Genomic DNA, 72,089 nt, shown 5'->3' with positions numbered 1-72,089 from the left:
CAAGGATAGGTAGTGCCCTAAAAAACAAAAAAACAAAAAAAAAAAACTAACACAAATATGTCAGTACAAAAAAAGAAAAGAAAAAACACGATATATGTAAGCAGATAATATGAGACTTTAAAAAACTTACAACCCCATTACAAAAGCTACAAGAAAAACGTAAAGCTTAACCATTAAAAGGAGTAAACTTCATATGCTCAGTTTTATCAAATGGACATAGATAAATTATTTAGAGCATCAAAATCAAACTCGGCCACCAAATACTAACCTTCCACAAATTTTCACAAATTAAGAACACAAAGACACGCACAGAAGAGATTGAAATGGCTACTCGATTTTGCTTTGTAATCTCGTGAAATGAAATCATAGCAACTAACAAGCTTCACTATTAACTATTTTGAAATCTGTCTTTGCTTCAAACTCAGGTTAATTAAAACATTTTTACAATTCACTATTTACCTGTAGTTATTTCTTCAAAGACTAAAATACGAGGAATGAGTTTATTCTCATTGTATAGTCAATAGATCAAATGAATTCGTCCATTATATAACATCCTGGCATAGAGGATCTTGGAGTGCCTATCAAACCAAATACATAGGATTGTAGCAGAATATCCTTCCAAAGGATTAAGTTTGACATGTCTAACACAAACTGGTTCATACATGGCAGCCCTACCTTTCATATAAAATTGCTACCAACACAATGTTAAAAAAGATAATTACGTCTACGGTTAAGAAATAAAGAACTGCTAAAATTATTGATTTACAAATAACAACAACAAATCAGAGACACAGAGAAGGAAAAAAAACCCAAACCGTTGTTCAATCTCATTTCCCTTCCAGCATATGGCAGTGGAGAGGCAAGGAATCGACGGTGAGACAAATCAGTGGCAACGTTGGTGGAAAAAAAAGAGCAGTGGCAGCGGTTTAGAGAAAGACAAAGGTAGGGGCGATCATATGATGAACTGGGAGAGGCGTCGAGGCGACGGTGGTTTGTCAGAGAGCTCGGGAGGGATTCATGGTTATAGAAAGAAAAGTCTTATGAAGGAAAACGGGTGCAAACGATGGTGGTGTTCGAACGCAACGGTAGCAACGGTTATTTGTAAATTTAGGGTCTAACAGAGATACATAAAAGCAAGAGGTTGAGAGAAAGACGGTAATTGAGGTTGTTCATTGGTGTTCACGGCAGCAGCAGACGGTGGTTTTAACGGTGTCTGGTGGTGCGTGATTAATGTGCATAGTGGCCGGGAACGGTGGTGGCGAGGATGGTGGCTGTGATGTTGGGAGCTGGCCAGCTGGGGTTTTTCTGAAGAGAGTAGGATCTTGAATGGAAGTTTAGGGTTTGAGGCAGATGGCTTTTTTTTAAGAGGCAGGGAAACTACGAGAGGGAGGAACGAAGGGACGCACCCAGCGATTGTTGTGTTTCAAGTGTGGCAGGCTTGGGAAACGAAGAGACGTTTGCATTGCCTTTTTGTTACAGCATTAGAGGTTTGTATATTCAAATTTTTTATTATATATACTATTAATTGTTAAAAACTTGGTTAACAGGACTTTTTTATATTCCGACTTTTGTCACAGATGTTTATGGGATTTCCACCTTTTCTCCGGTGTAAGTTTTGTTTTTCATTTTTGCCACATACTTTCCACCGTCCCTATCATCCAATCACGTCTTACACCGACTACGACTAATGTAAACTCTGCTTTATACTTAGATAGATAAAGGTAGATGTCCACCGCCAAGGTTCAACCTCCTCCAAAATTCTTCTATCCTCCGCTCCTCCACCGCCATCCACCACTTACGTATTCCTTTAACAACTGTAACGGATTTTGATACAAAATGAAGAACAATTTCAGGTCATCGGTAGATGGTGGCAGAATTTACGAATCCGGTGCTTGGGTGGGGAGAGGCTGACGGTGTTGTAGGTTGCGGGGATTGCCGTCAGTGATAACGCGGCGGTGAAGGTGGAGTTGTCGAAGGCAGCGAGAGCTGGGGTGAAGGTGAATAGTGATTGGGTTATGGAGGGTATGATTAAAGGTACCAATAGGTACGGTGTCATCACCGGTTTTGTAGCCACGTCTCACCGGAGAAGTAAAGAAGGTGGTCGTTTGAATCGAATTTGTTTGATTTTGCATATTGATGCTTACATCGATTGGTTATCCGCTCGTTATACAGTTAAATGTCAACATAATAAAAAGCAATGTATTTCAGATCGGATGAACTTGATAAGTAAAAAAGAAAATCTTTTAAATTACATTTTGAAATACTTCTTTGTATACATCATTTGACGTTTTATTGGTTAAATTATAGTTTTTTTTATCTAAAATCAATAACATCAATCATTATATGCTTATTTTTTTTGGATAAAACAACATATAAGTGACCGCGTGAGAAAATTGGTTTTGTAAAAAAAACCAACATTTGACATCGATTGTCATTGACTTTTATTTATGGTCATACCAAAACAAACAACCAACGAAAATCGTCTCATTTTGAATTTAAATGGAATTTTGACTTCCGAAGGTGTTAAAGACAATCTCAAAATAAAAGTTCGATGTTTGATATTATTTTCAGCTATGATTTTCTCAAACTTCTCCTATTTTTAGTGTCAATTTACACCATATTATTTATAGAATCTGCAAAAGAGTATTAGTTAGTTAAACAAGAAGAAGGTAAGAATAAATCGTATTTTTTATAAAACTTTTTTTTAAAGAAGTGTTTAATTGAACTAAGTAGTACATAAATTGTAATATCTTGTAATGAAAGGTTTAATGAAATAAATTAATGATCGTTAAACAAAAAAAAATACATTTTAGATTATATGATTCATATTAATATTATAATTTATAAATAGTATCTCATAAACTAATTGTAATTATTTATTTTCACTCTGGACTTTGTATGCATTTCAAATTAAATATAATGATTAAAAAAATTCTTGTTGTTTTGTAGCATGTAAAAGTGCATAGTTATGTGTACAAATATAATATTTATGATGAATATATTGCCTACGTAATGTAACAAGTTATTAATTAAATTTAATAGCAATCGTTAACTATTTTTTTGTTTTTACATACAATATAGAATATATATTTTTTAATATTTGATATATTTTTTTCTATATTATCTTAAAAAAAATACTTACCATAATGTCCATACCTAATAAAAGAAAAATATATCATATATTTTATTAAAGTGTATCATCTTGAGACATTTGTTAAATAAGTATTTAAGTTAACTAAGACCATCTCCAACCCATTTCTATTTTTTCCCCTAAAAATGAAGCAAAAAATGGGGCATATAGTGTTTCATCTCCAACTCTATCCTATTTTTTACCCCATTTTTACTCACAAAAAGTATATTCCATTATTCTAACTTATATAAATTGTCAAACACACCCCTTCTATTTTTTTTAGAACAGCAGCAAATTTTATAACCAAAACCAAAACACTCTAGCAAGAAGCTAGAGGAAAAAACAAATTACATCAGAATTGAGTTTTGCATCCACATCGTCCAACTAATCCTAGCCTTAGAATTCCTAGAAGTAAACCAACGGAAAGAAATTTCCACAATAGAGTCAAAAAGTCTATCTTTTCTAGGCTTAGAACTACTAAAAAGTAAAGCATTATGATACGTCCAAAGCACCCATATAACGACCATAAACACCGCTTCAACAATCACTCGCTCCATACGAGCTATAGGTCTAGCATCCATCCACTCCAACATAACACTAATAGAGGAAAAATACGGAATATCCAAATCTAACCAATGACCAACCCGTCTCCAAACCTGGACTGCATCCGAACAAAACAAAAAAAGATGATTTACACTTTCTTGTGAATTATGACACACCGGGCACGTCAAGGAATCTAACTCCACCCCCCCTTTCAACCAATTTGACTCTAACCGGGATACGATCCAAGATAACTCGCCACAGAAAAATATTTATTTTAATTGGAACAAATCGGTTCCATCCAGTAGGAAAACTACCTAAAGGTAGTCTCATAACATCAACCCAATTCCTTGTAGAACTAACAGAAAAAATACCCGAAGGATCTAAATCCTAAATCCACTTGTCAGGCAATACCCCTAACCGAATAGGAGACAAAAGTTCCACAAGATCATCAAATTGAGTCGATTCAACCCCTCCTCTAATCTCACGCCTCCAATGGAATGTCCAACCTACTGAAGACCAAAACTCACTAACCCGAGCATCTTGATTGGTAGCCAAAGCAAAAAGTCTTCCGAATCTCAACATAAGAGGACTATCTGAACACCAGGCATCCTTCCAAAACCTAGTATGTACCCCATCTCCAACAACCCTATGCAAAGAATTAGAAGGGATAATACCCCTCTCATGAAGTTGGTTAATAGAGATGACAATTTTATTCCAAACCCCTCCCCCATAACCTAATTTCTGCCCATCCAAAAAACCCCACCATCTCCATAACAAAATTTAATAATTTTAACCCAAAGAGCACCCGGTTCATTAAGAAAACGCCACTTCCATTTATAAAGAAGAGCTAAGTTAAAAGCATCCAAACTACCAACCCCCATACCTCCCTGCGTATGAGAGTTTAAAATCAAATTCCAATTAACCCAATGAATTCGATTTGGCCTTCTTCCATACCCCAAAAAAAATCGAGCCCTTAACGCTTCAAACCGACGACACACAGTAGCAGGAAGACGAAAAATAGAGAGGAAAATAATACCCAAACTCCCCATAACAGATTTAAGAAGAGTCAACCTGCCTCCAATGGACAACAACTTCACCTTCCAAGAAGCTAACCGCTTCTTAAAACGATCAATAATAACTTGCCATCCTTTGATACGCACCATAGAATCTCCAACCGGAATACCAAGATAGACAAAAGGAAAAACACCAGCCAAACACCCAGTAAAAGAAACTAAGCTATCAACCTCCAACGAATTGACTCCCACACCAAAGAGCTTAGATTTATTAAGATTAAGATTAAGGCCTGACACTAAAAAGAAGCATCGCAAAATACGAATCAGATTCTGGATATTAGCCGCATCCCACTCTCCTAAGAAAATAGCATCATCTGCATAAAACAAGTGAGAATTAATAACATCATCAGATCCCAAATAAGCACCCCGGAACACCCCTTCTGCAACCGCATCCTCAACTGCAATATGAAGACCCCATAGCTATAATAAACAGAAAAGGAGAAATAGGATCCCCTTGTCTAAGACCTCTGAAAAGTTGAAACTCATCCGTAGGACTTCCATTAATCAACACAGAAGATTTCGTATTTGAAAACATACCCCGAATCCAACCTCTCCATTTCTCACCAAACCCGAGAAACAAAAGAATCGTATCCAGATATTCCTAGCTCACCGAATCATACGCCTTTTCAAAATCAACCTTAAACAACATAAGTTTTTTCTTCTTCTTCTTCTTAAACCACTTGACCAACTCGTTCACCACCAAAGGACCATCCAAAATTTGCCTAGATTTAAGAAAAGCAGACTGTTCCATCCCTATAACATCATGTATCACCGGAACTAACCTATTGGTCAACACTTTAGCAAATATTTGTAAAATTTGCCTAGATTTAAGAAAAACACACCCCTTCTATTAATTTGGTTTTAACAGATATATAATCTATATTTTTTCATTATAATAGTATTAAATAAATAAGATTATATTTATAACACTTAATTACAAGCTTTTGTAAAATACGTTATCGTGTTTTAAATTTTCAACATGTATTTAAATTTTATTATGAATTTGATAAACAAAAAACAAACATTATATTTATAATTAATTAATATAATTTAATACATAACACAATATTATAGGTATTAAATATTACACTTAAATTATAATTAGTAGATAAAAACAAACTAGAAATGTATAAATATATAAAAATATGGACTAAAATCGACAACTCAAAATTCATCCCCATTTTGGGGGAAATAAATAGTATAACACCAAATATGGTATTATACTATTCATTTCCCCCAAAATGGGGAAATAAATGGGGTACGATTGGAGAAGAATGGGGGAAATAATGGAGAATGAGAGTGAGTTGGAAATGTTCTAAGTAGTACATAGGTGGGAGGAGGTTTAAATGATTATATAATGAAATATATGATATATGTCTTGAAAACATGAAAAATATATAACCTTTTTATAAGATATAGATAACTTATAAACGAAATATGTACTATATAAAAGTGTATAGATAAATATATGATTCGTATTAATATTAGAATTTATGAAATGTATGTGATAAAGTCATTGTTATAGTATATTGTTACTAAGCACTTTGTATGTATAATTTTTTAAAAAAATTAAACGTTAATGATGAGTAAACTAAAATTTAACAATAATAATTTATTGTATTAAAAAAAGATGTAAACGTATTTGTAATTGAAAGTAAACTCATATAATTTTTGATAATTATTTAAAGATAAAAAAGTAATTACATGTGTAAAAAGTTATTGGAAAAAAAATTACATGGACTTATGCTGGTACACTAACAAAGTATAAGGACTAAATTCAAACTTTAAATAAGAAGCTTGAAATTGGATTACAGGATGTATACGGATTTTTAAATCAAAGATGGTTTATCAATTACAAAAAAAAAAAAAAAATCCCTGGAAAAATTGAAATTTTCTATAAATACTTCTTAGTTTTTCGAATATTTATGTTATTAGGATGGGATGTTTTTTTTAAATGAAAGATTTTTACAATTACAAAAAAAAAAACGGAAACTTGAATTTTGAATTTTGAATTTCTTATAAATACTTTCCGGTTTTTGGAAATAAGGAATTACAAAATAATTAAAAAAAAAACGAAAATTAGGAATTTCTTAAAAATTGTCACGTGTCAATAAGCCTACTTAGAAAGGGAACATGTGACATTTAAAAGTTTTGCTTATTAGAGGAGGTATATATATATATATATATATATATATATATATACACACACACACACTTATACTAGCTGTGTACCGGTGCAATGAAGTGGGACACAAATTTCGAGGATGAGAATAAACTCATCAAAAAATTTCATTTGTACACTTGATGTTTAATACTTGATGTTTAATAAGGTGGTATTGTTAAACTATGTGTTGGTTCAAACTTGACATTTCTAGTTATTGCAGGGGTTAATATATAAAATAGTTCCAGGTTGATTTTGATATTTATTTTGTGATATGGGCTGTTTGTGACATTGTTACAAATTAGTGGGTTGCGGTGCATATATGCGGTAATTGATCCGGGTTGACACGCGGGTTGAAGGATCTGTTTACCCGAATTATATGTTCAGAGTTGCAGCTTGATTTGGATTCATTCGATCATAGACGTTTTCAGATCACTCTCACTTTTCTCTCATTTTTTTCCTCATTTTGTTGTGTTGAGTTAGGGTTTGTATACTCACTTCTGAGTTCTTTAGTTGTTCTTAATCTTCATAGTAGATTAGGTTTGAGTGGTTGTAATGAGAGTAGAATAGGGTTTATGTAATGAGGATTTCTTTTGTAAGTACCTGAAAACCATCTGTCTATTTGTCCTAAATTAATATGATAGATGATGATGTTGGGAATATATGTTTCTACATTTTTGCACATGGTATAAGAGCTTTAAGGCTCCGATTTTGTGCTTCGACGTTCATATGTGATCTGACGTTCGTCTAAGTCAAAAGGTACTTCTCGTTTTCTTTTGTTGTTTGGTTAGATCCTTGTAGATCTTCACAATTTGGTTCATCTTGAGGTTTCTGTTGAAATCTCAGATTTATTTAACCTATCTGTGAACATCTAGGGTTCTTCTATTTCAGATCTAGGGTTTTCCTTTTGGATTTTCTCCTAAATTGAAAATGTTGTCTGTTTACTGTTTTTTCTTAAGATCCTGGTACTGCGAGTTCTTGTGTGATTTTGTAGGTTTGTTTTCGAGTGGAGATCCTTAAGTGACAAATCGAGATCCTCGATTGACGAATCAAATCTGAATTAGTTATTTGATCGATCAATCATGTTCTTTGAAATAACTATTTTGTTAACGGATTTCATCACCGTTAACACTTATAGAGAACGGAGTAACAAGAGTCGACCCGTGTTGGTTCTCTGGCTTATTGCTCTATGAGCGTTTCTTGTTCCCTTCTACCCTTGTTCTAGCTATAGTTGTGGGAGATCCTGGTTGTCTTGAGTACACCAATTATTATTTGTTGTTATTTGATCCTTGTAATTATTTTTGACTATGTGATTCTTGTTTTGGGCCCCAACATACCGTGGTGACCATCTGGACGCTTAAGGATCATAGTACTCTGTGTTATTTTTGATTGTTTTTTGTGCTTTCTGTTTGATTAACTTTGTGCTTGTATTATGACTGACTCTAGATCTCATCCCGAGTCTGGTAGTGGTTCTATGATTGATCCTGTGAACAACGATGATCCTTTATACATACATCCATCTGATAATATTGTTACTACAATTGTAATTTTCAAATTTACTGGGACCGAAAATTTTCGTGTATGGCGTAGCTCTATGATTAGAAGTCTTAAGGCTAGAAATAAATTAGGGTTTGTAGATGGGACTGTAAAAAAGGACTCTACTTATGAACTTGAATATTTGAAATGGGAACAAGCTAATGTTGTAGTGTGTTCTTGGATCCTTGGGTCATTGTATGAATCAATTTACTCTGGTCATGCAAACTCTGAGTTTGTTGTAGATATCTGGAATGAGCTTTTTAAAACTTATAATAAGGCAGATGGGTCTGTTATTTTTAATGTACATCAACTGATGTGAATTATGAGCATTGGTTTAGCATGCAGAATTAAAGAACACACAACGAACACGATGATTTCGGTGTTTAAGAGATGCATTCGATTATGTATGGTGTTACAAAAAGGGATCTAGATCTAAATCTACATAAATAACACATCTTACACACTCAATTTTACATCTCTCAAGCATACCTCCATAAGTGGTATGAACCCACCTTATATACAGGTGTTTACATGTCTCTCTCTCACTCTCCATCTCATGTCACAAGGCTAATGCACCACATGCAAGTGGGTCTACAAAAGTCAACCCATTTACAAAGTCATACATGGATAACTTTGTAGCCAACATTCTCCCCCCTCAAAGTTAGGAATGGATGAGAATGAGATATATTGAACCAGAAACATTACCAGTGACAAATCAATTTGGGTTGGGCTTCGAATTAAGTAACTTGATGAACATTAAAGTGAATTATTTGGACTCAGACAAATGGCATGAATAGTAACGAACAAATAAAGTGGATTGGATCAAATGTTACGATGAATAGTAAATAGATCAAAACATTTTAGGCTTTTGAATCATATGAACAGTAACTGATCACAATTTTGGTTTTGGACAAGATCAATTGAAAGACATGTATTGGATCATAACAATTGGGCTCAAAACAAATTTGATCCAATGAATCAAAATGATCAAAAATCAAGAACGTAACGCACGAATCAAAGAGATTAAGAGAGATCATAGATAGAGACTCACTAAAAATGCTCCAATTGTGACAAATTTTGCCAAACCAGGAATTGTTCTTTAAAAAATCATGTTGATCTTCGAAGACCCTCTCTGATACCAATTGATGTGAATTATGAACATTGGTTTGGATTGCGGAATTAAAGAACACACAAAGAATGTGGTGATTTGGGTGTTTAAGAGATGCATTCGATTATTTATGGTGTTACAAAAAGGGATCTAGATCTAAATGTACATAAATAACACACACTTACACACTCAATTTTACATCTCTCAAGCACACCTCCATAAGTGGTATGAACCCACCTTATATAGAGGTGTTTACATGTCTCTCTCTCACTCTCTATCTCATAAGTCATAAGGCTAATGCACCACATGCAAGTGGGTCTACAAAAGTCAACCCATTTACAAAGTCATACATGGATAACTTTGCACCCAACATCAACGTATTAATTCACTTAATCAAGATGGGTTCTCTTTGTATGAGTATTTTAATAAAATTGATACTCTTTAGAAAGAATTTGATGGTCTTACTAATCTTGCTGAGTGTACTTGTGAAGCTGTTACTAAATATAATGATCATTCAAAACTTATGAAGTAAATGCAGTTTTTAAGTGGTCTTGATGACTCTTTTAATCAAGTAAAGAGTCATATTCTTCTGATGGATCCTCTTCAAAATGTTAAAACTGCTTTCTTAATTGTTTCTAGAGAGGAATATCATCAGAAGAATGGGTCCCTGTCATCTACCTCTAGTGTGTCTAAAACTCAATCCTCTGCATTAAACAGTAGGTTTAATGATAAAACAAGTCAAAATTCTAATTCTAATAGGGGAAGGAATCATAACTTATAATGTAAGAACTGTGGCCTTAAGGGACACCTTATTGAAAGGTGTTATAAGTTGATTGGTTATACAAAAGATTTTAAACCTAGGAATGAATTTAACAGTGATAATCAAAGAAATTATAATAAATCTTTTTATGTTAATTCTTCATTTGTTCCTTCTAGTAGTTCTTCTTCTTCTAGTACTACTTCTAGTGTCTCTGGGAGTGGTGGAACTCATTATCTTACAAGTGAACAGTATAAAAAATTCTTGAGTCTTATCGGTGAAAAGTCTTCTACTTCTGAAGATGAAGGTTTATGAGCATAACTACAAACCTATGTCTTCATGCAACCCTAATGCTTTGGATCTAGGTTTTCACTAGTTGAACATGAAAACTTGAATATCAAAGAGAAACCCTAGGAAGCTAGTATATAATTCAAAATCTATACAAAATAGGGTTTAGATCTGTACCTTATTTGTTATGTAGTAATAATAAGAAAACCTTGTAGATCTTGAACTCTTGAAAGCAAGTGCCTCAAATGTGACACCTCTAATGGCTTACAAACACTCTTTGCACGAAGATAAGAGGAGAGAGGAGGGAGTGCTCTTAGAAATTTGGTTCGACTAGTGTTAAGATCAAGTGGCCGAAAATCCCAAGGCTAAGCCTCTTTATATACTACAGGTTGCTTAGTCCCAACGCTAGGGTTTTCAGGTGTAAACCCTAATTTACTGCTTAAGGCCTAAGCAACCCATGGACTCCTCTTCTAGAAGGCCTTGGACGAAAACCTATAGGGCTACCCTATAATTTTCGTCCACTCCTATCTGAGGAGTCCAAGAGCCCACTTTCACAACTATCAATGATTTGCAAAACAACCCCTACACTTTTAATTAATTCCTTTAATCCCAAAATTAATTCCAAATTAATTTATGATTAAATATTAATTAAACATCATGATTTATAATTAATATATTATTTTCATAACATATTAATAAATCATTTATATCAATTTACTATTCCAAATAATAAATCCAACTTATCTCCAAAAGTTATCATGTCAAGTTGCAAGAGTGAAGGCAACCCAAAAGAACTTGTGCTTCTATCAATTCAAGTATATACCAATTATAGTTATGGGCTTAGACACCTAACCCCACAGAAGATACTTCTGTCAGTGTTAGTATGGCAGGTATTCCTCTCTTTAGGTCTTATAACTCTACCATTGACCATCAAAAGTGGATTGTTGACTCAGGTGCTAATCAACATATGACTTCATCTTAGTCACTTCTGCATGACACTGTTGATGTTTCTAAACTAAATCTTCTTGTTAATAATCCAAATGGCTCTTTTGCTAAAATTGACAAAATTGGAATTTTCTAAAAATTTAACACTTTTTGATGTCTTTGCTGTTCCTGATTTTAATGTAAACCTTCTTTTCTGTACACAAGTTGTGCAAAGACACAAATTGCAAAGTTGTTTTTAATGAAAACTTGCATGGAAAAACAATCACGAAAAAGTCTCAAAAAATTTCCAATTTTTGAAAATTTTTGACTTTTTGGGTGAAAGTTGCAAGATTTTCCAAAATCTGGGTAAAAACCGTCAATAACAGAATTCTGAATTCTGCAGGGACCCATTGCGCCTAAAACAGCCAAATATGCGAAACTCTATCCCATTTGCGAAACTGGGCAAAAAGCGTAAATTCGCACAAACTGCAGGGACCAGAAATGAACATTCTTCAATTTCTCAGAAAATTAGCCCAATTTCGAAGTTGGGTATTTGTTGCCAACTTTTCGAAACATCAGGGACTCAATACGAAAATTCAGGTTATATCATCACTTTTACTCCCATTTCGAATCTGGACTTTTTCTGCCATTTTGTTGAAAGTCCAGGGGTGCAAACTGAAACTCTTTGTGTTCTTCCCCAAATCACCGTGTTCCAGTCGAATAAGACTTCAAAGCCAAGTAGCGACTATCGATCATCGATGTTCAGTAATACCCATCGACCAAAATCAACATCTCGATTCCAAGTACAGACTTCGTTCATCGCTTTTCATTCAACACCAATACCAAATCATCACACTTCGATCCCCAAGACTTCGAACATCGACTCCAAAATCGACATCAACCCAAGTATCGACCAATGAATCCAAGTCTTCTCTTTCAACAAATCAACCATTCGATTGTACAGCTCGTTCCATTAACAGACCTTCGAAATCAAAATCAACATCACTTCCCAATCCAAGTCCAGACTACAAACATCGACTCTTCCCAGTCGATACCAATTTAGACATCGACACAAGCTGAAATCAACCATTTTCCCAAATCGAGTTCAATTCCAAGTCATTCACATTCGTTATCTGCCTTGTTCAAATTGCCAGTCACAGTCGAAATCCTAACCTTAAGCCAAATCGACTATCAACCCACATGTTCGTCCATCGACTCCAATTGTCATCAACCAAGCTCACACAAATCAACCTTTCGAACTCAAACAACAAACCGAGCCTTCAAAATCAAGTTTTCGCAATCGATTCGTCAATCTAGCCATCGTCAGTCACCTGTTCATCAATCAACCCAAGATTCCATCCAAAATCAACATCAACACTCATCAAAAATTGTAGTCGATTTCGAATACAAACTTATATTCCCAATTCGTGTTCAACCGATCGATCCTTGACTCAGATTGATACCTTCATTCCAAACTTCTTCAAGAACACTGATATTGACTTCACAAAGTCAACTCCATTAGAAATTGAAATTCATTGTTCTTCGAAATCAATAACAAATCATCAATCCAACCATTCGAAATCAATCCAATAACTGCAAACACTACTCACAACAAAACTCGTTTGATTTCCCAATTCATTTTCCAGTTCATCACTATCAAATCAAACTCGACCATCTGTCATTAATAAAACCACAAACCCAATACGATACCATTGTAATCAACATGCGAGTCTGATTTGAGAACTAGATTGCTTACGAAATCCAGTCAACATCCACAGTGCGAGATCGATTTCATCAACGAACAAGCAGTCGAACATAAACTTTTGAATGAACTTTGTTTCCATCCTTTTATCAACTGGCTTTCGAATGGTGGGTAATGATGAACAGTAAACAGATCAATAATAATGGGCTCAATCAATGTAAATTGGACTTGATAAAAAATTGTGTGATTTTGGGCTAAGTAATCGGATTATATGATTATTGAATGAAAATGATTTTGGTTTTGGTTTGGGCTTGGGCTTGATCTATGAAAACAAAATATTGTTGGATCAACAATGGTGTTGAAACAGATTAGATCCAACAAGACAAATCGATCAAAAATGAAAAACGTAAAATACGAATCGTAATCAAGAACGTTTTGGAATCCATTTGAGAATTTGAGATACCTTTTTGACGAATCGAGTTTCATTTTCAACGAACGAATCAAATTTGGAAGATCTTGGCTCTTTTGTTGGAACGAGAAAATCTCCAATTCGAACATTGTACCACCCACTATGCATGATGTACAACTTGTTCTTTGTGTTCTTCGTGTTCTTCAACGATCCAAGAACATCTTCAAAAGAACCACCAACACTTTTGGGTTTTGACTTCAAATTCAATGCAACCTTTGGAGATTGTTGCTTTAGAACCCAAATTTGTTTCACGGATTTCGACTTCACAACATTTGACGATTTTTGTGAGTAAACCCGCTTGTTTTTGCGTTTAATCTTCTTCTTTTTCTTTCTCATCTTTTTGCATCTTGAAGATTTGATTTCATGAACAAACCCATTTTCTACAACTTCAACTTTGTGAGTTCGAATCAAATCTTTTGGAGTTTGATACTTGTGAATTTCTTGGATTACCGGCTTTCGATAAGGAATCATTCCTTCAAACGAATCACAAGAACACAAAATATCATCGATCTGAACTCCAATCGAGTAAAAAACTTTTTCATCTTCATGAGAATCAACTTGAATCTTCTTATCATGAACTTCAAGAACATCAAGAGCATCACATTGAACTCCATTGTCAAGAACTTCAACAAACTTAAGAGCACGAAGATCATTTGGGTTTTCAATTAAAGAAATGTATTTCTTATTAAACAAATCTCTTTCTTCACCTTCCTTTTGATTTCTACTACGAACTAATATGGACAATGCAATTTTATTCAACCATACAATCTTACAAAGTGGTTGAAAAATCAAGCTTTCATTATCATCCTTCAAATCTCCATAAGAAACCATATTACCCCATGAAATCAATTTGCTTAACACCAACCCATAAAATTGATCTTCATTGACTTTGTATTTGATATCTTCAACGATCACAATCCAAGAATCATACGACAAATCCATCATGATCACAAGAACTTGAAATTTTCTAGAGAGAGAAAGTGATTTTGAATGGGTTTTCTAGAAAGAGAAAGTAAAAATCACTTGAATTCTAGTGAAGAAAATCGAATTATGAATAGAAACAATGATGAATTCGATTTCTAGAATCCAAAAACTCTCTAAATCACGAAGATCAAAACACAATGAAGAATCACCAAATCAAGATTGCCAGCATGGATCAATTCTTGATCAAATCAAGAACACCTGCTCTGATACCAATTGTTGTGAATTATGAGCATTGGTTTGGCATGCGGAATTAAAGAACACACAATGAACACGGTGATTTCGGTGTTTAAGAGATGCATTCGATTATGTATGGTGTTACAAAAAGGGATCTAGATCTAAATCTACATAAATAACACACACTTACACACTCAATTTTACATCTCTCAAGCACACCTCCATAAGTGGTATGAACCCACCTTATATAGAGGTGTTTACATGTCTCTCTCTCTCTCTCTCACTCTCTATCTCAAGTCACAAGGCTAATGCACCACATGCAAGTGGGTCTACAAAAGTCAACCCATTTACAAAGTCATACATGGATAACTTTGTACCCAACACGCATGATTATAAAATTCAGGCTTTACATTCAAAGACGATTGTGGAGAATGATAGAGAGTCTGGGGGATTGTATTATATTGATGCTTTTCCCTTAGGTATGAGTTCTTGTAATTTTGCTAAATGTTGTGTTTATAAACTTACATGGCATATTAGGTTAGGTCATCCTGGTGAATAAGCTTTAAATTCTTTAAAAGATAAACTTAATTTTGATAATACTTCTCTTCCTCCTTGTGATGTCTGTCACAAGGCTAAGCAAACACGTGAGTCCTTTCCTCTTAGTGTTCATAGTTCATCCAAACTTGGAGAATTGATTCATATAGATGTGTGGGGTCCTTATAAAGTGTCTACTAGAGAAGGCTATAGGTTTTTCTTGACTATTGTGGATGATTTCACAAGGGTTACTTGGGTTTATCTTTTGAAAAGTAAAGATGAGGTTTATAATTGTTTTACTTCGTTTTTTAGTATTTTGTTAAATCAGTTTGATTCTAAAATTAAAACAATTCGTTCTGATAATGGGACTAAATTTTTAAATCATAAAATGAAATCATTTTTTGAACTTAATGATATTTTGCATCAAACATCCTGTGTTTATACACCATAACAAAATGGGGTGGTGGAAAGGAAACACATACATATTCTTAATGTTGCTAGATCTTTATTTTTTCAGTCTGGTCTCCCTATAAAGTATTGGGGAGAGAATGTTCTAACTTCAATTTTTTTTGACAAATAGAATTCCATCTTCTATTCTAAAAGGTTTATCTCCATATGAAATTGTTTTTAAGAAAATGCCTGTTTTTGAACACTTAAGAGTATTTTGTAGCTTGTGTTTTGCTACAAAACTTAATAATCATGATAAATTTTCTAAACGACCTGAAAAGTGTGTTTTGTTAGGTTATTCTTCTGAAAAAGGGTTAGAAATTGTTAAGTCTTGATACAAATTCTATTTTTGTTTCCAGGGATGTGAATATCTATGAATCGGTTTTTTCTTTTACACTGAAGTCAACAGTTGTTGACTACCAATTTGATTTTACTAATTCACTAGACCCTTTTTATTATGATGATCAAAATAGTTTTGAATATGTGAATGATTTGATTGATCTAAATGACCTGAGTGTTAACCATCAGGTGGATGGTTCTAATGCAGCTCAGAATCTGAATGAGACTGCTTTTGATACTACATTAGCTGATAATCAGACTAGCGAGACATCTGAACCTTCATCTGATAGGACTATGCCAAGTCCTTCAGATATAACTGAGGAAAGTAGTCATTTAGACTCATTGCCTTCTCTAGGACAATCAGTAGGGGCGTCTAGGTCTATAATAGAATCTCGTATGCCTATGAAATTCAATGATTATATTTTTGAAGGGAGGCATAGATATGGTATTGAACGTACTCTAAATTACTCTGTTCTTAGTGTTGAAAATAAGTGTTTTTGTTCTAACCTTAATAAAACAATTGAGCCAAAGAATTTTGAAGAAGCCTCTACAAATCCAAATTGGATTGAGGTAATGAATAATGAAATGGAAGCCTTATACCGTAATCATACATGGGATATTGTAGATCTTCCTAAAAAATGAAAACCAATAGGGTGTAAATGGGTATATAGAATTAAGTACAAACCTAATGGAGAAGTAGAAATATATAAGGCTCGTCTTGTAGCTAAAGGCTACACTCAGAGAGAAGGGGTTGATTATCAAGAAACCTTTTCTCCTGTAGCAAAGATAGTTACAGTTCGTGTTATTATTGCTTTGTCTGTTAACAAATCATGGCCTTTATATTAACTTGATATTAACAATGCATTATTTTATGGAGATTTAACTGAGGATGTATATATGAGCCTTCCTTAAGGATATCACACTAAAGGTGATACTAGGGTACATAAGTTGGTTAAGTCATTATATGGTTTAAAGCAGGCCCCAGAAAATGGAATGAAAAATTATGTTCTGAACTATTCAGTTATGGTTTTTGTCAAAGTATAAATGATTATTCTTTATTTGTTAAAAAAGGGAATAATTCAATTATTGCTCTCTTAGTCTATGTAGATGATATTATTCTAACAAGAAATAATGAAATTGAACTTCAGAATGTAAAATCTTTTTTAAATGCAAAATTTTTAATAAAAGATTTGGGAAAGTTGAGTTATTTTCTTGGAATTGAAGTTTTGAGTATAAATGGATGTGTTTGTTTGAATCAAAGAAAGTATTGTCTTGAACTTTTGCATGAATTTTGAATGTTAAGTTGTAAACCTGTTCTAACTCCTTTAGAAGCAAATTTTGTTCCAAAAAAAATTGTGATGATAGTGATCCTTTGCTTGAGAATGTTACTGAATTTCAAAAGTTAATTGGAAAACTTATATATCTTACTATTACCAGACCAGATATATCATACTGTGTTCAAATTCTCAGTCAGTTTATGCACAAGCCTCATAAGTCACATATGAATATAGCTTTTAGGTTACTTAGATACTTGAAGGGAAATCGTGGAAAAGGTATTTATATAGTTAAGTAAGATAATTTTGACTTAATGGGTTTTGTAGATGCTGACTGGGAAAAATGTCTTAATTCTAGAAAATCAGTTACTAGGTATTTTGTATATTTTGGAAGTTCATTAGTTTCTGGAAAAGTAAAAAAACAAGCCACTGTTTCCTGACCCTCAACAAAATCTGAATAGAGGGCTTTGGGTTCTGTTACTTATGAAATTATTTGGATTTTGAAACTTTTGTTTGATTTGGGTATTAAAGGTTTGATGCATGTAAAAGTTTTTTGTAACAATTAATCTGCTATAAAGCTTGCATTAAATCTTGTTTTCCATGAGAAAACAAAGCATTTTGAAATTGATTTTCACTTTGTTAAAGAAAAGATAACAAATGGTGTTTTAAAAATTGAAAAAAATAAGTTCTTCTAAACAAAGAGCTGATACTTTAACAAAGTTTTTAAATATTTCACAACATAATTTTTTGTTAAATGAAATTGGTTTACTTAATCCTTTTAACAAAAGTTAATATTCTTTGTTCAAAATGTCAAGTTTGAGGAGGGGTGTTAAAGTATGTGTTGGTTCAAACTTGACATTTCCAGCTATTGTAGGGGTTAAATATAAAATAGTTTCAGGTTGATTTTGATATTTATTTTGTGATCTGGGTTGTTTGTGACATTGTTACAAAGTAGTGGGTTGCGCTGCATATCTGTGGTAATTGATCCGGGTTGACATGCGGGTTAAAGAATCTGTTTACCCAAAGTATATGGTCATAGTTGCAGCTTGATTTGGTTTCATTCAATCACAGACGTTTTCAGATCACTCTCACTTTTCTATCATTTTTTCCTCCTTTCATTGTGTTGAGTTACGGTTTGTATACTCACTTCTGAGTTCTTTAGTTGTTCTTAATCTTCATAGTAGATTAGGTTTGAGTGGTTGTAATGAGAGTAGATTAGGTTTTATGTAGTGATGATTTATTTGTAAGTACCTAAAAACCATCTGTCTATTTGTCCTAAATTAATATGATAGATGATGATGTTGGGAATATCTGTTTCTACATTTTTTCACATGGTATCAAAGCTTTAAGGCTCCGATTTTGTGCTTCGACGTTCATCTGTGATCTGACGTTCGTCTAAGTCAAAAGGTACTTCTCGTTTTCTTTTGTTGTTTGGTTAGATCCTTGTAGATCTTCACAATTTGGTTCGTCTTGAGGTTTCTGTTGAAATCCCAGATTTATTTGACCTATCTGTGAACATCTAGGGTTCTTCCGTTTCAGATCTAGGGTTTTCCTTTTGGATTTTCTCCTAAATTGAAAATGCTGCCTGTTTACTGTTTTTTTCTTAAGATCCTGGTACTGCGAGTTCTTGTGTGATTTTGCAGGTTTGTCTTCGAGTGGGGATCCTTAAGTGACAAATCGTCAAGATACCAGGACTACTGTACATTCATGACGACAACATTGATAAGGTAAACTATAAATATTAAAAAACTTTACTTTAGCCCTATAAAAGTGAAATCGTATAGATATGTACTTATACACCTCAAAAGATATGTCCAACACATTAAAATCATAAAAAAAGACTTATAATATCTGTAGAAACTGAATTGGCAGTGTAATTCCAAGTTTATGCAGAGCATCAAACATTGGTGGAGGTAGAGGTGCACTTCCAACGCCTCGATCATCCAATAGAGAGGTAAGAACATATGGGTGAGCACGTGATGGTTGAAGGGGGAAGGGATAGTCGGTAACCCTCTTCTAGGTTGTAGCGGCAACATAAATGGTAACACCGATTGAAGACGGTGGATGATAGAGGAGTTAGTTGTCATTGATGCAGGGGACATAGAGTGGGTGGTCGTGACAGAGAAAGAAAAATAGAACGTTGGTCCGTGGTGGTAGTTCGCGGCTAGGGAAGTGGGCGGAGGAGGTCTAGGGTTTAAAGAGAAGGATGAGATTTAACATGAGACGTTACACCTAAATGTTAAGCTTCAAACGGTTGTATATATGGGCTTTTGACATAGAAGTCCTTAAATTTTGAGTTTTTTGTCGATTTTATCCCTGCAACGATTTTAGGTTAATTTATGCCTAATATTTTCAAAATTTTGTTCATATTCACCATTTAGCCGGTTAGCCCCCTCTTAACCGGTAACACCAGCTGACGTGGCATTGACTGGAATAGAAGTCGATGACGTCAACGCCTTTAATTAAAAGTTAATTAGGGAAACGAAATGTAGTTGGGGGGTTTTGAACTCACAACCTCTCCAACCTGACCAAGATAGCTTCCACTAGGCTAAAGACATCTTCATGTAAAATTTGTTGAATACTTCTACATAATGACTAAAACGCTGGAGTCTTTAAAATATATTATTATTATTATTATTATTATTATTATTATTATTCGTTTTCATGAATATTGAAATACGTTTGAAATGTATAAATCCGTTTTATACGTTTTTAAACGTACAAATAACATGTTTATATGTTTAAATATGTAAAAAAAAATAACTTATATGTATAAAACGTGTTTTTTATATAAAAATGTTGTTTTCATTTGAAATCGTATGAATACATTGCTAAAGATATTTATATATTTAAAAAATATGTTACTTATACGCATAAAAATGTTATATATATATATATATATATATATATATATATATATATATATAATATGTATAAAAAAATGTTATTTATATGCATAAAATCGTTATGTATAAGTGTGTATTATATATGTATTTTATCATTTGAATAAGTACTTTACAAATTTGTAAAAACGTTATATGTATAAAAAACATTATTTATATGTATAAAGAAACATAAAAAGTGGGTTTTAAATAATAATAATAATAATAATAATAATAATAAAAATAAAACGGGTTTATACATTTGAAACCATATTTCAATAATAATAATAATAATAATAATAATAATAATAATAGTAATCCATAATTTAGTGGATATATACAAGATTTCAGCGAGTTAGACAAGAAAGTTTCCATAGCCTGGTGGAAGGGTCGTGGGCTTAGTCTGTTCGATGTCGGAGTTCGAAAATTGGCAGCAACAATTGACGTCCCATACTTCGATTTTTGTTGAAGTCGTTGACATCATTTTCTCAAGTTATTACACAGTCACCGCCACGTCACTAAGTGTTACCGGCTCGCTAACTTTGTTCTTTTTCTTTTCAGATGTCTGGCTCAAAAATTAGTCAAAGTACTTACTTGGACAAGGTGCTAAAACGTTTTAGCATGGAGAATTCCAAGAAAGGGGAAGTGTCAATCCAAAGCAATACCAAGCTGAGTAAGACTTAGAGTCCGAGTACTGGTGCTGAGATAGCGAAAATGAGTCGAGTGGCATATGCTTCGGCTGTTGGCTCAATCATGTACGCTATGACATGTACTCGCCCTGATGTGGCTTTTGCGTTGAGCATGGTTAGCCGATATCAAGGAACCTAGGTAGAGCTCATTGGACTGTAGTTAAGAACATTCTTAAGTACCTACGAAGGGCTAAGGACTGGGTCCTTACACTTGGTGGGAGTGATGACTTAAGAGTGACAGGGTATAGCGACGCCAGCTTTCAGACCGATAGAGATAACTTCCGCTCTCAGTCGGGCTGGGTATTGACCCTAAATGGATTAGCGATTACTTGGAAAAGTTCCAAGCAGGAGACCGTGGCTGATTCAACGTGTGAATCAGAGTACATAGCAGAGAGCGAAGCGTCGATGGAGGCGGTATGGTTGAAGAACTTTATTGGAGACCTTGGAGTTGCACCAGCCATAAAAGAGCCTATGGAGATGTTCTGTGATAACGAAGGAGCGGTTTCCTTGACCAAGGAATCAAGGGATCATGGTAGATCCAGACACATCGACAGAAAATACTAATTCATCAGATATCGGGTAGAAGAAGGACTCCTCGTAGTCAAAAGGGTATCGTCAGAAGAAAACCCAGCAGACCCCCACACAAATGGTGTGAGCAGGGTTAAGCACTTACAGCATGCGAGGAGCATTGGTCTGAAGGACGATATTAGTTTTAGTGATTAGATAGATGTTTAGAAACTTGTAATAGATAAATGTAATTTACATTTGATGATTACGTAATGGAGATTTATTTATGAGTAAAGTTTACTATCTTGTGTCGATTGTTTACTATTGTTTCAATTTTGTATGTTTTACTTCCAGAGTAATTAGATTATTCAAATTATCCACAGTCGATCATACTTTGGGAGTAAGTTATGAGGATAGACTGTCATGAATTGGTTGTAAAGTGTCTAAGTGTTTAGACATAGCAGAGGCTTGTTGCAACGTTAATGAGTACTTCTGAAATAAGATTTGAGTATTGGATTAAACCCACACTCATTGAGGGGCCCATGATATTGCTTTTACCCTCCTAGGATAAAAGGAACATATAAACTTTGACTTATATGTTTTTACTATTTACTTGTTAAATCATACACAACAACACGTTTTATAACACCAAGTTACTGATGCGTTTACGCATTATCAATGCACAACCAACTTGTAAACAACAACTCATATATCTCGGTTTAAAGACTATACAATATTATCGTCTCACAATCACTCTTGATAAATTTCATGAAGTGATTCATATGAGCGTGAGTTTAATCAAATACTCAAATCTTATTTCAGAAGTACTCATGAACGTCGCAGCAAACTTTTGCTATGTCTAAGCACTTAGACAATCTACAAACCAATTCATGACAGTCTAACCTCATAACTTACTCCCAAAGTATGATCGACTGTGGATAATTTGAATAATCTAATTACTCTGGAAGTAAAACATACAAAATCGAAACAATAGTAAACAATCGACACAAGATAGTAAACTTTACTCATAAATAAATCTCCATTACTTAATCATCAAAACCGAAAGTTGATCATATTTCAATTTTATATTTTGGTCTAACTTTTAAACTTTGCTAGAATCTAGTCCATGCTTTAATTTTTGATACGAATATTGTCCAAACTTTTATTTTCACAAATTCATCCTCAAACTGTATGTAAAAACAATGTTAAAAAGTTTACAAATATAAAAGAAGTGTAAAAAAAAATAGAAAAGGTTGTAAAAAAACTTTAAAATATTGTATAAAAGTGTAAAAGAGTTGAAAAGGTAAAAAAGAAAGTTGCAAAAAATTTATAAAAGTTTTAAAAAGTTTGTAAGAAAATAAGTAATTTTCCGACGAATTTGGGAAAAGAAGTGATCCATATTTGGAACATATTTCATATGGGAACTGATATTTCCACAGCTCTTTTTTATATATCCACAGATTTTTAAAGGAAGTTGACAATAATGCCCTTCATTTATATTTAGTATATTTAGAATGTAAACCACACCTGGATTCTTAGGAACTGATTTTAAGTAAACCATTAGACAACTCCAACCGACCTGCACAGTTGTGATTTGCAGACCAAATAAGTTGCAACTGACCGCTGCTATCTTCAACGCCAAAATGTGAGAATGAACAGTATCCCACAAAAATGGTGGGACTATTCATAAATGGCAAATATACTGATTAATATAATAGTGTTAATATATATATAGATAATTCATTTTAAATCAAGTAAGATTGAAGGGTTTCAAGACTTCTGCATTGCTGCCATCGCTTCTTCTTTCCCTCAACTTCAGCTGTTAATTTTTTAAGTTTATTCTTTCCTCCGGTGACCTCAACTTTTAATTCTTTTCTCCGGCGACCCAACTGTTAAAGATTTTATTCTTTTTCTTTTTGAGATGGAAAACTGAAACGGAAACGGGATACTGAAATTTGGATACCGAATTGGTGGTTCCAGTCTTCTTATTTCATTTGACGACCAAAGTGTATCTCGCTCTACATTTTGGAGATGGAAAATTAAAGCGGAATTGTGCACCAGAGAAACTCTTTTATCTGGTTCTCACCTTTGAAATAAATGAAAATGGAGATGCACAATAGAGAGTTCTCGGTAGAGTGGGAAATTGGGAAGCGTAATCTGTGTTTTCAAAGAAATGGCAAACAGTGGGGATGAAAGACTTGGAACGGAGACGACGAATAAACCAAACAGCTGTAATAGTCGGTACTAAAATTGCCGACGGGCGGCATCTGCAAGCACAAACAACAGGTTGTGAACAGCGATTGTCACAGCCTCGTGAAGCGATGGGGTGATCCTTCTTCTTTAAACCCCAGACTGATTATTGAGAGAGGAGATTTCCCGGTGATTTTCCATTTGGATGGGATGAGATAAGGATGAAGCAGTCTTTGAGATACGAGATACGGAAAGAAGCAGTTTTGGAATAATATTCATTTCATCCTAAATATAAATGAAAGTTAAAATCGTCAATTTACTTAAAGAATCGTGGATCAATCAAAAATAGCCGTGGAAGTATCACTTCCCATTTCATGACCAAATTTTTAACAAAATAAAAAGTTGGAGCCAAAAATGCAAAACTAAAATATGAAAAACTACACTCAATATATAACATGTTGAAATTAAAGACAAAATACTATTATTTTATGTAGGAATTTATGTTTATTATATCTTTTTATCTAGTTTGTTTTTTAATCAAAAAGCTCTTTCCAACTTTTTTGTATGTGGATAGATAAACAATTTCTTCACAGATTGTTTGTCTTCTAGAAAAACAATGCACGTCCTTTTCCTCGTAGAAGACATGTCAAATGCTCTTTCAAAACTCACAAACGTCTCCGTGTCCTAGGTAAGGGGCTTTTGATCTAATAAATAATATTACATTATTTTTTTTGAGAAACTTAATATATAACATAAAAGAGTTCAATACATATCGACGAAAGGCAACCGGACAACAAGCTGCGTCGCTAGACAAGATAGTACAAAAATTTTCTTTTTTATCACTTAAAGAAATAATAATATAACAAATAAAAACATTGTTATTAACAACATCACTAATACTAATACTAATAAATTAGTAGGGAAAATGTCACTGTAGCAGAATAAAGTTTTGTGTTTAATCCAATCTGACCATTTTTTTTGCGCAATAGACCACTTAAATTTTACTGTAGCTGTCAATTAAACCACTGTGACCGATTTTAGAAGGTTTCCCGGTTGCACATCCGACCTGGCATTCGACGTGTAGGGGAAGCTAATGAGAAATTGTCACGTAGTTTCCATGTCAACTCCCATCTAATAACTTCCTACCCTCAATCAGCACACTATTTTTAACGTCCCGATTATCAACCTAACTTTTTTTTTCATTTTTGTTTATTAAAATATATCATAGTATAATTACATTGTGCGGAAACATGTTGCGAATGCGTGTGTGTACAGTCGAACATTGTCTTTCTCACGAATTAATGACGTACTTGAAAAAAATTTATATTCAACTGGATAAGCATGAAACTTAGTGAGTTCCCCACAATACCATATATCACAATACATAAGAAATGCATACACATAATGGCCTTCAGCAAACAGCTGGTCCGCCTTGGCCTTCAGCACGAAGTTGGTCCGCCCTTTTTGCCTTCAACATATAGTTGGTCCACACTTTGGCCTTAAGCATAATGCTAGTCCGCCCGATTCTATTGGCTTTCAGCCCGAGGCTTGGTCTCCCTCAACTCCCCACATAATATATCAACACACACACACACACACACACACACATATATATATATATATATATATATATATATATATATATATATATATATATATATATATATAACAGTCAACAATCCAACACTACATGCAACTTAACAGAACTAGCCTAATTGCATACTACAAGGCAATTATATGCTAACATATAGATGATATATATTAGAGGACATAGTATAGTGAGAAAACTCACATTGACAACTATTCAAACGACTGACAACTATCTGGGCGATTCTACTGGCGATCCAATCCGGCTGGTAACGCGCTTAACAAGTATTAACGTATAACACTAAAACTTATTAATTTCTATGACAGTCTGGTAATGAAAGCTAGATCTTTCACTAATCCAAATGAATACTGAGAGTTCTATCAAATAAGGATCAACCAAGCCGGACAGTTGGGAGGCAGTACCATTTCGACATATAGACTTTCTGAAATTCAACAACGAAGCTAACATAACCATTCTAGACACGTCTCTAGTAAGTAGATCAATCAGTATATAACTGTAATTACTGATAAATCTTATTTTTGCATTCATAACAACGACTATAAATATAACTATAAGTTACAAGTTAAATATAATAAGTGTAGCCTAACTTACAGAGTGTTTTTAGCGAAAAACGGGAATTTCACAGGTAGGACTTCGACCCGAGAGCTTCTAGTTCCAGCCATCTGATGCTACAGAGTTTCACTAAGGTGAAACTTTCTAAACTCCCGAAAAACTCCAAAAATCGGACCAGAAAACAAGGAGGGAGGGGGGGGGGGAAGAATATGGTGTGAGGAAGAATGGTAGGTTTGAAAGCAATTTATAGGCAAGTATTAGGCAGGTGTAACACCCTGTTTCAAATCGTTTCCTAATTTGGGGTCGTGACCCGAAGATCAGTTATCATAAGACTTTAGGCCTTAGGGGAAGAGAGATTTAGGCCCCTTTGGGTGCGGATAATGTAGATTGGGTGATGCGGGAGTTCGGTTTGCATTTTGGAGCCTAAGGGTATAATCGTAAAATGTCAGTCCGGGCCTTTTATGAATTTTGGATTTAAGTTCGGGAAGTTTTAAGACAAATGAGAGTTGATAGGATTGTAGAGCTTCTCATTACCTTTCCGTGGATATAAGGATTATCGAAATCGGGCTTTGTTACACCCCCAAACCGGATGGCGGAATCGTCTGAGGGTGGGACGGAACGTAGTATCACAATAATTGAATACGTCGATATACAAGTACATAAACAACCATCATACATTATAATTAGATAAGTTACATGTTCCAAATGTTAATTGTTTCAAATCTACTTACTGTATGAAAACAAAATAAATAAGCGTGACGTGTTCGCATTGCTTCCCAAAAGTTTAGTCCCTTTCGACTAATGATTACCTGAGAATACAAGTGGTTTTGAAAGTGTCAACATTACGTTGGTGAGTTCATAAGATTTTGTAGTGAGAAAACTTAGTCTTTCCTTTTTAAAACCAGTAGTGTTCGTAACAGGAAAAACAATATTTTCTTAAATATAGATGTAGTTTTAAAACCATAAAACGAGAATGTAATAGTAGATCTTTACTTATATAGAGTATGAAAATGAAGTTTCATATTTGTGTAAGACTAAATAGGATATTATTAAAACAATAGATGTTTGTTGTAGTTATTTGTGAGTGATTATAACCCTGCTATCGACTATGTCGTGTGCCTGCTCGACGTTCTTCAAGCGTCGTGATATGTTACGACATTTGTCACCCCAGACCCATCGGTCATAGTTGTAGCGAGCACCTATCGGTGGGGATTGTCAATCCCATATAGATCTATACACAACTATCCCACTCAATTAAGATTTGGGTTACAATCCAGTACTTACCCCGATACTTGTTTAGTACTATGAAGAAAATGTCTCACATAACCGTTCAACGTTATCTTTTCAATTTTTTGTAAATATTTTGAAATCTCCTTTGCATTTGTAATTATCAAAATATCCATTATAGTATGTAATAATTATATTTTTAAATAATTATTTTTCTTATATTTGTCGTATCGTTGTCGTTCGTTTCATAAATTAGACTTATTATAATTTATATAAGTGTTTTTGTCGTATTACCGTATTTATGCCTAAAAGATGTTATATGTATTTGAAACAAGAAGTTTTCTTACATCTAAGGCACTAAATATAACCAATAAAGCAAACAAAACAATCTTTGTAATAAGCAATGACAACTTACTAGTTTTGGTCATTTTATGAAAGTGATGACAACATTTAAAATCTTGTCTTTTTGCCAAAAATCATATGCTGCACTCTTTATAACTATTTTTACCAACAAAGTAATATATATATATATATATATATATATATATATATATATATATATATATATATATATATATATATATATATATATATATATATTTGTTGGTCATTTTGAAGTGTAAAAGTTTTATATGTTATTTCTCAAACTAAACATGAATCTTAACTTATCATAACACAATTTTCATGTAAAACACTTTTATAGCAAAATAACCAAACATATTCAACATACTATATTTTGAGACCAAAATAAATAGTTAGAAAACTTGTATCCCCCCTCTCCCCTTAAAACATTTAAAAAGTAGAAAAATGAGTGGTATGAACTCGACTTTTATGCATTCCCTAGAAAATGATAAGAAGATGGGGGTAAGAATCAAATCTTGGAAGTTAACACCTTCTTGAAACTTTAAGATCTTGCCTAGGTTTTTTGGTTCAAAAATATGAATAAGGTAACCAAAAGATGATGATAAATGGTAGTAGAACTCGAAATATGTATGGAGAACTTACCAAAACTCTTGCTAAACACTTGGAGGAAACCTTAACTAACTTGAGAGGATCTTGAGAGAATTTGAGAATAGAAGTGAAGGCTTGCAAAAGTGAGAGGGTTGAAAGGGGAGGTTGGGCCGAGGATTAAGAAGGGAGAGGGAGGGAGAGATTGTGTGTTGACTTGGGTAAAGGAGCATGCGTAGAAAGTGTGATGTGATAAGTGTATGGTATTTTGATTAAAATAATCCTAGGTATAGTTCGTGCATTATAATATGTAAAAGTGATAATGATGATGTTGGGGAGGGAGGGGACTGTCACACCCCACTAAAGCGGAAAGACGGGACGCGTGTTAGGTGTGTCAAACCCAACAAATAAAGGGGTACAAAATGACTCCAAGAACACTGTTACTTTGCACTAGAAATGTAATACAAGATAAGTAGGGCCGATCCACAGAGACACGGACATATGCTTATACCCTTTTTGCGTAAGGTACAAATGTTGGGGAGGGAGGGGACTGTCACACCACACTAAAGCGGAAACATGGGACGCGTGTTAGGTGTGTCAAACCCAACAAATAAATGGGTACAAAATGACTCCAAGAACACTGTTACTTTGCACTAGAAATGTAATACAAGATAAGTAGGGTCGATCCATAGAGACACGGACATATGCTTATACCCTTTTTGCGTAAGGTACAAATGTGGTCACAAAAGTGGGGGGGGGGGGGTTATATGCACTGAGTTAAGCAGAAGACTAAAGTAATAATAAGTAAATAACTGATTAACTAAGATAAATTCAAGATTTGTAAGCACTCCAACTCTATGCAAGACAAATTAGCAATGTGATTCCATGAATGATATTTGTTTAATTCTGTTTAAGTTGGTACTTGGAAATGCTAACAAGCTCTAGCACGTCCAATTTACCACATTGATTAACCAAAATAATCTCTTTGATTAATCCTAACCTTACCAATCTAATCTAAACAAGCTCTTAGAATTAGGTCGAGAGATTGCATTGTACTTTGTGTGAATATTCCCAACAACATTCAATACTCCTCACAAGCTCGGGAGCGTAAGAGTGTGTGAATTTGACTTACACTAGATTTATTCTAAAGAATTCAATTTAGTGCTTGTTACTTGTTCTAATTTACAAAACAATTACGGATTCTGCACAATAGAAAACTTGGATGATTTAAACCTAACTCAAATGGCCAATAAGAACTAGAATTGAAATCAAACATTCAATTGAAACAAAATCAAATTCACTAAATAGAAATTAGAAGCAAACACCAAGTCACATTATTGAAATCACACTCAATAGTCAAGACATAAAGTTGGAGAGTCTAGGGTTCTAGCCACACATGACTAGAACAAGAACACAAATCTAGAAAATAAAATTAAAGTTCTTACAAATCGAAATCCAAACGAAATCCAAGTGTTAATTGATTCCAAATTCCTTCAGAAAATCGCCAACATAGCTCCCAAAACCGACAGCGGAAAAAAATGGAAATGGTTGCACCCTTTTAAGAAAGATGAAAAACTACTTTTTAACCCACGACCAAGTTTACACGGCCTGTGTAAATTAACACTGCCATTTACACGACCCGTGTAAACTCAAGGCTTCCATGTATACGACCGTGTAATCCCTTGAAAAGCCAAAATCTTCAATTCTTCGATATCTTCATCCTCGGTGCTCGGTAAGTCCCGAAATTTCGTCCACATCTCTTATTTACCTCCTCAAGCAAGATCCTACCTCCAAAAGTCCTTGAAATATCACCAAAATGTGTGAATGAAATAGCCTCATGAAAAATCCCAAAAAACATGCAAAATGCATGAGTTTAAGCCTAGATGCATGTAACATCCAGGATTAATAAGGTACTAATTGTATTATTTTTAGCTTAATGAATGGAATTGGTTTGGGCTTGGACCATTGGATCCTTAGGTTTGGGCTGAGAAGTGTCGTACGCGGGGTGTACAATGCCAAGTACGCTCAGCGTACTCATGAGATGAAGATGCACATGCCATGCACGTACGCCCGACGTACCAAAGGGTACGCACAACGTACGCATGCAGATTCTAAAACCCTAAAATTTAGGGTTTGATCCTTATATAAAGGACCTTACGCCTTTAGTCCAACCTCCCTCTCACCCTTAGACAGCCACCATGAAAACCCTAACCCATATTTGTGTGTTCTTGTGATTTGGTAGCCACTTGAGAGCATTTTAGTGTTGTTTTGGTGTTTTGGGAGAGAAAGAAGTTTGAAGAAGGAGCAAGGATTCAAAGGGGGCTTGTAGATTCAGGAGATTAGCACCATTTCTGACTCATTTGAGGTATCAAGCTTCAAACTTGATCATTCCATGCTTAGATTTGATTTTGGGGTGTTTTATGTCACTTTTGAACTCCATTGTTGAGGTTGCTTGCATCTTGTTAGTTCAGACCAAAAGAGCTATCCTTTTGAGCTCTTAGAAGCACTTGGAGTCATAAAAATCGGACCTTGATGGTTATGCCACAACCATGCAAGTTTTTGATGGTCACAAAGTTTGGTTAAGGACCAAAATCATGTTTTGACCCCCAACCATGCATGCAAGCACATAAAGTTTGTGACTTTATGGACTAGGATGTCTTAAAGGACCTGGATCTACATTCTGTACATGAGGACTTAATGGATTAAGTCACAAATGGAGCCCCAAGGAAGATGGCCAGTACGTTGGGCGTACACCCTGGTACACTGCGCGTATTGGGTCAACTTCCCGCTTTTGGTCAAGGCCAGCGTACGTGCCAGGTACGCCGCGCGTACGCATGCATAGTGGAAAACTTGGAATTTTCGGCCTTAGAAGTTTAGGCCTGAATAGTTGGGTCCCACGGCCCACTGTGGAGTAGAGTTTTTAGGCCTAGAACCGAGACATAAAGTATTGGGCCTTTTGGGCCATATTGGGCCACTCAAAATTAGTTATTTTGGGCTAAGGATTTATTAGGCTTGTGATAAGGCCAATTTGAGGAGTTGGGCCCAATTTAGAAAATTGGGCCATTAGTGGGCCATTAGTGGTCTGGGAAAGATAAGAGGGAATTGGGCCTTGGGTATGGTCCAAATTTAGACCAAGGGGTAAAATGGTCATTTTACCCTAAATAGTATTATGGATTTTGACTAAGTGTTGTTATGATAATGATAGTCAGGGAGTCATCAGAGCAGCTATTAGAGATTCCTTTTCGTGATATTTGACACTCAGTTTTACGAGGTGAGTTACCTTCCAGTGGCAGTGGGTCTAAGACACCAATGCCGGCCCACTAGTAGGAGATATAGTAGAGATGATTGTCTTTGTAATAATTGTCTGGTATGCCATTATATGTTATTCTTTATGTGCTAGTATGCTATGATATTATGTGGTAGTGGTAGGAGGGGTAGGACAAACCCTGTTACCGGTCGAAAGGACCGAAGGGGTAGGCCAGCACCCTGATATGCTAGGCAGTATGCGATCTATGTGTTTATGTATTAGCATGATATATGGTAGTAGTAGGGGGTGAAATAGCCCCCGAGACCGGTCGAAAGGGTCGAAGGGGTAGGCCAGCACCCTGATATGCTAGACAGCTACCGATTGAAAGAGACCGAAGGGGTAGGCCAGCACCCTGATATGCTAGACAGCTACCGATTGAAAGAGACCGAAGGGGTAGACCAGCACCCGGATATGCTAGGCAGCATGTGTATTGTATGGTATGTGGTATGACGGGGGAACTCACTAAGCTTCGTGCTTACGGTTTACAGTTTTGGTTTCAGGTACATCTTCTTCGAAGGGGAAAGAGCCGACATGACTGCAGCGCATCACACACTCGATTTTCCGCATATGAGACTCTTGGGATTTATACCCTGACATTATTTTCTTATGATCTATTTTGAGAGATATTTGACTTATGGTTTTATGATATGAGATAACACTCGTAGCCTTTTCAGTAAATGTGTTTTATGAATCTTTAATTTTAAAATGAAATTTTTGGTCTTAAAATTTGGGACATTACAATGCAATGCAATTTTATAAAACAAAGCTACAAAATGGGTGCATGAAATGCACCTAACAACGCAACAGTACAACGGGTCTCATAGAAAAGTTAAAAGACAACACCAACCATAGTATTAAAAGCTTTAGAATTTACATTAAGTTTAAACAACTTTTAAAAGTAATTACAACGTATAAAAATGATCACACATGCGAATCCTCCTACAAGTGATGTGTCCTTAGGTGCCTCTTACTAGATGATTCCTAAAAAAGCCTGTAAAACGAGCGTCAACTATAAAATAGTTGGTGAGTTCACAAGTTAAAACTAATATTGGTTTCATGAATCATAATCAAAGTGTTGATAGAAGTTTCCATAAATAAAAATATATTGCTAAAATGAGTAAATAAGTTGGCATCAACAAATTTCGTTGTCATCATGAGAAATAAAGTACGTTGCCCAAATGTGATGCAACGTTCATATCCTCATGGGAAATAAAGTTTGTTGCTAAAACCAGTAAACAAGTTTCATTGCTATAATGAGCAATCAAGTTCATTGCTACCAGGAGCAAACAAGTACATTGTTAAGACAAGTAAATAAGTTTCCAGTAATAAAAGTTTGTTGCTATAATTAGAAACAAAGTTCGTTGCTATAATAAGTAAGCTAGTTTGTATGTATATGAGCAAACAATGAGTTCACAACCAAGACTATGACTGACGCCCTATAAAGATCTATGTTGAAACATCCCAATAAAATCACATCATAATAAAATCACAAGTCAAGTATCCCCAAAACATCATATCAAAATACTGTATCAAAATCACGTGTCAAAACATCAGAGTCAAAACATCCCAGGCTAAAAATTGTGGTGTGTGTCATGCAGTTATCCCGAGCTCTTCCCCTTGCTAGTGGAAGTACCTAAAACCAAAAATGAAAACTGTAAGCATGAATCTTAGTGAGTCTCCCCAAACTACCACATACCATACACATAACATGCAACTAGGAGATACGGGCCCCGCCCATTCTCATGGAGATTCGGGCCCCGCTCACACTCTGCTGTCTAGGAGATTGGGGCCCCGCCTACACTCTGCTGTCTAGGAGATTCGGGCCCCGCCCACACTCCGATGTCTAGGAGATTCGGACACCGCCCACACTCCGTTGTCTAGGAGATTCGGGCCCCTCCCACACTCCGCTACTACATGCATACAAGTATAACACAGACAACAAGTATATTTATTCCTATCAAGTAGTCACATATCTATACTCAAATAATACTACGAGATTTGGGCCCCGCCCATACTCGACTACCATGAGATTCGGGCCCTGCCCGCACTCAACTACTAACATATCACATATACGGGCCGACCTTGGTGCCGTAGACCCGTTCCTACTGAAGGAAACTCACCTCGTAAAGCTGACTGCTGAAATCTCGAGTGAGGAATCTCCGACAGCTGCTCCAACGACTACCCGACTATTATTATCACAATAACACTTAGTCAAAACCTAATAATCCTCGTTAGGGTAAAATGACCATTTCACCCCTGGTCAAAGTCAACGTTTTGGTCAAAGTCAAACTCAACCATCAGAGTTAACTCAACTCGTCGAGTCATCCCCCTGACTCGTCGAGTCCTATAAATCCAGAAATCCTGAAATCGCGATCCAACTCGTCGAGTCCCTTAGCAGACTCGCCGATTTCAAACTTGTACAAGATCGGGACATAATGCCATCAACTTGTCGAGTCCCTCTATGGAATCGCCGAGTTCCTTAGTCTGTTTGGGTCAAATTAAAGGATTAAGCCCCTACTCTTCGAATCCAAACTCCATACTTTATCTACATACTGGAAATTCCTTTTTAAGGGTAAAGTTTCCAACTTTACACGTTATTAATCCTTCTAAATAGGTTTAACTAAAAACCCTAGATCTTTAGGACATAGATCTTTGTCCAAAAGCCTTATCACTCCAAACCAAATCATGAAAACTCAGATCTAGGTCCTAGACACCAAAAGAACACATAAAGCCTCAGACTTTCCTTCCATGCATGGCCTTTTGGGGCACAAAAGGCCATAACAACACCTTAGAGCTTGCATGGGGCTTCAATGGCATAAAGTTTTCACTTTTATGCCTTAACAACCCTTAATGATCCCAGATCTGGAAGGATCCTTGCTTGGGACGTCCAAATCCCAAGGGTCAAGCTTCTAGAACCAAAACCCTCAAAAAGTGGAAATAAGTAGATCTAATAAATAAATGATCAAGTTAGAGAGTTGATTACCAGAAATTGAACGGGATGAGATGTTGATTCTAGATCTACCATTTTCTCTTGAAGTCCTCAAGCTTCTTCTTCTTCTACAAGCTTCAAATCACACAAGAAAACTCAAAAATGGCTCACACACTCACACAATGCTCTAGGTTTTCATGGATTAGGGTTTGGGACTTGGAGGCTGGACATGAGGCCAAAATGTGGGGATTAAGATGCTTAAATATGGTGCAAAACCACGAAATTAGGGTTTCACTCTGGCAGACCTACTCACCGAGTCGAGGGCTCTCAACTCGTCGAGTAGATAGCTTAAAAACCGTGTCCAAAACTCGTTTCTACTCAACGAGTCTGGGGTTTCCAACTCGTCGAGTAGCTCTATTAAAATGAATAATTTATAAATAAATGCGTACCAGAAACTAGGTGTTACAATTCTCCCCCACTTGACTTAGACTTTCTCCTCGAAGTCTGCTGCGTTTGGAAACAACTCTGGGTAGTGCTCCCTCATCTCCTCCTCGGGCTCCCAAGTCCACTCAGAACCCTTGCAGTTCTGCCACTGCACCTTCACTAGCCGAACAACCTTGTTCCTCAAGGTTTTCATCTTGCGATCTAGAATTGCCACCTGCCTCTCAATGTAGTTCAGGTCGTTGTCAACCTGAATATCCTCTAAGGGCACAATCGCCGAATCATCCACTAAGCACTTCCGCAACTGGGAAACATGGAAAGTGATGTGGATCTGGCTGAGCTCTGCTGGAAGATCCAATCGATACGCCACCTTGCCTACCCGGGCTATAACCCTAAAAGGACCAATGTACCTGGGGCCCAACTTGCCCCGCTTCCGGAACCGGATGACACCTTTCCAAGGTGAAACCTTTAGGAGGACCATGTCGCCCACCTGAAACTCCAAGTCTGAATGCCGCTTGTCGGCGTAGCTCTTCTGCCGACTCTGAGCAGTCTGGAGCCTGCTCCGGACCTGCTGGATCCGCTCTATAGTCATGAGTACTACCTCAGTACACCCTATGAATCTATGACCGACCTCGCCCCAACAGATTGGGGTCCTACACTTCCTCCCGTAGAGCATCTCGAAGGGAGGTCGGTCTATGCTGGCGTGGTAACTGTTGTTATACGAAAATTCCGCTAATGGAATATACGTATCCCAACTGCCACCGAAATCCAAAACACATGCGCGTAGCATGTCCTCGAGAGTCTGTATCGTCCTCTCGCTCTGTCCGTCCGTCTGAGGGTGGAAAGCGGTGCTGAAGTGGAGACGAGTACCCATCTTGTCGTGAATCTGCTTCCAAAATCTGGAAGTGAAACAGACATCTCGGTCTGACACCACCGAGACATGCACTCCATGTCGTGACACTATCTCACGTACGTATATCTCGGCCGATATGTTCTCCTGGATCGGGATAAAATGATCACTCTTGGTCAACTGATCAACGATGACCCATATCGAATCTACTCCATATGCGGTCCTGTGAAACTTGGTAATAAAATCCATGGTGATATCTTCTCATTACCACATGGGAATGTCCAACGGATGCATCTTTCCGTTGGTCGCTAGTACTCGGCCTTGACCTTCCTGCAGGTCAAGCACCTTTCTACATACCATGCTACGTCCCGCTTTATGCAGGACCACCAGTAATCAGGGCGAAGATCCCTATACATCTTCGTCGCCCCAGGATGGATGGAGAACCACGACTTATGGGCCTCATCCATCAGAACTTGTCATAATCCACCCCAGTACGGAACCCAGACCCTCCCATGTAGGTTCATCAACCCACGACTGTCATAATCAAATGAGGCCACCTGACCTATAATCTGCTCGCACTTCCGGCACTCATCCTTCAGGCCCTCTACCTGCGCCTCTCTGATCTGCTCCAGCAATGGAGTAATCACTGTCATCCTCAGACAGATGTCTCGAATCGGGGCTACTACCGCCTTGCGGCTCAGGGCGTTGGCCACCACATTGGCCTTGCCCGGGTGGTAAAGGATCTCAAGTCGTAGTCATTCACCACATCTAACCACTGACACTGCGTCATGTTCAGATTCGGCTGATCCATGAGGTACCTCAAACTCTTGTAGTCCGTGTAAATGGTACAACGGACCCCATAGAGGTAATGCCACCAAATCTTGAGGGCGACCACCACAGCCCCCAGCTCCAAATCATGTGTCGGATAGTTAGCCTCGTGAGGCTTCAACTACCTCAAAGCGTAAGCTATCACGTGACCCTGCTGCATCAATACCACACCCATGCCTGTAATTGAAGTGTCACAATAAACCACGAAGTCATCGACGCCCTCTGGAAAAGTCAGGATCGTTGCCTCGTACAACCGCTGTCTGAGAGTCTCGAAAGCTGCCTGCTGCTCAGGCCCCAGCAGATGGTCGCCGACTTCTTGGTCAGTCGGGTCAAAGGACCAGCGATCTTGGAGAAGTCCTGAATAAATCTCCGGTAATAACCCACTAGACCAAGGAAACTCCAAATCTCAGTTGGAGATCTCGGAATCTTCCACTGCATCACGGCCTCTATCTTGGCCGGATCGACCATAATACCCTTCTGGTTGACAAGGTGCCAAAGAAACTGCACCTCGTTCAACCATAACTCATACTTGGAGAATTTTGCAAAAAGTTTCTCCCTCCCCAGTGTCTCCAGCACCTCCCTCAAATGCTCCTCATGTTGCTCCTGAGTCTTGGAATAGACCAAGATATCATCAATGAAAACGATCATAGACCGATCCAGCATCGGTCTGCACACGCGGTTCATGAGATCCATGAACGCGGATGGAGCATTGGTGAACCCAAACGACATCACCACAAACTCATAGTGACCATAGCGAGTCCTAAAAGTTGTCTTCTGCACATCCTCATCCCTGACTCACATATGGTGATATCCCGATCGCAGATCAATCTTGGAGAACCAAGATGCACCCTGTAGTTGGTCAAAAAAATCATCGATCCTCGGGAGGGGATAAGGGTTCTTCACCGTTACCTTATTCAGCTCCTGGTAGTCTATACACATGTGATGTGACCCGTCCTTTTTCTTCACAAACAGGATCGGGGCTCCCCATGGCGAACTGCTAAGCCTGATAAATCCCTTGTCTATCAGCTCCTGTAGCTGCGTAGATAACTCATGCATCTCGGGAGGAGCCAACCGATATGGTGCCTTGGCTATCGGAGCCGCACCAGGGACTAGGTCAATCCTAAACTCAACCTGTCTCTCCGGAGGTATCCCAGGTAAATCCTCCAAGAATAGGTCCGGGTACTCTCGCACTACCGGTACATCATCGACTGTCGCCTTACCCTTATCGCGGGTATCCATGACATAGGCGACATAACCCGCGCAACCCTGCTGAAGGTAGCGCCTCGATGTCGCTTCTGAGCATAGAGTTAATCCACCCTGCGGCCTCTCGCTCTAAATCACTAACCTTCCCTGACTAGCTGCTGATCGTAATCGATCACTGCCCCATTGGGGCTCAACCAGTCCATACCCACTATAACCTTATTCCCTCGCAGGGGAATAGGGACTAGATCCACAGAAAACTGCTCATCAAATAACTGTAGTGTACATCCTCGGTGAACTCTCGCAACCCTGACGATCCTATAGTCTGCTATCTCCACATCAAGCGGGATATCTAGCTCTCCAGGAGCCCCTATGAATCGCTTGCTGAGCCCGAGCGACACAAAAGATCGGGTGGCACCCGAATCAAACAGTACCAAGGCTGATATACCGTTCACTAAGAACGATCCTATAACAAGCACATAAACATAAGCAATAATCAATACAAATAAAGAGATAATGAGAAGATACATACCCGTAACGACATCGGGAGCTGCACGTGCCTCCTCTGCTGTCAATTGGAAGGCTCTGCTCTTCGCCACTGGCGCCTCTGCCCGGCCATGACGGCCGTCTGTAATCCTCAATGTAGCAGGGGCGGGTGCCGCCACCTTCCCTGCTGCTGCTAAACTCGAATTTTGGGACCTCTTGTAGCCCCTCTGATTGCACTGAAAGAAAATCAGATCAGATACTTGATGGGTTTTGAGCATTCTAACACTCCTAAGTGTACATGCAACCCTAAATACCTTGGATCTATGTTTTCTCTATTATACATGCAATTATGAACTTTCCAAGGTATTACCCTATCTAGCATACAATACTTGATACTTGGGTAATCAAATGGATAGAATACATACCTTTGTTTGATGTAGCTTGTCTCCATGAAGCTTGAGTGCCTAGTGCCCCAAGTGTGACATCTCAAATGGTTCACACAACACCAAATGCACATGCAATGACTTGAGAGAAATGGAACACTCCTTGAAATCGTCTAGCCCTCATATTCACACCCTAGTGCACGATTTCTTGAGCCATAGGATTCTTTTATATGGTGGCTATTAGGGTTACACCATGTAACTCATAACTTTACCCATTCCTTATGCTCCATGGATTTTAACCTCCATGGAGTATCCATGGGTCACCCCATGGACTTAGTCCAACATAAGGAATCTTGGATCACAAGCCCACATATATAAGAATGAATGATTTACACAATCAACCCATATATTTAATTAGTCTCCTTTTGATCACTTAATTAATTCCAAATTAATTCTTGATCAATACTAATTAAATAACCTTATTAATATATTAGAACTTATAATATATTAATCAACCTTAAGTGTTATTTCTCTCATTATAGTCTATCCAAATGCATGATGCCATGCAACCCAAATGGACCATGCCGGGTCGGGTCAAGTCTTAACAATTATAGTTATGGACTTAGACATTAATCCAACAATACTGTGGTGGTGGTGGTAGCAGTATAATCCCTACTGACATGTCCAGTTCGGCCGCACTTGAAGCAGCCCGAACTACCCGCCCTACACATCCCCTCGTGCCCCCTGCCACACTTGCCGCAGCGGCCTCGACCCTGCTGGCCCTTTCCCCAGGAATCTACCTTGGGCTTTTTTCCCAAGCCCTACAGCTAGACACCGCCTCTGGCTTCCTCTTTCTCTCCATCACTAAATCAATCTCTCTTTCACGAGCCCCAACAATCATATCCTTCAGTGTCTTGTAGCTGGATCGGCTCACAAACTGGCAGATATCACTCCACAACATCTCATGATATCGGGCCTTGTTCATCTCCTCGTCCGCCACGTACTGTGAAACAAGAAGGGCCTTCTCCCTAAACTTGGCGGTGATCTCCGCCACTCTCTCAATCGTCTGCTCGAGATCCTGGAACTCCCTAGCTAGCTGTTGCACCTCAATTACAGGTGCAAACTCGGGACTGAACCTGGACGAAAAATCACTCTAGTTCATCGCATCTAAAACTGCATCATCCCCAATAGCTCGTCCGACCTGCTCCCACCAGTCACGTGCCCTGTCCTTCAGAAGGCAGGACGTAATTCGGACCTTGTCCCTCTCGGGACAGCTGCTGGTGCGGAATGCGTTGGCGACATTCGCCAACCATCTGGTACTCGCAATGGGGTCCCGAGCCCCATGGTAACCGGGAGCTCGACAAGCTCTGAACTCCCTGAATTTCAGTGTGCGCGCCCCTAGCATGGTCGCCATCTCGGTGCGGAATGCACCAACCTCTCATTAAGTATCTCCAAGATTCCCTCCTTGACCGAACCAAAGATCACAGGAGTCTAGTCTTGAATGCTGCGTGTAATCTCAGACGAGATGAACTCTCTCATCTGCTCATCTAGCTGCCCGGCTCCAGAGCCCGATCCTGATCCCTCACTAGTTCCTGAAATGCCAACTGGCCTAGTGCGTAGCGTCATCATACTGAAAATATACCATAACAAACATCGGTATACTCATCATAGCTCGAGGGATCTCACATACTACAACTTTCCTGGGTTCATCTCAGCCTTCCTTGATTCGAGTACTGATCCTCTTCTTTCAGTAGTACGAGCCCATACTACCTTCCACATATATCCGTACTTTCCTCAAGAACTTCCTTGACTCCACCAAGTCCCTTCTACTACTACTGATGTTCTCGCGCTAATCTCATCCTAGGCTTTCCCTAGGGTAATCACCAACCCACTCTCCGCTATCAGCTGCATAAGAAGTCCTTTCTATCTCCCCCTAACTAGCTCGCGAATACCATCACATATCACTAAGACTAGATAATTCTTTGAATGAGAGATCCTACCCTACAATAGTTGGACTCAAACAAGAGCTGCGAAATAGAGCTATACCTAACCTTCTGAAATTATTTAATCCTTGCAATATGTAACTTAACATATTCGTTTACTAGTTAGTAAAAGATAACAAAGACTCCTAAAAGCACAAATCAAGCAACACTCGAGCATCGAGTAAACATAATCAAGCATATCCTAATCAGGCTATCATATCACTGACTAATATGTACTAGCATGCAGTTCATAAAGCTGATACATATATAACAGGCACATAAGGCATCCTTCCTAGATCCTTAGTCCTAATCTAGCATGCAGTTCTCATAAACATATCATAACATAAACTTGTATGGGTAATTTCAGAGTACTTACTTGAGCTCGGCTGATTGCATGCACCACACCCTTTTCTCTTTTCAAAGCTCTTTTTATAAAAATGATTTTCTTTAGAAAATTTTCATACCAATTCCTTAGTTTGAGTTCAGACACACCCGAGAGCGTGTCCGAATCCATCAAACCAAGGCTCTGATACAAACTTGAAACATCCCAAAAATACGGTCCAAAAATTCCGTTTTAAATCATTTAAGAAAAACCATAATTCATCAACATCATAATAAAATCACAAGTCAAGTATCCCCAAAAAATCATATCAAGATACTGTACCAAAATCACGTGTCAAAACATCAGAGTCTAAACATCCCAGACTAAAAACCGTGGTGTGTGTCATGCAGTTATCCCGAGCTTTTCCTCTTGCTAGTGGAAGTACCTGAAACCAAAACTGAAAACTGTAAGCACGAAGCTTAGTGAGTCTCCCAAAACTACCACATACCATACACATAACATGCAACTAGGAGATACGGGCCCCACCCACTCTCATGGAGATTTGGGACCCCGCCCACACTCTGCTGTCTAGGAGATTCGGGCCCCGCCCACACTCTGCTGTCTAGGAGATTCGGGCCCTGTCCACACTCCGCTACTACATGCGTACAAGTATCATACAGAAAACACGTATATCTATTCCTAGCAAGTAGTCACATATCTATACTCAAATAATACTACGAGATTCGGGCCCCGCCCACACTCGACTACTATGAGATTCGGGCCCCGCCCACACTCAGCTACTAACATATCACATATACGGGCTGACCTTGGTGCCGTAGACCCGTTCCTACTGAAGGAAACTCACCTCGTAAAGCTGACTGCTGAAATCTCGAGTGAGGAATCTCCGACGGCTGCGCCAACGACTCCCCGGCTATTATTATCACAATAACACTTAGTCAAAACCTAATAATCCTCCTTAGGGTAAAATGACCATTTTACCCCTGGTCAAAGTCAACGTTTTGGTCAAAGTCAAAGTCCACCATCCGAGTTGACTTAACTCGTCAAGTCACCCCCCTGACTCGCCGAGTCCTACAAATCCTGAAATCCTGAAATCCTGAAATCACGATTCAACTCGTCGAGTCCCTTAGCAGACTCGCCGAGTTCTACCTTGTACAAAATCGGGACATAATGCCATCAACTCGTCGAGTCCCTCTATGGACTCGCCAAGTTCCTTAGTCTGTTTGGGTCAACTTACAGGATTAAGCCCCTACTCTTCAGATCCAAACTCCATACTTTATCTACATATTGGAAATTCCTTTTAAGGGTAAAGTTTCCAACTTTACCTGTAATTAATCCTTCTAAATGGGTTTAACTAAAAACCCTAGATCTTTAGGACATAGTGTTGGATTAGGTGTCTAAGCCCATAACTATAACTGGTATGTACTTGACCCGATAGTAGCATGGTCCTTTTGGGTTGTCTTCACCAGAGGAATTTGATAGGATGGACTTTTGAGAAAGAGGTTATTTGTGATTTATTAATATATTATTAGTATAATATATTAATTGATAAATCATATTATTTAATTAGTATTGATCAAGAATTAATTTGGACTTAATTTAGTGATAAAAAGAGACTGATTAAATATACGGGGACTGATTAAGTAAATCAATGATTCTTATAGTGTGGGCTTATGATCCATGGTTGATTAGGATGGGCTAAACCAATATGACAGTCCATGGAGGTTTAACCCATGGAGCCTAAGAAATATGAAGGGTCATGGTGCATTAGGGTTTGCATGGATGAAACCCTTGTCTTTATCACACTATAAAAGGAACCCCTAGCCCTAAAATCAGTGCCCATTCATTCTAAGAGAGTGATAATCGATTTTGAAGCTAACTAGCCTATTCTCTGAAGCCTCCTCTTGCATTTGGTGTTTGTGACACATTAGAGGCATCACACTTGAGGTGCTAAAGCTTTCTAAGGCCAATAACTACAAACTACATCAAGAGGTATTCATCTAACTTGGTTTTTGTGTTGTATATCCTCTATTGCATGCTAGTTAGGATGTATGATTTGGAAAAATGAAATTGCATGTATAATTAGAGAAAACCTAGATCCAAAGCATCTAGGGTTGCATGTGCACCATAGGATTGTCATGGTGCTTAAAACCCAGCACATAAATCTTTGTCCAAAAGCCTTATCACTCCAAACCAAAGCATGAAAACTTAGATCTAGGTCCTAGATACCAAAAGAACACGTAAATCCTAAGACTTTCCTTCCATGCATGGCCTTTTGGGGCATAAAAGGCCATAACAACACCTTAGAGCTTGCATGGGGGCTTCAATGGCATAAAGTTTGTACCTTTATGCCTTAACAACCCTTAATGATCCCAGATCTGGAAGGATCCTTGCTTGGGACGTCCAAATCCCAAGGGTCAAGCTTCTTGAACCAAAACCCTCAAAAAGTGGAAATAAGTAGATCTAATGAATAAATGATCAAGTTAGAGACTTGATTACCAAAAAGTGAAGGGGATGAGATGTTGCTTCTAGATCTACAATCTTCTCTTGGATTCCTCAAGCTTCTTCTTCTTCTACAAGCTTCAAATCACACAAGAACACTCAAAAATGGCTCACACACTCACACAATGATCTAGGATTTTGTGGATTAGGGTTTGGGAATTGGAGGCTGGAAATAAGGCCAAAAGGTGGTGATTAAGATGCTTAAATAAGGTGCAAAACCCAACTCGCCTAGTCGAGTAGATAGCTTAAAACCCGCGTCCAAAACTCGTTTCTACTCGACGAGTCTGGGGCTTCCAACTCGTCGAGTAGCTCTATTAAAATGAATAATTTATAAATAAATGTGTACCAGAAACCATGTGTTACATATGCTTATCGTTCCATAGATTAATATGGTATCATGCACTCAAGAAATCGGGGGAGTGAGGAGTTGTCAATTCCTAATAGTGCTATCCATAATGACCATTGGCTCAAAGAGTTAATGATTGGAGTAAAGTGGAAGGGAGTTAAGACGATAAGGCCTCATGTTTCAAGTTGCATAAACATACATGTCAAAATATAGCAATCCAATTTAATATAAATCAATTTAAATACAACGAACAATAAATAGTTTTCGGACATACTTTTCCACCCCAAAACATAAAAACCGAAAATAGGGGGATGCGTGAATACTCACAATGCTTTGAGATGATGCAAATGATGTCTTGAACTAACTTCCCTCTCATGCTACTACCGATTCCCTATGATAAGGTTACACACTAGTAAGTCTCTAGTCGAAAATCTAACACTAATATACTTAATTTCTACAATAGAATTATGCAAATATTGTGTCAAAATTAGGTTTTGTATAAGTTGCAAATACTTTTCTAAAAATTCAGATTTTCATATACCAATTGACTTATTAACATTTGCAAGTGATAAATCTCATTTTGTGTTATTGTTTGAAATGCATTTTAGCACTTTTGGAAGGGCTTTACAAACTAAAAATCCAAAACTAAATCAAATCAGTTCTAAAAATTTCCAAACTTTACATTTCAGTTCTAACTATAATTTAGAACCCTGTTGTAATTTTTCATGGTTTTTAAATATGTTTAACTATTTTTCCACTATTTAATTCCTTGAAAACATCATAAAATCATGAAAAATAATAAACAGTTAATAAAAATTCCCAATCTTTTTGTAAAAATGTTATACAATGTATATAAACTGGGAAAAATACTCAAATTGATTTTCAAACAGTTTAACCCGATTTTATGATTTTTGTGTGTTTATTCTAACAAAAACAGAGATAATTAGAAAACAGTTTCTAAAATTTCCCAAACTTTTTTTAATAGTGTTATTAGACATACAAAAGCTGGGAAAAATATAAAAGTTTGTTTCCAAATAGTGTAGATATTTTCTTTGTTTCATTCACTTAAATAATCATTAATTTGTGAATAATTATTAAGCAGTAAATGAAAATTACCAAACTTTTGTTAAAATTCATATACAGTGTACATAAGCTGGGAGAATTACCAAAATTGATTTTTATATACTGGAGTCCGAGTTTTGGATTTGTGTTTTTAATGTAAGAAATATAGCAAAAATAGCAAAATGATACTATAATTCTTCCAATTTTCTGTTAAATTGTTATTTAACGTATAAAAACTGGAAAAAAATATCAAAACTGGTTTTTGAACAACTTAACCTATTTTTATGATTTTTGTGTATTTATTCTATTAAAAATTCAAATAAATACTAAATTGTTTATAAAACTTCCCAAACTTTATATTGTGATTAAAATGTAATACACAATGTTATGGAAATTTCTTGTAATTTTTAGAACAGTTTAACTATTTTCCTCTGATTTATTCTCATAAATAAGCATTAATTCATGAAAAATTAATACATAGTAAGAAAAATTCATTAAACATTTTATTCACGATTAATATGTATTATATGATATTCTGATGAAGTTTCTTATTTTTGGATAAGTTTAGCTATTTTTCATCAATTTAATCCCTTAAACATTCACTAAATCGGGAAAAATAATAAATTGTCTTGGAAAAATCTGAATTTTTTTTCATTGTTGAGTAGTTAATGTAAGATATGGAAAGAATGTTTTTAAAAAACTTATTATGGTGAATGTATGGATTAAATTTAATGTTGTAAAACTAGAATTATAAAAAATATTAAGTTTAAAAAAATAAATTTATTTAAATTTCAATATTTTTAGAGGAGTTTGTACACTTTAAAAAACAAACAGTATTTTCTTACAGACTATAAATGTATACTTCTACCTATTCTTCTGTAGATGTGATCCACATACATAGACTTTCAACTTTTTAAAAACAAACATCACCTAAGTGTCATGTTGCAATGCTCTAAATAAAAAGAGAAAAAGACAAATATAGTAATTTTTTGATCATTTTCCACAAAATAGTGAGAAATTATAAAGATCCGGACATGGTAAAAGATGAATAGCTAAAGTCAATTTAATTTATTTTACTATAAATTTTATTTTCTCTTTAACCTCGACTTACTCACTTAAATAGACCGAAGTGGTTTTTTTTAACGACAAATCTAATCTACTCTTAAATTATTCCTGAATCCACCTATGTTTCAACGACTAAAAAGACTAAAACCTTCGACTTTAAAGAAGAATGACAACTACCAAATATCAAATATCGGTGGGTCACAATATTTGGTATTAAATTGTGTAGTTAAGTTAAAGATAAAATCATAAAATAGATAAAGTGGTATAAATTTGAGAACATTACGCCACCCGTAAGAAGAGATTAGGTTACTTCTATAATAAATAACTAATTGGCTGCTTTTGGGGAATTGTTTGTGGTTCTAAAAGGTTAGAAAAAGCTTTTTCCAAGCTTTTTTTTTTGTTATAGTTTATCAAACTATGACTATGTTTATCAATCACTTATCGTGAAAAAGATTATGTTGAAATTAATAAATTATTAAAATATGTTAGTTTGATGACATCGTCTAATTATCTTGAAATAAAAGAGGGATTAAGAAAAGGAACTTCCAAATTTATTATTCTGTTAGAGAGGTTGAAATCACATGATGTTAAATTGTTATTCAATAACTATGATAATATATGTCTGTAATTTTAGTGTTATTACATATTTTGGATAAATGTAATTATTTATGATTATCAAATGTGAACAATATTTAGGTGGGCATACATGTCATGAGGAGTCCATTTCGTCTTAAAACATCACGAATTTAAGGATTTAGTTAAAAGCTTAGAAAAAATTTCAAATTCTAAAAACTCAAAATAAGGATCAATGGATGAAATAAACTCGAAATTAAGTATCTAGGGAGTAAAATCGGTAGTATAGATAGCTAAATTACTCATCCATTTCATGGAATTTAACCAAAGTTTATCAATTAATGAAAACCTCGAAAATCCTCAAACTACGCCCACAATTGAAGCTAGGATTGAACATAGATGATACCTAGAAGTAGAGGGGTCGAAAGAGATGAAGAAATAAAAGTTAGGAAGCAGGCGCACGATGCATGTGTCGTGCGTGTGGGACCCGGTCGAGACAAAATTGGGGGGACCAAGGGAATGTTGGAAAAGTGCAGAATGAGACCAAAAATCGAATTTAATGCTGATCTACTTCAAGTGCACGACACGCGTATCCAAAATTTTAAAATTGACACTTTTCATCCCCAAAAACTTTTTGATACCCTAGATATTAAAAGCCTTTGAGAGTTTAATCTAATTAGAAGACTAAGGGAAAGGAAGAGAGATTTCATTGAAATAATAAGAGATTTCCATTCATAATAAGAGTTGCTAGGAAAGCAACAATAATCCGGAAACCCCGTTCATAATAAGAGTTGTTGGGAAAGCAACAGTAATAAGAATTTTCCATATAAGTTGCTAGGAAAGCAACAATTGCATGTCGTAATAGTAGTCAAATGACAAAAACCTATCATAATTTTCTTATCAGTAAGCCAAAATCTTTTTATGGAGATAGAGGGGTAGATAGTTTGATCCATTGGATAAAAGAGATAAAGATCAATTGTGCTGGTGAACATAGAGTTAAGTTCGTAACATGCACATTCATGGGAAGAGCTCTCCTCTGGTGGAGTATCCATGTCAAGGCTTTTAGCATAAACGAAGCGTATGCAACCCCCTTGTAAGAGTTGAAGAAGCATATGATAAATAAATTCCGTTCTGGAAGAGACGTGACACGAGCAGAGAAGGAATTCAGTCATCTTAGCACAAAGGAATCATGTCTGGCCTTTTATACGGTACACTTTGAGTACCTAGTCACCATATGTCATGCGTTGGTCAACTCGAAGATCCAAAAGATCAATGCATATCTCCAAGGGTTAGTTCTCCATATCAGGATTGAGGTGCAATCACACCAGCCCAATACCTATGAGGAAGCTAAATATTTAGCCTTCAATCTCAAGCAACCGATAAACCAAGACTTAAGAAGGAGTAAGAAGAAGTCCAAGGAGCTTAAGAACAAGTGGGAAGGAATCGCCAAGAGCAAATCTAGACAACCCTTGTCGAAGGAAAGAGAGGAAAGGAAGCCTCGTGAGAGATCACCCAATCCACCAAGGGGATACTTGGGAAGATTCCCCTTGTGTAGTAATTGTGGACTTCATAATCTGGGCAAATGTGAGGAGTTTAGGTGTAACAACTGCGGAAGACCAGGGCACATCACAAACGAATGCAGGAGTCAACCGGGCCAATAAAAAGGAATACTAGACGTTAAAATAAGAGGTTTAGGAAAAGTCTCATAGGAATGATTATGTAATGTCTAGCCAGGGAATTGGAAACCCTTGAAGTTGTAATCATTATTTATATAAATAAGAAGATCTACTTTTGAGTACAAGTAGTAATAGATAAATAATCATAAAAATCCTTCTAGAAATCCACACCAATATTAAGATAAAAGATTTAGGTTTCCTATTGGTGTAAAATACGGATGTAATCAAATAGGATTTCAAAAGGTTGTCCCAATAAAAAGGAAAAGGAATCGATTCCCGATTAAGAAATCGGTCTCCCATAATAAGATTACCATAAGGTCCGAATTTTGGGACGAAATACCTAAAACAGGGGAGAATGTGACTATTGGTAAATTCTTGTCATCGACTGTCATTAGAGATTAGCGTCAACAAATGATGATAATAGAGCTTTTAATATTTCAAGAAAAATATAATCAGTTAGATAATAATAATAATTGGGTCAAAAATGAGTGACCAAAAAGTTACACCACTTTTAATAATGGTTAGTGTATTTGGAAATTACACAAAAAAGTGATCCCAAGGGTGTAAACGTTGTAAAAATCTGACTCCGGTTGGAGGAGTTATGATTTTATAAAAGATAAAAATCAACCGCGTTAATAACGCTATTAACGTCAAAATGGCACAAAAAAATCCGTTTAGTTTTGGCTAACGTCATTAAAAGAAAAATCGCAGTACTCCGAGTGATAAAGACTTTAAAAAGAAAAAAGTCAAAAACGGAGTTCGTATGAAGGAGATACGATTTTTAGAAAATATAAAACGCGGGTTAAAAACAAAAGTTAAAATTTGGCAACGCAACCTTAAGGAAAATTGTAGTACTAGTAAATAGTTACTCAAATATATAAAGAGGGTAAAAAACAAGACTCATATAAGGAATATATGAATTTTTATAAAAGATTTAGAGGTGCACGCAAAGTGCGTGTCATGCTCAACACACACATCTAACTCCCAGATTCATCGAGATTAGAGAGACGTGAACCGTCAAAAGTGTGACACATGCCAAACTCTGGTTGGAGCCACGAGTCAAGTGCACGTCGCCCGTGAAGTGTGCTGCGTGCACACGTGCTATAAATAGAGGTGCTCACTTTCTGATTTTTTTCCCACCCAAAACTCTTTGTCTATATCCCTCAAGCTGTTTCGGAAGTCCTCCCAATGGCGCGAAGCTTTGGGTGCAATAGCATGGATGCTTTAGATTACGATACTAGAGTTATTTCACGACCCCATTTTACTGTTTCAAAAGTTTTATTGGGGGATACATGCTTATCAAGCTGCTTTATTAAAATATATTTATACCTATAAATATCAATCCTTTTATAAAGCATGAAACCTTAGGATAATGTAGCTATAGATACTATATCTAGTTGTAAGCTATGATATTATGGCTAAAAGTTATGATGCCTGATAGTCTAGGAAGAGATATTGCATAGGTGTTATAATGACCAATTTCCTAGGATAACATAGTACCTATAAGTAATGTTGGTCAAACATAGGGATATACACTGTACCTAATCGTTACTCTGCCCAAATATCTTGTTTTTAAATAACCATTTTTTGGGTATATATATGTATCGTAGAATAAAATATATACATATATATACAAAATAATTATGAGATCCAAATTATATAATTATCAAATATAAAATTAAAGGGGTTTATATTGTGATAGTTATGGGAAATCACTCAATAAGAAAGATAAAAGATAAAATACCTAAGGTTAATGCGTTAGTGAGCTGTTAATATTCGTCCAATAGCCTTAATTAAATTCGGCTACCCCGAACCTATAATCGTTAATCTTGCGAGAGCTAGAAAGATATGTATAGATCTATACGGGGATTGACACCCCTACCTGCAATTGCTAGCTACAATCATGTCATGATAACTTTCTTATTAATCACTATTCGATGTCTGATGAAGCGTTATGGTGGGGAAATCACTTGTCAAACAACGTTGATTATGGGGGCTCATGGTAATATATTACAAACACCTTAGAGATCTGATTACCAAGAGGGACACCTTAGAATGATAGATAAAATACGCTAGGATTAATAAAATATCCTAAAAATATAATAAGATAAGATCGTTAAGTATCCTACAAAGATAGTAAATTAGGATTGGTAAAGCATTCTAAAAAGATAGTAAATTAGATATCCTATAAGATGGGGTTAGCAGAATGTCCCAAAAAGATAATAAGACAAGAGGTAATATAATAAAGCATAGGAAACCAAAAATTTGCGAATTGTAAGAATTTCCAAAAAGTTTTCAAAAGAGTTTATTACGTTTATCTCAAAACTTGTGAACTCACCAATATCATGTTGATGTTTCCAAAAATCACATGTGTTCCTAGGATGGAATAAGGATCAAGACAAGGAAGGATTATCAGCTCGAAGATAGATGGGTTTCATAGATAGTTGTGGTTTGCACTCTGTGATTTGCATAATATATGTACCGTTACCACTCGGCATTTCCGCCAGTGGCCGGGGAAGTCTTCATGGCCACACCGTGGTCCCATATGGCCACATCGTGGCTGCTGGAAATTTAGAAAATTGATGCATCTGTCTACTGTGATTTCAGGTGATGAAAGGTATTGTTGGGATGACATATCCTTCTATTCTGATTGTGGATCAACATCTTCAATTTAATATGTGGATAGGACTCGAAAATTCACTCAAAAACTCTTCTCGGTCATATGTCGTACCCCCCACTTAAGCTCTCGTCACGTTTCTCGGGAAACAAAATCGCACACTCCTATCAACCTGTTGAACTTAATTCCTTCATAACTTCTGAAAAATAAAAACAAAAACACGTAATAAAAAGGAAAACATAAAACAAATACTACCATCATCCTAACTTACGGAAATCCTAACACACCAAAAACAAAAATAAACATAGTCTAAATCACACCAAATGAAAATAGACACAAATCAAGGATAATCGCTCTTATTCCTCATCATCTCCATCTCCAACCCCGCTAGTGCCCTCACCTCTTCTATGCTCGACTCAACGCTCCTCCCAAGATGGTGTGTAAGTGTAGTGGGGAGGTGCTCCACTTGGGGGCACTAAAGATAAATGGTGAATCATTTCTTCAATAGAGTACCTTATAAAGTTCATGCCCCGACCAAGGTCATCATCATGCTGTCTAGCCATGACGTGATACAGATCCATAGGTAGCTCGTCACCTACATATGTATCTCTAGGATCTCATTCCTCTACTCTCGGCCTCACATTCCACCGAAATGCTGGAACCTCTACCGGATCTTCCACTGACACTGAATAAGTGTCGTTTCCCATATCCTTAAATATCCTAGCAGTCTTGAATAATCATGGCTGAAATGGGCGGCCCTCCTTCGTCGTTAGAAACACAACTTCAGGATTATCAAACACCCTAAAAGATCTAGCCATTTTGGTAACCAACATACCATCATAAATGGGAGCCCCAGCCCTGATCTATCCTACCTTCTCTACCGTGAAGTTTGTTACACAGTAGGGGAGGTGAAAAAATAGATTCGGTGTAATGATACACCACAAAAAACACATATAATTAAGGAATTTGGTCCCCTTCTTTTTTATGGTTGATGGAAAACATGATCAACTGATGAATGAATTTGTATACGACCCTTCTGATTTTCTCTTCAGTTGTTGTTCCTGCTGTGTAAGACCCATTAGCAATCTCAACCCAATACCTAGTCTCAGTGACTTCTGGTGGAAATCTCTTGTAACAATGATCCAAAAAGACGATGAACTCAGGAGATGTTGCCTCTGATCTGTTGTATAGATCCAAACGCCATGCTAGCTCAGTGAGACTCAGTTCCCATCTTTGTCCCCCAAAACCAAAGGTGAAATTTTCAGGATCAATAACATTTTACCTTCTCCTAAAATTAACCGTGGCGAAAAATTCCACGCAAAGTTCCACATACACTGGCTCTTGTATCCTAAACAAACGTCTCCATCATGTGTAAGTAACTCGCACTCCGTCTTGCAAAAACAGCTTAGTTAAATATGGATCAACTTGTTCCAAGAGTCCCACAGCTTGAACCTAATTCCAGTCCAAAATGGGTGGAATATCAACGTCTTTCATACGTAGCCATACCAATTTGTTTTTCCATTCCAAATAAACACTAGGCGCCACGAGTTCTTGAAAGTTATACCAAAAAAATTCCCTTTGTGAATCATGTCTCCGGGGACACATTCCTGCAAAATCACACAGCAAAACACATCCACCAATAAACCGTAAACTAGAAAAAAATTACTGTTCTCCTAACCTAGTTCCCACGCCGTGGCGTATGAACAACAAGAATAGGTTGGTCTAAAATCGGCAAAATTTGTTGTTGTAAATCAATTCCAGTCTATGGGGTTTTATCCAGGGAATATTCCAAGAATAATAAGAGTAAATTATACCTCAAAATTTTTGAAATCAGGCAAGATTCGACTCAACATTCAAACCCTAGGTTTTTCAAATTCTAGAAATCGACAATAATACTTAAATCAAAGCACTAACAACAGATATTATGCAGTAACAAATAATTTAAAGTAAGAAATCGCTAACTATTTTGGATGAATCGAACTAAACTCGAAGAAAATGGGAGAGAATTGTGAAAAACTGCTCTAGAGGGGAGGTGACAGCGTGGGGGAAGTTGTGACGAGTAAAAAATGAGAGGAATGACCGATTAGGGTTTAAAAGTAAATCTTTTACGTAAAAATCGGCCCCACGTCATGGTGATTAAGGCCACGCCATGGCATTTTAAAAACTTGCATATTACAGGATTTCTTTGTAGACAACCACGTGGGGACAAATCATCCACATCGTGGCTATTGTAAATAAGATTTTTTTTTAAATTTCCAAACAACAATTCACTACACCCCACACTTGTTCGTTACTTTCCCTCACATAAACAATTAAAGACAACTACTAAAGAGTGAAAATCCTTGGAAAAACATGAGATAAAAAGGAAGTAAATAAAACAAAACACAAAAAGTAAAACGAAAAGAAAATTCAAACCGCGGTTGCTTCCCGTAAGCGCTTCTTTTGAGGAGTCTTGAGTTGAACTCCTTCCCGCTCTACGTTGCAGCGGCTTCTTCCAAGACTACGTCCTCTCCTTCCGTATCTTCCCTTGGCATTCCCTCTTCGTAATGGTTCACACGATGTCCATTGACTTTAATCATTGTCCCATCTCCTTTTTATAACTTAGTTGCTCGATGTGGAAAGATTTCCTTGACCATGAATCGTCCATACCATCGTGTTTTCAATTTCCCGGAAAGAGCTTCATCCTACAGTTGAAAAGTAGGACCTTTTGACCGGGATCAAAATTTTTATTCCCTCTTAACCTAGCATCATGACATTTCTTTATTTTGTCTGTATTAATCAAAGAGTTAGTGTATGCATCATTTCTTAACTCCTCTAAGGCATTCATCTGCATCAAACAGTTAGTATTGAATTCGGTTAATTAAAAGTTAGAAGTCTTTAAAGCCCAAAATGTCTTGTGTTTAATTTCGACTGGTAAGTGACAATTTTTACCAAAAAACTAGCCTATAAGGCGTAATACCAATTGGAGTTTTAAAAGCGGTTCGAAACGCCCACAATGCATCATCAAGCTTGCCGGACCATACCTTTTTATTACTTCCTACCAACCTTTTGAGACTTCTTTTTAGTGCCCGATTTGTTATTTCGGTTTGCCCACTTGTTTGAGGGTAATAAGGTGTTGCAAACCTATGGTGGACAACATATTTTTTAACACCTTTGCAAGATGTTCATTGCAAAAGTGGGTTCCCCGATCACTAATTAATTCTCTAGGCATGCCAAAACGAGAAAATAAACATTTTAGAAATTTAACGACAACACTTGCGTCATTAGTGGGTAAAGGTTGCGCTTCCACCCACTTAGACACGTAATCAACAACTAATAGTATGTACTTGTTACCTCGTGAAGCCGAAAAAGGTCCCATAAATTTAATCCCCCAAATATCAAATACCTCACAAACTTGAATGATATTTTGAGGCATTTCATTACGTGAATAGATGTTGCCCGATCTTTGACACGAAACACATTCCTTGATAAAGGTTGTTCCCTCCTTAAATATGGTAGGCCAAAAGAATCCCGCATCAAACACTTTCTTTCCCGTGTAGTGTGCTCCATGATGTCCTCCGGTAGGTCCACTATGACAATGATATAATATTTATGTATCTTCTTTCCCCAAAACACATATGCTAATGATCCTGTCGGCACAACTTCTAAAGATATATGCCTCGTCCCAAAAATAGTACTTGAGTTCGGAAAGTAGCTTCTTCTTTTGTTGATAAGAAAGACATTTCGGAAGGTAATTACTTGCAAGGTAGTTCACTGTGTCCACGAACCAAGGCTCTTCTCCCTCGATAACCATCAAGTACTCATCCAGAAAGTTATCATCAATCTCTTCTTCTTTTAACTCCTCGAGTTTCGGGTTCTCTAATATCGATAGATGATCGGCCGCTATGTTCTCCATTCCCTTGTCTTTTACTTCAATGTCAAACTCTTGAGGTAGTAACACCCATCGTATCAACCTTGGCTTTGCATCATTTTTGCAAAAGAAAATTTTCAAGGCATACTGTTCAGTAAACACAATTGTTTTAGACTAAATTAAGTAAGGGCGATATTTATCAAAAGCATAAACAACAACTAATATTTCCTTTTCCGTTGTAGTGTAATTTTCTTGAGCCGGTTTGTGTGTTTTTCTTGCTTTGTAAATTGGTTGAAAATGATTTTTAACCCTTTATCCTAAAACTGCTCCTAATGCAAAGTCACTAGCATCACACATTGATTCAATCGGAAGATTTCAATTCGGGGCTATCATAATGGGGGTGGTCGTCAATTTTTCCTTAAGAAGTTTAAAAGCTTTCAAACAATCGTTAGAAAAATCAAAGGTAGCATCTTTCAAAAGTAATTGAGTTAAGGGTCTTGTAATTTTTGAAAAATCTTTTATAAATCGGAGGTAAAATCCCGCATGACCCGAAAAGCTCCGCACCCTTTTGACGTTTGTTGGAGGTGGCAAGGTTGAAATTGTGTCAACCTTTGCACGATCCACCTCTATCCCTGCCTTCGAAACCTTATGTCCTAGTACTATTCCCTCTCTAACCATGAAATGACATTTTTCCCAATTTAAGACCAAATTGGTCTCTTCACACCTATCAAGCATCAAATCAAGGTTAGATAAACAATTTTCGAATGAATGACCAAAAATGGAAAAATCGTCCATGAAGACTTCCATGAACTTCTCCACCATGTCGTGAAAGATAGTAATCATGCATCTTTGAAAGGTAGCCATCACATTGCATAAACCGAAGGGCATTCTTCGATAAGGAAAAAATCTCGCCTGGACATATGAATGTGGTCTTCTCTTGGTCTCTTGGATCAATCGGAATTTGAAAGTAACCTGAAAATCCATCTAAAAAGCAATAGAAAAGGTGACCGGATAAACGTTCAAGCATTTGATCAATAAAAGGTAAAGGAAAATTGTCCTTGCAAGTGGCGTCGTTTAACTTGAGATAGTCGATGCACACTCGCCAACCGGTTACCATCCTAATAGGAATGAGCTCGTTCTTCTCATTTTTCACCACCGTCATCCCTCCTTTCTTTGGAACCACATGAACCAAAATCACCCATTGGCAATCCGAAATCGAGTAAATAATCACGGAATCCAACAACTCCATCACCTCCTTCTTCACCACTTCTTGTATGTTCAAATTGAGTCTACGTTGGGGCTGAACTACAGGATTGGAGCCTTCTTCCAGAATGATCGTATGTGAACAATACGAAGGGCTTATGCCCTTGATGTCTGAAATTGTTCATGCAATGGAATTCTTTCGTTTTTTCAACACCTCCACCAAGCTCTTCTTCTCTTGAGGCTTCAAATCTGATGCTATAATCACATACTTCTGTTCATTATCTTCTAGGAAAGTGTACTCCAAATGATCAGGTAAGGGCTTGAGACTTGATTTTTGGCTCTGTTTAGTGGCCACGGCGTGAGCTTCTGATTGCCACGCCGTAGGGCTTCTTTTCTCCCCGTCATGTCATGAATTTTCTGACCACTACACCGTGGCTACTATCTATCCACGCCGTGGGGCTTCTTCAGAAAGTCTTTTCTTCTCTTCATAATCGCTTTCTTCCAGTAGCTTTTCCAATTCTTCAAGGCCATGTTTGGCATCAAAGTCATCTTCCTTTAGAGTCATGTAACCATCTAACTCATTCTTTTTCCATTATTGCATCTCTTTCTCCATGAATGAATTGAATGTGTCAACCGAAAAGACCATGTCATCGCTAATCTTTGAGTGCTTCATTGCTCGATCAACACCAAAGGTTATTGCATCTTCTCCAACCCAAAGTGTCATCTTTTATTCTCGAATGTCCACTAGAGCCCGCACGGTGCTAAGAAATGGTCTTCCAAGAATAATAGGGACTTGAGTGTCCTCCTCCATGTCAAGTACTTCGAAATTTGCGGGAAACACAAACTTATCAATCTTAACCAAAAGATCTTCACAAATACCTCTCCAGAATGTCACCGTATTGTTGTCTATATGAATTTCCATGTGTATTGGTATTGGCTACGAGAGATTCAACTTATTTTAAAATGAGTAGGGCATTAAATTTACACTAGCTCCCGAATCAGCAAGAGCTTGACTAGTTGCAAGATTCCCGAATTCGCAAGGAATTGTCAAGCTTCCTAGATCTCCCATATTCTTTGGCAACTTGTTGAGCATAGCCGCTGAGCAATTCTCGTTTAATATCACATTCGAAGCTTCCTCCATCTTCTTTCAGTTTGTGAGAAGGTCTTTTAGGAACCTAGCATATTTTGGTATTTGTGCAAGTGCTTCAATAGACGAGATATTGATTTATAGAGCCTTAATGTGTTCTAAAAACTTCTTGTATTCCTAAGCTTGTTTGTCTTGCTTAGCCTGACTCGGATATGGAAGAGGTGGTTGATATGATTTGACCGGAGGAGTTTTATTTTCTTCCTATGATAGCCACGCAGTGGGCCCGTGGTCACCACACCGTGACTACTGGTCAGTGGCCTTTTCTTGGTCGTTTTCTTCTTCTGGTTGCTGCATATTTGATGAATCATTATCTGTTAGAGGAATTAAAGGGTTGATAATTTCACGACTCCTTGTTGTTAGGGCCTTGACATGAGCTTTTGGATTGGTCTCCGTGTTGCTTAGAACTAAGCCCAGAAGACATTCGTTGAATTGCCTCAAAAATTGACCAATTTATTGCTCGATGTTACGGATCGAGGCTTGCTGATTTCGAAGGAAAAAATCAGTTTTATCATGTCTTTTCGCAGATGTGGCTGCGAATCAGGCTAGCATAGCTTCAAAGTTGTTCTTCTTTGTGGGATTCAGTTGCTCCTTTTGATAAAACCCATGACCTTGTTGCCTATACTTTTCCTCTGTGTCCTTATATTCATCATAGGGCAATAACTCTTTCTTTGGTTTCCTTCAATCCTCATCTTATCGATCACCACTCGAATAATATGCTTGAGCCTTCCGGTTTCCATTATCATCTAAGTCGCAATCCTTAGTCAAATGAGGCCCGCTACAATTATCACACCCAAAACAAATCGCATGGATGGGTTAATCCATCTTCCTCATCCGTCGGTCCATTGACTCTAACTTTGCCATCACTACCGCTAAGTTCTCATTGCCTCCATCCAAACTTCCCTTTCCTCTTATAGTATCTTCTCGTGGGTTATGATATTCGCATGAATGTTTTGCAAATTCTTCAATCAACTCCTTAATCGTAGCCAGTTCCTTACTTGTCCTTGGCCCTTGAGATAAAAGGAGTTGTCTTGTTGTAACATTTACCCCATTGTAAAAGATACAAACTTCCTGTTGCACATTGAGATCGTGTTGGGGGTAATTCCTGAGCATATCTTTATACCTCTCCCATGTTTCTTCCAAAGACTCACCATTATTTTGTTGGAAGTTTGCTATCTTCTTTTTTAGCTTGGCTATTGTAACATCCTTAAAAATACGGTCCAAAAATTTCATTTTTAAATCATTATTGAAAGCCATAATTATCCACCATTTCATTCATAAACAAAAATTGTTATATCTATCAGAGTATAGTCTCAAAACATATTCTTTATATCAGAGTAGAACCTCCCAGGCTAAACAAATTATGGTGTGTGCCATGCGATCACCCCGAGCTCCTCCCTCGGCTACCAGAAGTACCTGAAACCAAAACTGAAAACTGTAAGCACGAAGCTTAGTGAGTTCCCCAATCTACCACAAACCACATACATAACCACATACCGGGCCCCCGCCCGCTGCATCGGGACTTGCCCGACATCGGACTAACTCCGGCATCGGGCCCCGCCCGGCATCAGGCTCCGCCTGGCATCGAGCCCCGCTCGGTATACAAATCTGTCTTTCTGAGGCCCCGCCTGTCTCCGGGCCCCGCCCGCTAAACATATACAACACATATCATAGCACATATCACATAAGCTAAACCTACTCTACTGTATTCCTGTACTAAGTCCTCACCTATCTTGGGCCCCGCCCCTGTCCTTCTACTGATGAGTCATGAAACCCCGTCCACACTCCTGCTGTTAGTGAGATACGGGCCCCCGCCCACACTCACCTCCCTCCTAACTCGGGCCTCGCCCCTGTTCTGCTGCTAATGAGATACGGAACCCTGTCCGTACTCGGCTAGTGATGAGATACGGGGCCTCGCCCGCACTCACCTCCTTACCAGGCACATACAAGTATCACAAAGACAACAAGTATAACCACACATACACTACTGCCTCGGGTACCACCCGACATCGGACCGAAATCCGGAACATACAAACTACATCGGGCTAGCCCCGGAAGCGGATCTAAATCCAAAACATGTCACAATAAGTGCCTAGGGCTATCCCCCGGGTCTTCCTACTATACATAAACATAAACATAATGGGCCGGCATTGTGGCCATAGACCCATGCACACAGTGAGGAGACTCACCTTGCACTGCTGAAGACTAGCTGAACATTTCTGACTGCTAACTGGCAACTTCTGAACCGCTGACCCTTTGGCTTCCCGACTATCAATACCTAAAATAACATTTAGACCACAATAATCCAAAAGTCAACCCAGGTCAAACTTGGTCAAAGTCAACGGTCAAAGTCAACCTCCAGTTGACTTGACTTGCCGAGTTGGTCTACCAACTCGTCGAGTTCATACTCCTCAACCCAATACAACCCCCGACTCTACTCGTCGAGTCTAGCAAGAACTCGACGGGTTCCCCTTCAATCTTACAATCGGGACCATCTTCAACCGACTCCCCGAGTTCATCTTCCTCCTATGAACGTGTCCAGACTATGACTTGCTGAGTTGTATGAACAACTCGTCGAGTTCATCTTCATGGGTTGGGAGATTGCCTTGGACTCGCCGAGTTCCTCCTTGAACTCGTCAAGTACGATGATCTTCATGTCCACTATGGACCCAGACTGGCTGAGTCACTAACTAACTAAGCTCATACCCTTTAGAGAAGGGTTTTGGGGAAAGAAAATGGTGTGACTCGCCGAGTCCCACAAGTGACTCGCCGAGTCCCTCTATGTCCAATTCTATTCAGACGATTTTAGTCAAGCACTAGGCATCCAAGACCCAAATCTAACCTCCTAGGGTCGGAATAAGACGCAAAGGTACTACCTTTGCATCCATGCATGGCCCTTTTTGCTCAAAAAGCCATAACAACCTCTTAAACTTTGCATGGGGAGTTCCAATGGCATAAAGCTTCCACCTTTATGCCTCAACTGATGGGTTTTGAGCATTCTAACACTTCCTAAGTGTAAATGCAACCCTAATAACCTTGGATCTATGTTTGTCTAATTATCATGCAAAGTTGAATTCCAAGGTTATATTCCTATCTAGCATACATGGGGAACATTTTTAACTTGAATGAAAGATAGAATAACTTACCTTGTTGTTGATTATGATCCTTGAAACCTTGTGAGCCTAGCACCCCAAGTGTGATGCCTCAAATGCTTCACACAACACCAAATGCAGAGGAGTAAACTTTGAGAGAATCTTACACTTGCAAAATTGGCTCTAGCCCTCCTGTTTCTTAGTGTCGCCGATTTTGGGGAGAACACCTTTGTTTATATAGTGTGTTGCATTAGGTAAACCCTAATGTAACATGACTCTTCATTTCATGATCCATGGGTTAACTCCATGGAGCATCCATGGAGCATCCTATGGGTGGAACCCAACTTGATAATCCATGGAGCCTCTTAGCCCACTATATAAGATATGGAAGATTTACATAATCTACCAATATATTTAATTAGTTATCTTTTGATCACTTAATTAATTCTAAATTAATTCTTGATCAAACTAATTAAATAATATTATTAATATATTAGAACTTATAATATATTAATAAACCATAAGTGTTATTTCTCTCATTTTAGTTTATCCAATTGCATGGTGCCATGCAACCCAAATGGACCATGTCGGGTCGGGTCAAGTACATACCAGAAATAGTTATGGACTTAGACACCTTATCCAACAGTCTCCCACTTGGATAAGTCTAATAACCATAACTGCAATACTTCAGGAACCGATCGGCAATCGTAGCTCTTTCAAGGTCTCTCGGAACTGAGAAGATGATGATACGCCATTTAAGATAAGTGATCATATAATCCTCTGTTCTAGATATCAGCCGGACAAATACATGGAACAATGTCTTACTTATTGTCCAGCAGTTTGTTTCCCGATTTCCGATTTGTTTGACAAAGAACTTAATTGAACACATCAACTTATTTCTGACCGGGCCCGGTACATAGGTCAAAACAAAATCATCGAGGGGCCCAGATATCAGCTTCTAATCCAAGAAGGAACAGATAAACTTCGACTCATATGTTCGTTCTACTACTCATTGAATTATACACAAGAGCACGTTTTATAACATCGAGTTACCAATGCGTTTTCGTACAATCAATACATAACCAACTCATAAGTGACAAATCATATATCTAGGTTTGAAGACTTATATGATATTACCGTCTCACGATCACTCGAGATAAATTCCATGAAGTGATTCCAGTGAGCGTGGGTTGAGTCTAATGCTCAGAACTTATGAGCACTCATGAGTGTTGTAGCCATGTCCAACAACTTAGACCTCTGCAACCAATCATGACAGTCTTGATTCATACCTACTTCCGACATATGACCGACTGTGGAGGTTCGAATAATATGATATACCAAACATAATTATTCTGGAAGTCAAAACATGCAAAAGAAATATAGTAAACGATCGACAAGAGATAGCAACACTTTACTCATAAATAAAACACCTTTTATTCATCATCTAATGTCAATTACACTTTACAAATTTCAAGGTTATCTAACTACTAAATCTAATATCATCCTTCAGCCCTATGCTCCAAGCATGCTGGAGATGCTTAACCCGAGTCAGTCCCTTCGTGAGGGGATCTGCTGGATTCTCATCCGATGATACCCTCTTTGCCACGAGGAGTCCTTCTTCTATTCGATGTCTGATGAAATGGTATTTTCTGTCGATGTGTCTGGATCTCCCTTAATCCCTTGGTTCATTGGCTAAGGCAAATGCACTTTCACTATCACAGAAAATTTCCATTGGCTCTTTAATAGCTGGTACAACTCCAAGGTCTCCAATGAAGTTCTTCAGCCATATCGCCTCCTATGCTGCCTCGCTAGCTGCTATATACTCTGATTCGCAAGTTGAATAAGCCACTGTCTCTTGCTTGGAACTCTTCCAAGAAATTGCTCCTCTGTTTAATGTAAAGACCCAGCCTGACTGAGAGCGGAAATTATCCCTATCAGTCTGAAAGCTAGCATCACTATACCCTACAACTCTCAAGTCTTCACTCCCACCGAGGGTAAGGACCCAGTCCTTAGTCCTCCGTAGGTACTTGAGGATATTCTTTACCGCAGTCCAGTGTGCCTTGCCAGGGTTCCCCTGATACCTGCTAACCATGCTCAAAGCAAAGGCTACATCAGGTCGAGTACACGTCATAGCATACATGATCGATCCTACAGCCGAAGCATAAGGTATTCGACTCATTTCTGCTATCTCAGCCTCAGTACTAGGGCTTTGTGTCTTACTCAATCTGGCGTTACTCTGGATGGGTAACTCTCCTTTCTTGGAGTCCTGCATGCCGAATCTCTTCAGCACCTTATCCAATTAGGTACTCTGACTAAGTCCAATTAGTCTTTTACTCCGGTCTCTCAAGATCCTTATCCCTAGAATATAGGCAGCTTCTCCTAGGTCCTTCATAGAGAAACACTTCCCAAGCCAGGACTTAACTTCCTGCAGAGTTGGGATGTCATTTCCTATGAGTAGTATGTCATCCACATACAATACCAAAAAGCTAACTATACTCCCACTAGCCTTGAAATATACACAAGATTCATCTTCACTCCTACAAAAGCCAAATTCTTTGACTTTCTCATCAAAGCAAAGATTCCATCTGCGAGGTGCTTGCTTTAGCCCATAAATGGATTTCTCAAGCTTACACACTCTATTAGGGTACTCTGTATTGACAAAACCCTCTGGCTGACTCATGTAAACATCCTCAGCCAACTTTCCATTAAGGAAAGCGGTTTTGACATCCATTTGCCATATTTCATAGTCATGAAATGCAGCTATGGCTAACAGAACCCTAATAGACTTAATCTTGGCCACTGGAGAAAATGTCTCATCATAATCAACTCCCGGAGTTTGTGAGAAACCCTTTTCAACCAGTCGTGCCTTATAAGTGTGTACATTACCATCCATGTCGGTCTTCTTCTTGAAGATCCATTTGCACCCTACAGTCTTACGACCTGGTACATTCTCAACCAAGTTCCAAACTTGATTGTCATACATGGACTGTATCTCGCTGTCCATTGCCTCTTTCCACTTGGCTGACTCAGGGCCTGTCATGGCTTCCGCGTAACTGTTAGGTTAATCCAGACCTATCAGTGTCTCATCACTGATAAGTGTATCACCTTCCGCAGTAATATGGAATCCATAGTAATGCTCAGGTGCATTCCTAACCCTTGTGGAACGCCTCAGAGGTTTAGACTTGTCAATTGGCTCAACAGGAGTTTCCTCCTCAAGTTGAGTGCTAGGGTTTGAAGTTCCTTCACCACTTGACTCTTGAATTTCTTCAAGGTCAACTTGCCTCCCACTGTCTCCTTGGCTTATGAACTCTCTCTCTCTCTCGAAAGAAAGCCCTCCTAGCTACAAAGACCACATTCTCACTAGGTCTGTAGAAGAGGTAACCAAAGGATTTCTGTGGGTAGCCGATGAAAACACACCTCTCACTTCGAGGTTTGAGCTTATCATGAGTCTCGCGTCTCACGAAAGCCTCGCAACCCCAAATCTTAATGTGGTCTAGTTTGGGTACTTTACCAGTCCACATCTCATGAGGAGTTTTGGCAACTTTCTTTGTGGGAACTAGATTAAGGATATGAGCGGCAGTCTCTAAGGCATACCCCCAAAATGAGATTGGTAGCGAAGCTCGACTCATCATGGAACGAACCATATCCAACAAGGTTCGATTACGCCTCTCAGCTACACCATTCAACTGCGGTGTCCTGGGAGGTGTCAATTGTGAGACAATCCTACATTCCCTAAGATAGTCGAGGAACTCTGAACTAAGATACTCACCACCTCGATCGGATCGAAGCATCTTAATGTTCCTGCCCAATTGATTCTCGACTTCCTGTTTAAACTCTTTAAACCTCTCAAAAGTCTCTGACTTATGCTTGATTAAGTAGACATATCCATATCTACTGTAATCATCAGTAAAAGTCAAATAATAACGATTAGCATCCCTTGTGGCATATTTGAAGGGCCCACACACATCCGTGTGTATAAGATCCAACAAACCTTCACCCCTCTCACAAGAACCTGTGAAGGATGACTTTGTCATTTTTCCAAGTAAGCATGATTCACAACTATCATCTGACTTTAGGTCAAATGACTCCAATACTCCATCCTTTTGGAGTTGGCCTATGCGTTTCTTGCTTATATGTCCAAGACGACAATGCCATAATGATGCTTTATCCAAGTTATTATCATTAACAGAATCAATACACAATACATTATTTCCTAAGTTATCAACCACATATACAGTTTCATACACACCATCACAAGGTAATGCTTTAAAATAAAGAACATTATTAAAGAAAGCATTAATCGAACCAACTTCATTATCAAATGAAAAGGTGAAACCTTGTTTATACAATGCATGAAAGGAAATAATATTTCTTGCCATTTCTGGCGAATAACAACATTTATTCAAATCTAAACTAAACCCACTACTTAGCGATAAAGTATAAACTCCAATCTTGGTGACAGGTAAAGCTTTCCTATTCCCCATGATTAAGTTTATTCTTCCATGCTCCACATTCTCACTTCTTCTTAGTCCCTGCAAATCAGAACAGATATGAATACCACAACCGGTATCAAGGACCCAAGAGTTTGAATGGGGTGAGTTATTAGATAAGATAGTGTAAATACCTGCATGGTTAGGTTTAACTTTCCCATCCTTCACATCTTGCTGGTACTTTGGGCAGTTCCGCTTCCAATGTGACTTTTCATGGCAATAGAAGCATTCAGCATCTTTTGGGTCAGAAGAAGGAGTGACGAAACCTTTCTTGGTTCCACTTGAAGAAGAGCCATCAAGGGTCCTAGCCTTGGTACCCTTCGAAGAGCTCTTCCTCTTCTTCCCTCGACCTTTCCCGATTGCCAAAACTGGGGCAGAGTTTGGAGTAGGAGTGTTAACAACCGACTTACCCTTAAGACCTGTTTCTGCGGTCTTGAGGAGTCCCTGAAGTTTGCTGAGTGTGACCTCTTCCTTATTCATGTGATATGTCATGCGGAATTGATCATAGCACGATGGTAAGGAGTGCAAAATGATATCTATTGCAAGCTCGTCAGGGAAGTTCATATTAAGCTTCAGCAACCGATCCACATACCTTTGCATTTTCTGCATGTGGCTCGTGACGGATTTCATACCTCTCTTGTCGTGCACTTTGATGGTATCTTTCCATCAGATCTTGGTGCATTTCAAAAGGGTAGAAGTCCTCATAGGACTTTTGGAGTTCCGTTGTCATGGTGGCCAACATGATGCATGCCACTTTTGTAGCATCCCTTTCATGTGCCCGGAAGTCAGCGATCTATTGGGGAGTTGCAGTGGTCTCATCAATCTCCTTAAGCTCCTTGTCAAGGACATATTCTTTGTCCTCGTAGCGGGTAATCATCCTGATGTTTCTGATCCATTCATTGAAGTTGGATCCATCAAAAGTGACTTTCCCACACAAGTTCATATGGGTAAAGGAGCCATTAGGATTAGAGCCAGAAGCAGCATTGTTTGAAGACATCTGAAAGAAGAGAACAAGATTAGATATTAAGAGAGTCCTTAATAAAACACCCAAATGTAATATTAAGGCTAGGATCCAATCACAATATATTATAACTTAGAAGAGGTATGCCGTAATCCAAGCTATAACATATTTGAAAGGTAGGTGAATGACGATTCACCAATTTCCACCATGAAAAACGAAATATAGATATTAGGTTTTTAATTGGTTCTTAGAAATTCCTAGATTCTTTTGAGATTCAATGAATTTTTTTCAAAGGCATGTTTCAATCTCGAGTGTGCCCTCCAAGTTTTGTGACTGGGATACCGAGGATCACAAAACGAGGTGTGAAGTAACCATGCAAATCACTTGGTACACTCAATGTTTATTACTCAATCGATGTGCCGGTTAACCACACGAGCTCCACCGACCTATAATAAACTTTAAGTCACCCTTTACCTACCTTGTTAAGTCCAAGTTAGTGTGCCGGTTAACCACACGAGCTCCACTAACGAATTAAACAAAGTGTAAAGTGTAATTTCATGGATTAGCACCTTATTCACATTTTCCTAAAGTAACTAAGATTGGGAATTTAATAAAAGCATTTAGTTACTTTATCTTTTAATGAGAATTTATAAGTCCTTGTCCTACCCGTTCGGATAACGACCCTCCATCGATCAAGGAAGCGGTGGGTGAGAGTGGACACCCATTAAGTTGCCATTTTATAGGCAACAACCTTATACCCCCCTTATAGACCGGCTTCGTGAATGAGGCGTACTAGCGGTAAGACGACTTGATCTTATACATATATATATTAGTAACTTATAATATTATAAAGTATAAGGGTTGAATTTTAACTTTTAAAATTCTAAGGGTTGGAACTAAAGTTTTAATCAAGACTTTACTTGTTCCAAAACTTGAGGGAAAGTTTTGTAAACTTCCAAAACTTTTCATTTCTTATAACTTATGAATTAATTGAGTAATAAAAATGAAGACTCTTCATTTTTATAACTCTTGTGTTCTTTTAATGGCTTTAATAAAAGTGAGACTTTTAGTTTTCCATAACTTGAGAACAAGTTATGGACTCCATTAAAACACATTATGATCATGAATTAAACTACCATGAAGGTTACAAACAATTCCTATGATCATCTAATCTTCATAACTTCAAGAACATGAATCAAAAATTACACTTAAAAAAAACTTGTAATTTTGATAATTGCCATTGTAAATGGATTAGCATAAACATTACACCATCTAAAACAAGTTTTAAAACACCAAAACAGTTTAGGGTTATGTTTCTAGTCCATTTCCAGCAACAAATGTCGAAATTCTGAAAACTGCAGCCTCTACTCGTCGAGTGCAAGAACAGACTCGACGAGTAACTTGCACAAAAAAAACAACAAACAAACCTAGGCTCTGATACCACTGATGGGTTTTGAGCATTGTAACACTTCCTAAGTGTACATGCAACCCTAATAACCTTGGATCTATGTTTGTCTAATTATCATGCAAAGTTGAATTCCAAGGTTATATTCCTCTCTAGCATACATGGGGAACATTTTTAACTTGAATGAAAGATAGAATAACTTACCTTGTTGTTGATTATGATCCTTGAAACCTTGTGAGCCTAGCACCCCAAGTGTGATGCCTCAAATGCTTCACACAACACCAAATGCAAAGGAGTAAACTTTGAGAGAATCTTACACTTGCAAAATCGGCTCTAGCCCTCTTGTTTCTTAGTGTCGCCGATTTTGGGGAGAACACCTTTGTTTATATAGTGTGTTGCATTAGGTAAACCCTAATGTAACATGACTCTTCATTTCATGATCCATGGGTTTACTCCATGGAGCATCCATGGAGCATCCTATGGGTGGAACCCAACTTGATAATCCATGGAGCCTCTTAGCCCACTATATAAGATATGGAAGATTTACATAATCTACCCATATATTTAATTAGTTATCTTTTGATCACTTAATTAATTCTAAATTAATTCTTGATCAAACTAATTAAATAATATTATTAATATATTAGAACTTATAATATATTAATAAACCATAAGTGTTATTTCTCTCATTTTAGTTTATCCAATTGCATGGTGCCATGCAACCCAAATGGACCATGTCGGGTCGGGTCAAGTACATACCAGAAATAGTTATGGACTTAGACACCTTATCCAACATCAACTACTCTAAATACTCCCAGATCTGAAAGGATCTTGCTTGGGGACGTCCAAATCCCACAAGTAGTAATTCTTGGTCCATAACTTCATAAAAGGGACATAAGGAGATCTAAGAAACCATAGGTTAAGGTAGGAACTTGATTACCAGAAAGTGATGAGATTGAGAAGCTACTTCTGGATCTACAATCCTCTTCTTGATTCCTCCAAGCTTTTCTCCTCCTTCAAGCTTCCAAGTAGACCACACATACTCCAAAAATGGCTCACAATCACAAGAAAGGCACTAGGGTTTCGTGGGTAAGGATTTGGGGTTTGGTGGCTGATGATGAGGCTAAGGAAATGAGAATGAGATGCTTAAATAGGGCACCAAGTCCCGAAATTAGGGTTTCCCAACCCAGACCAGACTCGCCGAGCTAGTCTCCCCGACTCGCTGAGTCAGTTACTTAATCCATGACACGGGACCCGCTCCGACTCGTCGAGTTCTTCCTCGGACTCGACAAGTTGAGTCCTTGACTTAGGGTTTTTCCTTTCCATTCTTGGTCTGTTGAATTAGGGGTGTTACAAATCTCCCCCACTTAAACTAGACTTCGTCCTCGAAGTCCGCTACGGCCAACTATCCTGCATTCTGCTCACAACATTTCTGCCCGGAGGGTACATCTCTTAGCGAGTCCGATCCTTGAGGGATCACTCCCATTGACCTTCCGCCCGGTCATTCAGCCAAAACTAATCCTTGAATATAAAATCTCGAGAGCACTCTGATTACCAGCAATCCTGAGAACATGGCTCTTATCCAGCCGACAATCCCTCCAGTACTACCCGAGTACTTCCCCTTGGCATCCAAGGGGCTCACCCCTTTACTCTGTGCCGCTACAGCCTTCCCAAGGCAACGGTACACAATCAAATCCTTTCCTATCTCTGTGAAGGACATACTCTTCATTGTATCTACATCTCCAGCCACTCCCAGTGTTGGTCACTTCATTGATACCTACTGACTGATTTCCTTTTCTATATCCCGATACTGAAAACCCCTCCTGGCGAATGGATCAGATAATCTTTCGAGTAAAAGACTCATCCCTGCGACGGTTAGACTCAGACAAGAGCTGCGCAACAAGGTCAAATCACTCACTCTGATATTATTTAATCCCGATGTTAGTGGCTTAGCACCTCTCAGTCAACTAACTACTTCCTCGCACTAATCCTCTTATCGCTGTCCATGTCCGATGATTCTGCTGTCTCTTATCCGCTCTCCGGATGAACCGAGACCACCCTGGTCCCAACTAATTTGCCATTACTGGCTCACCGGACTCCCACCAGTTACTGGACCCAAGCTCAAACGCTCAGTCACTCCCAGCGACTTCCGAAGAAACTTCGGCTTTCTAAAACTACTCTTTCTACCCTGCCACTCTGGCTCTACATGTGACATCCCCATTTTCACTGCCAGAATAGACCGATTTTGTTTATGCTTTATAAAAATCAGAGTACTTCTTTTAATAAAAATCTTGCGGAATTTGTTCCCAGAAAAACATGATAAATACGTTATCAAAGCATTTCCGAAGAAATGTATTTTTATTCATTTTAAAACATTTGGGATGTCATCGTTAATACAGAAACATAAGCATAAACAGAACTTACATTCATTTACACTAGTGATCTACATCTCTTTTAAATCTCTCAGTGTAATGTAACTTCATATCGACACCTGTGATACAAATAAACTGAGTGGGTCAGGTTGGGAAACCTGGTGAGTACATAGGGTTTTCAACCCACAATAATATAATTATTATGTTTAAACATCAAACAATCAACCCACAATACCCATCCCCATTATCTTCTTTACTCTTAAGGATCTACCCTAAGAATCAATTATTCCTCGTTCATTCATTCCTAAGGATCATCCTAAGGAATCGGCACGAAGTCCATCGTTGTCAATGACACAACTGTCAAGCACAGCTGCTAGTTCTATCACTTAGGCGCAGCTGCCAGAATTGTGACATTCTATGTGAGGCGCAGCTACCAGTATTGTCCTTCGAGCACAGCTGTTAGGGTTATCTCGTTTATTGACAGTATCGTTTTCGAGAGTCCACTCGCAATACATGTCAATGGGTTTTTAGAGTACACCGGTGAACACATCGTTCACAACACCTACAGGTTGCGAGCCGGCCAGTGTTCCACTGGACTGTCTAGAATAGTCCGTGGTTGTCATCCATACTCTGCTAGATGACGGGGCCATCATTTGGGAAAGGCTTCTCACATCGTCCACCTCTCATACTCACCTCGTGGTCTATAACACGTCTCAACTCATCATCCAACTCATATTCCATCTATTACATCTACCCATGTTTTACCCAACATATTCTCGTAGATATATATATATATATATATATATATATATATATATATATATATATATATATACAGTTTAAATCATTTAAAACATGTACAAAATCGTTCATCCAGCATAGATAGCAAGTATACAGATGATATGCTCACATAGCACGTAATTTATATAAAATCCTTCATATCTATGTGTAAGATGAAAGTAACTATGCACTCACCTGATTAGGTGGTGACTCGGTACTTGAACAACGCTTGGTTATCTCAAAACAAATTTTCCTTGACCAAAACCTAGTATCAATACCACTAGGGTTTAGTCTAACGTTAACCGCGAGTAATTAATAGGCTAGCTATTATTATTATTATATAAACGTTAAATAACACTCAATATAACTCATAATAATAGCCCAAATACATATTTTTAGGACCTAATAACGCTACTATAATTATTTAAAAGTTATATTAAAAATTGCATAGGCGTAGCTCACTTACAGCGAATTTTAAAGAAAACCGGGCTTTGCTCGGAGCAGCGTTTCCGAACCGAAAGACCCTTTTTCTCGGGACTCTGGGAGCCTCGGGGCTTCCTTAGGGTGCTAGGGATTTTTCCTAGGGTTTAGGGGGGTTTAAAAACCCTAGAGAGAGAAAGTAGTGAGAGAAGGAATGAGTTTTGGAGTGAAAATCTCGGCTGCCCTCGCACCTCTATTTATAGGTGCGAGGCCTCGCAGGTACGCGCTGCGTTCCTTTTGTCTACGCGGGGCGTAGCTTCGGTCGTACAACAGGTGGCACTCTTCTGATGGAGCGACGTGGACCCTCTCGGAACCGCAGAAGACATCCCTACGCACAGCGTTTCCTTCGGACGCGAGGCGTTCCTCGGACGCTGGGCGTTCGTTTCGTACGCGCCGCGTTTGCGAGCGAGGTGTCCGAATCCGAAGACCAGACCGTGATCAGCAAGCGACGTCCCTGATCGAGCCACGTCATCACCCCCTCTTAGTTTCATATTTTTCTTTCCCAACTTCTAAAATTCATAACTTTCGCATACAAGCTCCGTTTTCGACGTTCTTTATATCCACGCGTAGGCGGGAACGTACTCTACAACTTTCGTTTAGACTCCGTCGGCTAATTTTGAATTTATTTTAAAATTTATATTTTTAACAGGCCGGGACAAAATTGGTCCGTTAAAAATTCATAACTTCTTTATCCGTCGTCTGTTTTCGTCTGTCTTTTTATCATTATGCTACTATTAACGAGATCTTCGATTCTCGTTTAGGTTGTGTCGGCTAAAAACCGCTCGATCTTATATCCGAATTTCGGGCTGTACACTGCTAAGCCGAAACTTCGAAAAATCATAACTTCCTTATACGAAGTCAGATTTGGGCCTTCTTTTTATGGACGCTCTCGGTTTAACGTATTCTACGACTTTCGTTTAGATCGCTAAGGCTAAAACTCGCTCTATCGTAAATTCACTATTTACGTTTTCCGGTGCCGTGCCGGTTTTGCCGTAAAACTTCGACGGGTCATAACTTCTTCGTTATAACTCGGATTTCGGAGTTCTTTATATGTACGGAAACCTTGAGACATATTCTACAACTTGGTAAATAATCTTTTGTCGAAAAGTCGTTTTCGACCCCTATTATCTCTAAATTGACTAGCCCGGATCTACGGGCGTTACACTACAACCCCTGGGATCCTCGATCCCCTATCTTGACCCTAAGGTCTCTACCAGGTCCCACCTGCACTACTACTAACATACGGGCCTCACCCACGGGTCTCACCCACTATATCTTAGAGCAGCCTCTCCTAAGGTCTCACCCACTATATCTTAGAGCAGCCTCTCCTAAGGTCTCACCTTTCTAGGGCTATGCGGCCAACTCTCTACTAATCGCAACGAACTATCCTTTCCTGATTCCTATCATACTAACTAGGAGCCACGGGCCTTGCCCAAACTCCGCTAACTAGGAGATACAAGCCCTCGCCCACACTCCTCAGACTTAGGAGGTACGGGCCTTCGCCCACACTCCTCTAACTGGCTACTAACAAATGTTGCGGCTAACCCACAGTCTTACCACACTCTCCATGCTGTCTCTGACTACTAATCCGAAAGCATCCCTTGCCGGTCGTTCGCATAATCTACATCCCGACTCACTCGAGTCCTGCTGGCGATCCTCTGACCTGGTTTCCAAACCA

At 37.8% G+C, this 72,089-nt stretch overlaps 2 protein-coding genes and 1 non-coding gene across 3 annotated transcripts; 2 read left to right on the top strand and 1 right to left on the bottom strand.

The window, feature by feature from the left end:
- The first annotated feature begins 15,210 nt into the window (after positions 1-15,210).
- On the top strand, positions 15,211-16,811 carry LOC145104348 (uncharacterized). Its single transcript, XM_079041612.1, has 3 exons — positions 15,211-15,328; positions 15,987-16,143; positions 16,190-16,811. Exons 1-3 carry the CDS (start codon positions 15,211-15,213, stop codon positions 16,809-16,811), a joined length of 897 nt encoding a protein of 298 aa, XP_078897738.1.
- Positions 16,812-56,414: 39,603 nt separating this feature from the next.
- On the bottom strand, positions 56,415-56,828 carry LOC145104347 (uncharacterized). The gene is made up of 2 exons (XM_079041611.1): positions 56,673-56,828; positions 56,415-56,624 (listed from the first exon to the last, which is right to left on the bottom strand). Exons 1-2 carry the CDS (start codon positions 56,826-56,828, stop codon positions 56,415-56,417), a joined length of 366 nt encoding a protein of 121 aa, XP_078897737.1.
- Positions 56,829-57,915: 1,087 nt separating this feature from the next.
- On the top strand, positions 57,916-58,022 carry LOC145110453 (small nucleolar RNA R71). Its single transcript, XR_013709831.1, has one exon. It is a non-coding gene; the product is annotated as a small nucleolar RNA R71 (small nucleolar RNA).
- The last annotated feature ends 14,067 nt before the right edge of the window (positions 58,023-72,089 follow it).

This window comes from Lactuca virosa, chromosome 4, assembly GCF_052849685.1.
Source record: "Lactuca virosa cultivar CGN04683 chromosome 4, Lactuca_virosa_CGN04683_v6, whole genome shotgun sequence".
In the NCBI taxonomy this organism is placed as follows: domain Eukaryota; kingdom Viridiplantae; phylum Streptophyta; class Magnoliopsida; order Asterales; family Asteraceae; genus Lactuca; species Lactuca virosa.
The sequence above is the reverse complement of the archived record's forward strand: the minus strand, read 5'-3'. Positions and strand labels throughout refer to the sequence as shown.

Bases quoted from the DNA above. Each gene is read 5' to 3' on its own strand.
- LOC145104347 (XM_079041611.1), bottom strand. From the start codon at position 56,828: ATGGAGGAAGCTTCGAATGTGATATTAAACGAGAATTGCTCAGCGGCT. The intron at 56,625-56,672 runs GTAAATTTAATG...AATCTCTCGTAG, and splicing joins TTGCTGATTCGGGAGCTAGT to CCAATACCAATACACATGGA.
- LOC145104348 (XM_079041612.1), top strand. From the start codon at position 15,211: ATGGATAACTTTGTACCCAACACGCATGATTATAAAATTCAGGCTTTA. The intron at 15,329-15,986 runs GTATGAGTTCTT...CTATTCTAAAAG, and splicing joins TATTGATGCTTTTCCCTTAG to GTTTATCTCCATATGAAATT. The intron at 16,144-16,189 runs GTTAGAAATTGT...TTTTGTTTCCAG, and splicing joins GGTTATTCTTCTGAAAAAGG to GGATGTGAATATCTATGAAT.